Below are 72,089 nucleotides of genomic sequence, written 5' to 3'. Positions count from 1 at the left end.
TGTCTAAAATCCAGTCAGCAAAATGAATTTGGACATGAGGACAGCCTGGGGTTGTAGCCTCCTATGATATGTAGAAATCTGGGGTCAACAGAGAGGGCTCAAGATAGTCAGCTGTGAACTGGGCATAATGACTACCTGTCTTTCAAATCCTTGTCTGTTTAATGTGTCAGGATTCCCCGGAGTTTGTCTTTCTTGTTATTTTTCTTCTCAAGGTCCCCTTTGAGCCTCTCCAACCTCTTCATTCTCTGCCCCTGCTTACTGATGGTGTAGGCTTGGGAGAACTCTTTCCCAACAGCCCCTTCAGGTATATAAACACATGTAAACTTGTAGAGAAAATACAACAGGGGAAGGAGAAACCATGCTTAGTCCCAAGCAGAAGCCTGAGAAAGAGGAAAATCTAGAGACCACAGTGAATTCCTGAAAGAGCAGAAAAGCTATCTTCAAGCTGGGCTCCTCACTTATGTCCCTGTTCCCAACCACCAACACTAAACATATGGCTAAGCCCTACTGCAGTCCCACTAACCCTGAAAAGCATAAGCTTTCCCAGTCAAGAAGAAAATTGAGGGCATTGTCAGTTTATATCTGACAATGTAGTCTGTACTGCTTAGCTCAAGAAAGATTGACCATAAACACAAGCATCAAACATCTCCCACAAGCCAACACCTATCCATGTTTCTTAAATGCATGATGAGAGATTACACACTACTACACTTATGGCAAACTGTGATTCAGCCCACATCATGTGTGTTCAAGACCAAAGTCTCTGAGACCTTGATACATGACAAGGTCTCTGTTCTTGGCATTGGATATTCATGTAACCTACAGGAATCTTTTGAGGATGAAATGCTTCAGCACTCAATCCTGACAGCAAGGCTTTGTTATTCTCACAGAACTTCCTCCTGGCATCCTTTGACACTCAGCAAGAAATCCAGATCTTTCAGCAAAGCAACTGCAGGCTTGTCAATTCCTGGACCTCTGCAAAAGTAATCATCAAAAATCCCCAACTCTGAGTCTGCCATTGAGGAATATGAAGGCTCCAGATGCTAAGCCCTTCTCTTGTTAGAACCTGCTCAAGCACCCCTCCTCCAGGAAACTCACACAACCACTGCACAGGACTCACTGTGTCTTCCCCAGGGCCATCTCCTTCTTCCTGCTTTACAGAATGCCTTCTGCCTAGATCTGATCTCTGGTTGTGCAGTACTGTCCCGCCAAAATAGCCTGAGCAGCATGGACAACATGACTGCTTGTAAACCCAGAGGCTCTGAAAGAATACCCAACAGGCAGCTGGGGTCACCACAACACTGGTGATATCACAGAAGATTCTAGAGTTCTCCTGGATACAAGAGATTGTCCAGGAGAGTGACTACTGATGATGTCACTTGAAATTGCCATGGCCTACCTGCTGACCATTGCCACACATTGACCAGTTTCTGAGGTGCCCTTTCCTGGAGTCTCTCGTTTGACTCAGGGGATACCCCTTGGCAACATCTCCTTTCAAAGCTAGAGATTTGTCTCTGCTTCATTAAAAGTCAACCACTGTGGGTAGCAGAGTAGGTTAGGGCCTTGGCATGGGCAGCTCATCTTTGTTAGGACATAAAGTTCTAGGGTCCTTGCTTAAGGGAGATTCTTCTCCATGATAAATCTACCCCTGTGCTCTATTCATGTACCACAGTCCAGTTCCCCAGAGTGTCCTGTTTCCCAGAGGCAAAATCATTCTCCTGCACCTTTAATTTTATGCAATTTGGGGAGGCATTCTAGAGATGCCACAGGCCAACAGACCTGCAGACATCCTAGAGAGGCCACTGCCCTCAGACCTGCAGAAACCACTTCCAGAGACATCCTAGAGAAGCCACTGACCTCAGAGCAGGGAACACCATATCCTGAGGCATCCTAAAGGAGCAACTACACTCAGAGCAGCAAACACCTAGCTGGTCTACTATCTTGGAGACACCATATCCTGAGATATCCTAGAGGAGCCACTGTACCCAGAACAGCTACGGAGCTCAGGTACACAGAGACATCCGGACTGTGAGGAGATCTGACACAACCAAGATAACTGGAAAGGCAGGCTAGAGTCAGAACCAGTGAGTACAGGTAACACTAGAGCTAACAAAATGGTGAAAGGCAAGCATAAGAATGGAAACAACAGAAACCAAAGTAACTTGTCATCACCAGAACCCAGTTGTCCAACCATAGCAAGTCCTGAACACCATATCACACCAGAAAAGGAGGATTCAGAATTAAAATCACTTCTTGTGATGATGATAGAGGACTTTAAAAAGGACATAAACAACACTCTCAAAGAATTTGAGGAGAACACAGGTAAACGGGTAGAAGCTCTTAAAGAAATTCAAAAAAATATGACAAAACAGGTGAAGGAATTTCACAAAACCATCCAGGATCTAAAAATGGAAGTAGAAACAATAAAGAAATCTCAAAGGGAGACTACCCTGGAGATAGAAAACCTAGGAAAAAGATTAGGAGTCATAGATGCAAGCATCACCAACAGAATACAAGAGATAGAAGAGAGAATCGCATGTGCAGAAGATACCATGGAAAACATAGACACAACGGTCAAAGAAAATGTGAAATGCAAAAAGCACCTAACACAAAACATCCAGGAAATCCAGGACACAATGAGAAGACCAATCCTAAGGATAATAGGTATAGATGAGGGTGAAGACTCCCAACTTAAAGGGCCAGTAAATATCGTCAACAAAATTATAGAGGAAAACTTCCCTAACCTAAAGAAAAGATGTCCTTAAATATACAAGAAGCCTACAGAGCCCCAAATAGACTAGACCAAAAAAAAAATACCTCCCATCACATAACAATCAAATCATCAAATATACAAAACAAAGAGAAGATACTAGAGCAGTAAAGGAAAAAGGCAAAATAACATATAAAGGCAGACCTATAAGAATTACACCAGACTTCTCACAAGAGAATATAAAAGCCAGAAGATCCTGGACTGATACTATACAGACCCTAAGAGATCACAAATGCCAGCCCAGACTATAATACCCAGCAAAACTCTCAATCACTATTGATGGAAAAAACAAGATATTCTATGACAAAACCAAATTTACACAATATCTTCCCACAAATCCAGCACTTCAAAGGGTAATGGATGGAAAACTCTAACACAAGGAGGGAAACTACAACCAAGAAAAAGCAAGAAAGTAGTCTTCTAACAACTCAAAAATAAGATAGTTTACACAAACATAATTCCACCTCTAATAATGAAAATAACAGGAAGCAGCAATCATTTTTCCTTAATATCTCTTAATATCAACAGAATCAATTCTCCAATAAAAAGACATAGACTATCAGACTGGATACACAAACAGGACCCAGAATTTTGCTGCATACAGGAAACACACCTCTGTGACAAAGACAGACACTACTTCACAGTAAAAGGATGGAAAACAATCTTCTAAGCAAATAGTCCCAAGAAACAAGCTGGAGTAGTCATTCTAATATCAAATAAAATTGATTTTCAACCAAAAGTAATCAAAAAAGATAAAGAAGGACACTTCATACTCATCAAAGAAAAAATGTACCAAAAAGAACTCTCAATTCTGAACATCTATGCCACAAATGCAAGGGGATCCACATACATAAAAGAAACTTTACTAAAGCTCAAAGAATACATTGCATCTCACACAAAAATAGTGGGGGATTTCAACACCCCACTCTCAGCAATGGACAGATTGTGGAAACAAACTAAACCGAGACACAATGAAACTAACAGAAGTTATGAACCAAATGGATTTAACTGACATCTATAGAACATTTCATCCTAAAACAAAAGAATATACCTTTTTTTCAGCATCTCATGGTACCTTCTCCAAAACAGACCATATAATTGATCACAAAACAGGTCTCAACAGATACAAAAATATTGAAATAATCCCGTATACCCTATCAGACCAACATGGACTAAGGCTGGTCTTTAATAACAACAAAAACAACAGAACGCCCACATATACATGGAAACTGAACAATGCTCTACTCAATGATGACTTGGTCAAAGAAGAAGTAAAGAAAGAAATTAAAGACTTTTTGGAATTTAATAAAAAGGAGGCCATATCACACAAAAACTTGTGGGACTCCATGAAAGCAGTACTAAGAGGAAAACTCATAGCTCTAAGTGCTTACAAAAAAACTGGAGAGAGCATACACTAACAACTTGACAGAATACCTGAAAGCATTAGAACAAAAAGAAGCTAATATTCCCAAGAGGAGTAGACGGCAGGAAATAATCAAATTCAGGCCTGAAATCAATTAAGTAGAAACAGAAAGAATTATACAAAGTATCAACAAAACCAAGAGCTGGTTCTTTGAGAAAATCAACAAGATAGATAAACCCTTAGCCAGAGTAATCAAAGGGCACAGAGATAGTATCCAAATTAATAAAATCAGAACTGAAAAGGGAGACATAAAAACAAAAACTGACGAAATTAAAAAAAAATCATCAGATCCTACTACAAAGGCCTATACTCAACAAAATTGGAAAATCTGGATGAAATGGACAATTTTCTAGACAGATACCAGGTACCAAAGTTAAACAAGGAGCAGATAAACCATTTAAACAGTCCCATAACCCCTAAAAAAAATGGAAGCAGTCATTAAAAGTCTCCCCACCAAAAAAAGTCCAGAACAGGATGGTTTTAGTGCAGAATTCTATCAGACCTTCAAGGAAGACCTAATACCAATTCTCTTCAAACTATTCCACAGAATAGAAACAGAAGGAACACTACCCAATTCATTCTATGAAGCTACCATTACACTCATACCTAAACCACAGAAAGACCCAACAAAGAAAGAGAACTACAGACCAATCTTTCTTATGAATATTGATGCAAAAATACTCAATAAAATCCTCCCAAACCGAATCCAACAACACATCAAAACAATTATCCATCAGGATCAAGTAGGCTTTATCCCAGGAATTCAGGGATGGTTCAATATTCGGAAATCCATCAATGTAATCCACTACATAAATAAACTCAAAGAAAAAAACCACATGGTCATCTCATTAGACGCTGAGAAAGCATTTGACAAAACTCAACATCCCTTCATGTTAAAAGTCTTGGAAAGATCAGGAATTCAAGGCCCATATCTAAACATAGTAAAAGCAATATACAGCAAGCCAGTAGCCAACATCAAACTAAATGGAGAGAAACTTGAAGCAATCCCACTAAGATCAGGGACTAGACAAGGCTGTCCACTCTCACTTTACCTATTCAATATAGTACTGGAAGTCCTAGCTAGAGCAATTAGACAACAAAAGGAAGTCAAAGGGATACACATAGGAAAAAAAGAAGTCAAAATTTCACTATTTGCAGATGATATGATAGTATACTTAAGTGACCCTAAAACTTCCACCAGAGAACTCCCAAACCTGATAAACAACTTTAGCAATGTGGCTGGATATAAAATCAACTCAAACAAATCAGTAGCCTTCCTCTATTCAAAGGATAAACAGGCTGAGAAAGAAATTAGGGAAATGACACCCTTCATAATAGCCACAAAAAAAATAAAATATCTTGGACTGAATCTAACCAAGCAAGTGAAAGAACTGTATGACAAGAACTTCAAGTCTCTGAAGAAAGAAATCGAAGATCTCAGAAGATGGAAAGATCTCCCATGATCCTTGGATTGGCAGGACTAACTTAGTAAAAATGGCCATCCTGCCAAAAGCAATCTACAGATTCAATGCAATCCCCATCAAAATTCCAAATCAATTCTTCATAGAGATAGAAAGAGCAATTTGAAAATTCATTTGGAATAACAAAAAAACCAGGATAGTGAGAACTATTCTCAACAATAAAAGAACTTCTGGGGGGAATCACCATCCCTGACCTCAAATTCTACTACACAGCAGTAGTGATAAAAACTGCATGGTATTGGTACAGAGACAGACAGGAAGATTAATGGAATAGAATTGAAGACCCAGAAATGAACCCGCACACCTATGGTCACTTGATCTTTGACAAGGGAGCTAAAACCATCCAGTGGGAAAAGGTCAGCATTTCAACAAGTGGTGCTGGCTCAACTGGAGGTCAACATGTAGAAGAATGCAAATTAATCCATTCTTATCCCCTTGTACAAAGCTCAACTCCAAGTGGATAAAGGACCTTCACATAAAGCCAGATACACTGAAACTAATAGAAGAGAAAGTGGGGAAGACCCTCGAATACCTAGGCACAGGTGAAAAGTTCCTGAACAGAACACCAATGACTTATGCTCTAAGATCAAGAATCGACAAATGGGACCTCATCAAATTGCAAAGCTTCTGTAAGGCAAAGGACACTGTCAACAAGACAAAATGGCAACCAACAGATTGGGAAAAGATCATTACCAATCCTCCATCTGATTGAGGGCTAATATCGAATATATACAAAGAACTCAAGAAATTAGATGCCAAACAACAAAATAACCCCATTAAAAATGGGGTACAGAGTTAAACAAAGAATTCTCAACTGAGGAAATTAGAATGGCCAAGAAGCACCTTAAGAAATGCTCAACATCCTTAGTCATCAGGGAAATGCAAATCAAAACAACACTGAGATACCACCTGACACCAATCAGAATGGCTAAGATCAAAAATTCAGGTGATAGTAGATGCTGGCGAGGATGTGAAGAAAGAGGAACACTCCTTCATTGTTGGTGGGGTTGCAAGCTGGTACAACCACTCTGGAAGTCAGTCTGGCGGTTCCTCAGAAAATTGGACATAGCACTACCTGAGGACCCCGCTATACCACTCCTGGGCATATACCCAGAAAATGCCCCAACATATGACCAAGACATGTGCTCCACTATGTTCATAGCAGCCTTATTTATAATAGCCAAAAGCTGGAAAGAACCCAGATGCCCTTCAACAGAGGAATGGATACCAAAAATGTGGTACATTTACACAATGGAATATTACTCAGCTATTAAAAATAATGAATTCTAGAAATTCTTAGGTAAATGGATGGAACTAGAAAATATCATCCTGAGTGAGGTAACCCAATCACAAAAGAACACATATGGTATTTACTCACTGATAAGCAGAGATTAGCCCAAAATTTCAAACAACAAAGATTCAACTACCAGACTACATGAAGCTCATGAAGAAGAAAGAACAAGTGAGGATGCCTAGGTCTTTCTTAGAAGGAGTAACTAAATACCCAAGGGAGCAAATATGGAGACAAAGTGTGGGTCAGAAACTGAAGGGGAGGTTGTATGGAGACCATTCCACCTGGGTATTCATTCCATGTGCAGTCACCAAAAATAGACGCTGATATGGATGTCAGGAAGGGAAAGCTGACAGCAACCTAATAAGGCTGTCTTCTTAGAGGTCCCCCAGAGTCTGACATACCCAGAGACAGATACTCACAGCTAACCATTAATCTGATAAAAAGGTTCCCAATGGAGAAGTTAGAGAGTAAACTGAAGGAGCCAAAAGGGTTGGTGACCCCATGAGTAGAGCAACAAAACCAACCAGCCAGAACTCCCCAGGGTCTAAACCACCAGCCTAGGAGCACATATGGAGGGACACATGACTCCAGCTGTATATGTAGGAGAGGATGGCCTTGTTGGACATAGATGGGATAGGAGATCTTTGGTACCATGAAGGCTGAACACTGAGTGGGGGTGGGGGGAATCTGAGGGTGGGGAGGGAGATTGGGGGTAGGTGAGTAAACACCCTCATAGAAGCAGGGGGGATGGGATAAGGGGTTCCTGGGTGGTGGGGGGAAATGTGGTAAGGGGATAAAATTTGAAATGTAAATATTATATCCAATAAAAGAAGGGGAAAAAAAGAAAAGCAGTTAGAACCAACATCCTTAATAAAATGTCAGCCCTCTTTAAAAAACTATCTTGATACTAAAATTTGTTTTGAGAATTATATATTGCAGAATGATGAGCCTTGGTGTATCTACTCAACAAGCAAGCTGGGCAGACCTGCTCAAACCTCTGAGGTCCGGGAATTCCATCTGGAGGCAGGGAAGACACAGGGTTGGAGGCTTGTCAATTTATTCTTCTTATCAATTTGCTCTCCTCCCCACCCCCTGTCCTATTCTAATATGTCAAGCCCATAATCACCTTGAAGAAGCTAATGAAGAGTCAGCGCCCCTATTCCCTGGGCTTGGGGACTAAGGTGGTAAATGTTGGGCTGTCTTTCTAGGGAAAAGTAGTGGTTTTGTGGGAATAGAGAGGATTAGCTAGGGGTTTATTGCATAGCCATAACCTATTAGTAGAAATCTGTATAATTAATATCAAGATGAAGATATAAATTCTTAAATGGCACCAATTTACTTTGATTACAAATTTTAAGGTTTTCATTGGTATGAGCTTCTTAGTGATATAAGAGTGAGATGAATATTGTTACTCTCATAGGCATTGTACCAGTATAATACACTTAGGAATACAAAGCTTAGACCCAGTCCTTCTTTAACTTTTTTAACTGATTTGAGATGGTCAGCCTGTGAGTTAAGGGACTATAGCAAATTCATGACTTGGGGTTTATTGTTAGGGTGTTTCCTATGTTTTATTTAGAGATAGCTAAGTGGAGTTAACAGACAACAGTCCAGATTAACTTACATGGATAGTTGGTTTTCAAAACATCAGAAATCCACAGAATTGACTTGACAAACATTTCTTTATTAATGTTCATTTTGACTAGAGACCTGTCTGCTCCTGACAGCTTCCTATATTGAATTCTACGAAGAAATTGAGCATCTTTAGAGTTACTCCAGTTGTGGTGAGACAGCCACTAGACAAGAATTGCCTCTTTCCTTCTACAGACAAATTACTGTCCAGAAAAGGACACCCTTGCAGAATAGTCAACTGATTATATCTGCCTAGACAGAGTAATCAGCCCTTAAGAATTCTGCAGCACTAAGGTCTGTCAGATGATCCTGGGCCAGAAGGTAGAAGAACAGATGCTCCAATGTTTTGTAGTAGAGGGAGTGTCCAGTTGTTCAGAGGTCTCTATATTTAAATTGGCTAAGTTTTAGAAGCTATGCTTTGTGCTTCCCACAATTATAGTTAACTCAGTCATTCTGGATTTCTGATGGGGTTGAAAACTTATAGCCACATAGCCAATCCTGGCTATTTACCTTGGGATAAAAGATTTGCGTAGATGGTAGTCAGCTGACATTCATCCTAAAGCCAAGGAAAAAGCTAGGTTCAGAACAAAATGTTTTAGTTAGGATAGATGACAGAGGTTCTGGTTAGTCAACAAAATGATGGACTGGGTATTAGGACTATCTTGTACCTCACTGGTACAAATTGGCATAATTATGCTCTAATTGTATTTTGAGAGAAAAGTTTCATTTTGACAGGAAGGGTTATATGTAGGAGGAACTAAGGTGGGAGGAGTACTGAGAGGAAGAGAAGGTGTAAAAATAGGAGGAGAATAAGGAGAGGAGAAGCTAGGTGATGAGAGAGAGAAAGAGGGGGGAGACAGGGAGGCAGATGGTCATGTATCTCCACCAGTCAAAGATAGTTGATATATCTAGGTTGGGTAGTGGGTTACTCCTCTGATTGAGAAATAGCAAACTTATAAAGCCTTTGATCAACTTTTTTTTTAAAAAGTGTATGAATGCAAAAAGGAAAAGGGGGCATGGGATAGGGGTTTTCTAAGGGGGGGATGGGGAAAGGGGATGGCATCTGAAGTGTAAACAAAATATCCAATAAAAAAATAAAGGCATGCACCACCATTGTCCAGCTACAATACTTTTGTTTCATAGAATAATATAAAGTATTTATTCACTTGAGAACTAGAGCAGAAATCACAATTACGATTCAAATAGTGAAGCTATTTATGTGTTTTAAAATGTGTAGCTATTTAAGCTACACATTTAGATAGCCTTCAACCAGTTCACTAATGTCAATTACCCATTCAATGAATGACTTGTTATTTATATGAAACATAAAGGATTAGCTGTTCCTCTTTTCTTCAGGAAGATTTTACTCCAAGTTCTCAGTTATACAAAAGCCTGCTCCCACTAAAGGTAAATGGAATTAGGAATGAATTTTTCAGTTTTGGGTAATGATGCTAACATCAAGGCTCGAGGTAGCTGATAGAGAACTTCAGGAAGATAATGTTTCCTAGGCTTCCACATTAATTATGGAATCTGAAACAAAAATAAACTGGCTTGTATGCTGAAACATTCCTGAAGGTAGGAAAGAGAAGAGATACAATTATGAAGGTGAATCCCAAATACTTTGGAATATTGTATCACCTGTCATGCCTGATTAAGTGGAAGATTATTTCCAGGAGTAGAATATAATACTTAGAATATTTCCAAGTTTTAAAGTTCAGCCTTTCCCTGACAGCAGCATTGTGTTTTTTCCTTACTAAGGTGCTCTGGGAATTACAGAGATCCCTATCTTGGAACATTCAGGAGGAGACTATATGTTGAGCATCCCTTATGTGAAACTCACAGTGTTGAATTGCTCCAAATTGCAAAACTGGAGTCTCTTCATAAATACACAAGTCTACCTCACATGACTGTTTGCATGGAAACTTCAGACATAGTAAATATATTCTAATTGTACATTTCTGTAGTACGGTCTCAGTATATAGTTCTTGGTGACTTGGAACCTTCTATGGATAGCAGACCTCAAACTCAGAGATTCACCTGTCTCTGCCTCCTGAGTGCTGGTATTAAAAGTGTGCACCACCACATCTGACAGTAGGTCATTATATTTATATTAAATCAACTTCAGGCTAAGCATATATATATATATATATATATATATATATATATATATATATATATATGAAGTGTAAGCAAAGCCTGAATAAGCTACCTGTTAAACTTTTATCTTATCTGCAAGATATCTTATTGTGCCAATATAAATTATTATATTTGTATGTTACACATGTGTATTTTAAAAAGCCCTACCACACAAAATATTTGTGGTTCTAAGTGTTGTTTTGGCGTGTAGGATACACAAAGCTGTTTTTATTGGCCTATGTAACAGCCATCCTCTGGTTATAGAAACAGGCAGATGACACAGGCTTGGCCATCCAGAGTAAATTCCTGTGATTACACTGAGTTGCTTAAATATGGGCAGCCAATCTAGTTGGCAAATTACAGTCCTTTTCTGATATTATCTCCAGTAGAAGAAAGTGAAGAGATACCCTTAACATGTTTACTGAGTTAGGATGCCACCTCATGTAAGTCAGAAGATGTCTTCACATGGACATAAGAAAGCAAACACAGAAAAGCCAAACAAGAAATAAAGGACAGTGACAATTCCTGCTGGCAATAGTTTAAGCACTGGAAGCCAGGTCACTGCACACTCAGTTACAAACTTAATACCTTGCTCTTTTTTGTTTGTTTGTCTGATTGTTTGAGTTTGAGTTGTGTATTGACCAATGCCATTTGAAAGACTTCTGGGTAAAATCCATGCCATTCAACAAGTTCTTAGAAGGCAGATTACTACATAGGCATTAAAGAGGAGAAAGAGAAGGAGAGTTCAAGCCTGCCTGTGAGGGGCTTACAGTCTGTCTTCAAGATACATTATTCCAGGCCATTTACTGACTTTAACCAATATTATAAAGTGAGTGGGTTGGTATGAGATACCTAAAAACAGAGTAGCATGCATTGTATTAAATTATAAGAAACAGTTTATTCTAAGTTTAGAGTGTATCTTAAGTCTGGTGGTTCAAGCTGGCAGACAGTGATGAATAAATATATAGGTGCTCACTGTTAATTTCTTCAATGCATAAATCTATATGTGTTCATTGTTAATTCCTTAACCAAACTGAACAATGATGGGAGACACAGCAAATACAAAGTCAAATGATATGTCTGTTCTCAAAAACCTTTTGGTACAGGACAGGCAAACAGTCCAGCAAGAACTGTGTGGTAATGCCATGCATTTTAAAGGATGACACTTTATAGACAGATGGTGACCTGCAGCGAGTTGTTGGTGCTTGATGACAGACAGCCACTACCTAGAGATTGTGGGTGGAAGGCCAGAGTGGCCCAGAAGAGATGCCCAGCCATATGTCTGCATGGTACCATGCTGAGGGGTATCATTATGGAAAAGAACCCATGTCAGTAAGGTCGACTGTTGACTTTGTGCCCCCAACTGGGAAACCTAAGTACCAGTTAAATAAAACATGCCCTCTTCCACCAGACAGTAGCTAAACCTATAATTGAACTTCTACAGGAGAGAAGTTTTCATCAGGCTGCACAGCAAACCCAGCAGGATGCAGCATAGTGCAGAGATGTCAAGAAGTCCAAGATTTCAACCAACACTCACCAGCCTGCTTCCCAGTTAAACAGTTATTTCTGTTTTGCTGGAATAGGTTGGCTGGCCTGCTGTTCCTACTAAATGTTGACACAGCCCAACAGACTCGTGTATGGCCAGGAGTTTAGATTCCAAGAAACCCAATGACTGGAATACATAGTGGTTTGCAGGGCATGTTCCATGAGTCTTTCAAATGTATTTTTGCTTTGCCACAGTTTAATCATCGGAAGATGTGAAGGTGTTCAAAGAAGTGCTGTTTCTTAAAGCATTACTTCTCCAAGTGCTTAACATGAATATTAAATACATTGCCCTGATTTAATATCGAGATGTGGACACATCCCCCACCCCAAGGGAACAGCATATGTAAGTTTGAAGTGGATTAAATTCCATCACTATGAATGCCTGTTAGTTGCTTTGACCAAAGTGCCTTATTTAAAAGTTTTGACTATTTTAAAGAAAATCTGAATCCTACCCAGATCCTGAAAGAGTAGGAATGGTGTTCCAAGGACTTGAAAGAAAATCCACAATTTAGGAAACTAGCCCAAATAGCACGATGAGTTACCAGTCATTCATCAAGCTAGGCAAACTTTTGGAAACTGCCAAGTTGGCAATCTTTAGTGGTGAAACCCAATCTGACTGCAAAGTTGACCAGCACCCTATGCTCTAGCGCCAAGACCATGAGACCTGCTCCCTCCAGGGCTAGCCTAGAGCAAGGAGGGGTTGAAGGGGCGCTTAGACCTGGGCTGCCTGGAGCACTACAGCCTGCTCGCCCACTCATGAGACCTGCCTCACCCCTCCTCGGCCCGGAGCAGATTCCCAAGGCCTGTGAAGGAGCAAATAGCCTGCAAAGAAGACCCGGGACTTACCCCCCTTGTCCATGGGATCTGATGGCGAGGTGCTCGCTGTCAGTGATGTCAGCATCCACTGACAGGAGATCTGTTTGTTTCCTCTAGAATACACCAGACTTATGTCTTTGCTCTTTGTGTAAGGGCTTTTAAATTTTTTGAAAAGATGAACACTCTGAAGAGAGCCCAGATGCAAAATTTCTAATTCTGCCCTTTCCTCCCTAGACCAACTGTGTCAAAATCCTGGTGAACACTTATTAGTTTGCACCAAAACTGTATTTCTTGGTATTAGAGAATACTGCTCTAATGAGGGAGAAGGTAATATTGTGGCTTACAGCAATGCCTGAGCATTAGAATGACCATTGGAGTTTTGTTGAAGACACCTATGCCTCAGTCACATTCCTGGAGTTTTGAGTCAATGAATGTAGAATATAGGGGTAAACCTATATTCTATAGAGGTTAGCATACATAACCAGGGTTGGCAATCAATGGAGAGCTAGGGCAAGACACTTTGTCTTTTGCTAGCTGGCATAAAAGAGAGCAAACTAGAGATGATCCCATTGCAGGTTTTATTCTAGACTACCTTCCTTTGATTATTGACACAAAAAAGAGGAAACCTTCAACAAATCTCAGTAGGACTTCCAAGTTAAGGAGATGACAGGAAAATTGCTGTGCAGTGTTAGAGAAAATCATGATGACACTGAGCAGCAGATGTGGCTGGTGGGAAAGGAAATAGCATGGCAAGCAGGTCAGGAATGCTCGGTACAGCTTTGGGGTTCAGCCAGGACCAAAGCCTATCACTAATCACTGGATGCCTTATGCATTTCTAACTTCTGATTGTACTTACAGATCATCATACTCTCAAGAATAGAAGGTCATTGTGGTTATGAGATGCCTTAATCTTTTCGAGATGAAGTATTATTGTAAAAATGTGTGGGTGTGTTTGTGTGGGTGTTAGCCTCAGATTTAAGAGAAGATAGAAGGGGCCTGGTAGCACAGTCACTACCCAGAGTAAAGGCAGTAGGTAGAGCAAAGATACAGGCAACATCTACCATTCCTCTCTCTGCTAGCCTTGAACTGAAATTTTCACCACCACAGTCCTGTGTGCTCTGCTGCAGGCCCCATCCTCCTGGGGTTGTCTGAAGCTTAATCTAAACACTGTTTTGATGGTACTTTAACATGATTTGTTTAAAACTTCCACCCCTAGGAGAGTTCTTGCTTCTGCAGTTCATCTAATAAAGCCTAATCTGCCTTGTCATGCAGGATGAGACAGGAGAGATCTGCTCCAATCCTGACAATAAGAGATACTGAGGCATGATCAGGAACCCACTCTACTGCCCTACATGCAGGCCTCAGAGTTTAAACACTGAGCATGCCTACCCCAAGTATGTGAACCTACAGGTCTCAAGAATCTTCTCTCTTTGGTTGGGTGTGATCCAGTGCAGCTAATATACCACACAAGGAAAGATAAAAGTCCAAGCAGGGGCTGGATAGATGGCTTATCCTTTTGAGAAATTGTTTCTCAGAGGACCTCAAGAGGGATGATTAACAATCCCCTGTTGCTTCAGTTCCAGGTCGAATTCACTGACCTCTTCTGGCCTCAGGGGAATTGCATGCATGTAGTATACAAACATACAGCAGGAAAAACACCCATACATATAAAAGAAATAATGCAAAAACAAAAAAAATGTCCAAACCAAATTTTTAAAAAATCATCAAATACATTGTCCAGGCCAAGAGAACAAAATTCATCATCAGTAGAACACCACCACCACCAAAACAAAACAAAACAAACAAACAAACAAACAAAAATCTTAACATTTGCCAAAAGATCTTGGAATTTACGTGGAGCCTAGGTTTGTAGGATAAGACCCATCCTGGGTCACCAACACCCTCCTCTCTCTCCCTAAGGATTTCAGCCTAATGAGAAGAAAGCTCATAAAAAAGCACAGTGGGCCAAGTTGTGTGTCTGACACCTGGAACAGACAGCATTGGCTTCATCCATATTAATAAACTGGTTTTTACAACAATAACAACAAAACTGAAAACAATAAAATATGTAAAAATGTGGAGAGAGCAACCATGTTCTTCCTCTCTATGAGTAATTTACCCTTGTAGCAGTGACTTGAGATCAAATAATACCAGGAGCTCTGCCTGGGAGGTGACAGAAGATTCAAAGATGCTTGTCAGACAGCTTAACCAAAACAGGAAGTTTCAGATTCAGTGAGAGACTTGGGCTCAAGGGCTTATGTTGCAGAAAGACTGCAAAGTCACATATAATTAACTGGCCTCTCAGCACACCCAACAATATACATATTGGAACAGACATGCATATCCCGCCCACTGCCCCACACACACCAGAAATCATCAGTGAGCAGGAAACAATAAGGAGACCTCAAGACTGGAGAAACCATTGAATGTAGAAAAGCTTAGGTTTCAAGTGAGACCCAGGACTGTGCTATCCATCCCTTAGGGACTAAAAATGCTTAGTGAGCAGCTTCTTCTGCACACTAGGTTGAGAGAGTTGGAGAAGTTTTTTTCTTGAAGCCTCACATCTTTCACACTAACCCTCAGCCAGAGAGAAGCCTTTCTCCACACATCCCTGTTCATCCAGTCAGCTCCTGGATAGAAGCTCCAGGAAAGAACCCTAGCAACACTGACATGAACCAGGACTGACAAGCTGCTACTCAGGCTCTGTCACTGTAAACCAAGATCTAGGCTGGGTTAAGAGACCATTTTGCAATGCAGGGAAAAAGGGAAAGAAAACATGCAACGCCACCCCCACACCCACCTCCCAAAGGGGAATGAGAACCACTCATTTTGCAATTCCACTGGGCACTAAGACTTGCAAATTGCTTCCTACCTGTGACATCATATGAACCCTACAAAGCAAATGAGCTGCAGTCCCTGACTACATCACTCAAAGCTCTGTGCTCCAGTCAAGGAGGCACCCAAATGGCCTGTAGGTTTTTAATGTGTTTTCAGCCTATCCAACTTAATGAACTGCAGCTTGTAGTTGAGTAGGAGGGGTTGCTTGCCAATCATGCAGTTTCTTGAAAGAGGCTAACTCCACAAACGTCTTGTAAATTATCACAGAACAACTGGATAAGGCATAGGAGAGTGCCTGGATAAGGTGGAGGATGGTTCCATGGGCTTGACTTTGTTTATTAGTAATGAGGGCAACCTGCCCCTGATGCTTCATGCATCGTACCTATTGCTGCTTGGTACATAGGTCATAGATCTTCACACAGCACCCTTCCATGTTACCTCTGGCCCTGAAGGAGTCATTAAGTCTATGTCCTCAGCATTGAAAGCAAGAAACTCATAAAGGAAGGCAAATAGTTTGGAGGAGAGCCAAGAATGCCTCTTTGTTATTAATGTCCTTCCCACCAGCTGTGATAAGCCCTCTTTCCTATAGATCATAACATCCACATATGCAGTAACTAAAGCATAGTGGCATCCTGATACTTGATAACAGGTCTTCTTTTTCACCATATATTTGGGCTATAAGTCTTAGTTCCAAATTGTTTCTGTTGTAATAAATGCTGAAGCCCCTGTGTACCTGGTTCCATGTTTAATGAAGATTTCCCACCCATCCTGAGTGATGCATCAGACTCTTACATGAAATGTGGGGTTTCCATTAGTTCTAGACTGATCTTTTTCATTGTGTTTGTTTCCTCATACAGTAACTGATGAGCATCTGTGGGTCATCATCTGGCGAGATTGATGCCAGTGGTGTTTTCAAACCAGACTCCAGGATGGTTCAGAAATAGGACCTGCTACTCTTTCACATGTGCATTAAACAGCCTGGGTTCTGGTGTTCTTTTGAGAAGAGTCTCGACTGCATGGGGTGAATGTAAGTATAAGAAGCTAACCCAGAGTTAACTTCTCTGCTTCTTTCACTAATATCTTGGTAGCCACCACAGCTCTTAAACAAGTAGACCAGCCTGACTATACAGGGTCCAATAGCTTGGACAAGTCTAGTACACTGTAACTTCATGGGTCTAAATGTGTGGTTCTACACCCTTTGCAGTAACTTTTGTTTCACGGGCCTGTAGATGAAAAGGTTTGGAAGTATCCTGAAGTGCTATGGTTAGAACCAAAATCACTTGTCTTCAAAGTCTCAAAGATGGTTTGTGCAGACTCATTCCAGATTAGAGAATCACTGTCTTCATTTGTGACAGTACAACTGGACAACAACAAACATGACCTTCAGGGAGAATGACCTGAGCTTTCAACCAGTGTTGTACATGCAGCTGATGAGGTTTGTACCTGAGCCTCAGATGGCCAAAATATCAATGTGAAAGACAAATTCAACTTCTCAGATTAATCAACACTTGCAGAATCTTGGTGGAAAATAGAACCTAAGGACACTACAAATTATTTACCATGCAGCCATGAATCCCACTGGAGAGAATAATGATAGATAGTATGTGGTTAATCTGAACCACAAGGATGTGTGCAAATGGTCTAAGTTGGGGGTGATGTGGTGTGCTAACAGTGTATAAGAGAGGAGGTTATGCTCTCTTTCAAGATGAGTGCTTCTAAACTTATGGAGCATGATGTACTGTGGACTCTTCTGGATACATGCTGTCCATTGTATGTGGCATGAAGGATGTGTACAGGATATGAAGTGCATCATCCACAATTAAGTTAAACCCAGTGTCACAGACAGAACTTAGGATTCCTGCTCCTATTTTAAAACACCTTTGATAAATGATGACATATTAGAGTTTCAGAGGGATTATCTCAAAAGTGTAATTGTAAAACTTTCTGTGAAATAGCATTTCAGAGAATTCTGCTCCTACTGGTTAACTGCCACTATTCATTTCTCAATGTTATAGGTCTGGAACAGGTCATTATTAGACATACCTGTGTGGGGACAGTAAGAGCTGCTATCATACTTCAAGCTAAGAACCTTAAAGACTTCTCTAATTGCAACGAATGTAAAAATTGCCTACTTGGTAATGACCAAAGCTTTAAGAGCATTACGCTCAACAGCCATTCTACAGCCAAGGAAGCAATAGCATAGCCAGGTCAGTGATTTCCGAGACTAACAGTGAGTCAGAAACTTCATGTGTGAAGAAAACAATCCCCTGCTTCCCCAACCTGGTGCTGTCAAACCATGGCTTTTAAGCAGCAGCCTGAGAAGGATTGAGGGAAGGTGTTCAATTACTCACTGTTGTTGGTCAACTCTTTCTAAGCTTATGCTGACACAGAGGGGACATCTGTAAACACACAGGAAACCAATCACCATCATGTGATAGGGGTCTTCTTGTCCATCTGTCCATTCTGTGGAAGAAGCCTGGGGCTTACTTACTTGTAGGTCCTCAGCACAGTGCTTGACTCTTGGTGAATGCTACCCACCAGACAGATTAACCTGGCTCCCACTACTGTCATTTGTGTAGGTGAAAAACTGCTTGACATCTGCCTTTCATCTACTAAACTTTCCTGAGTATGCAGTGTGGACTGAGGCCTTTTTTTTTCTCTTTCAGATAGACATCCCTAGTCTTGAAAGCATTCTGTCAGCCATTCTCAAGGACCAACCTTGTAGCAGCCAAATTGACTACTGAGTCTCATTTGCCCTTTGCCTTGTAGCTGTTGTCACAGATGAATGAAATTACAGGCCTGGAATGTAACTCAGGTGGGTGTTCAGTGTCCAGTGTAGGGGAATACCATGGCTGGGGGGAAGACTGGAGGAGTGGATGGTTCATGGAGCACACTCATAGAGGCAGGAAGAGTGGGATAGGATAGGGGGGTTCCTAAGGGGAGGCCTAGAAATAGAAAATATTTGAAATGCAAACAAAACATATCCAATTTTTAAAAGGAATTAAAAAAATAAACCAGATTCACTTCAGACTGACCTTCAAAGTCATTGGCCTCTTTTCATGTTTCACCCAATGGCTTATTATTCAGATTTTCTTATTGTGCTGCAACTATGATCTTGGGAAGCATCTGGTGTCTCTGATTCACAGTCAGTTCTCTATTGTTACACACTTTTTGCGTTACCTCCATCCCCTGGGCCTTATTCATATCCTCAAACCTCTCTAAATTTGGGGACTTCTAATATTTGGGGAAACTGAGTGACAAAAATCAATGTATGTTGAGCACTTGCCTGGTGTCCAGTGCATAGGGATCTATGGGTTTATAGATCTGATAAGCCTCTGGGAGGTACTTTTGAAAAGCAACAGTACGGGCTTAGGTCCCCCTTGTAACCTCACTTAACATTGCCAACTTTGTGGGCTCTATACTGCTGCTCTGAGACGAGCTGGAAACTCCTGAAATAGAGGTCCAATGTCCCATTAACTTTGTCATTGTCAGGATACTACTGGGAGTCGGTTTGATGGAAAAATCCTCTCAAGAATATTCACAGAGTCAATGCTTCTTGTGGAGTATCAGAATGAAGTACCAAGTTCAAGGATTGTTCTGCATGAACTTCCCTAAGCCATCAAAGTGGAGCAAGAAGAAAGCCAGGCAGAAGGCATCTATTACCATCACTCTCAGGACCTTTCCTGAGGACAGGGTAACTTGGTTTGGTAGAAGAAGGGAGGTCCTGAGAGATCTGGCCCTCATCTTCTCAGAGAAGGGGCCAGGTGTACTGGGAAAATGTGGGTGACGGGGGAGTATTGAGCAGCATGTAAAGTGAATAAGTAAAAATTATATTCATACAGAAATTATATTACATTCTTTAACAGAATGGGAAAATGTATTGCTCTACTAACTCTGGGGTGGATACACTGGCAAACACTTTAACATCTAGAGTGACTAGATGTTGTACAGCAGGATACCTTTGTCATTTACATATACTATGTACATAGCAAAGATAAATAAAATGGAGGACTTGCAGCCCAATGGTCCATTGTTCCCCTCACATCCAAGTGACTCTGCTCACCTTTTCCAGAACTCTTGAGGCCCCTGTTCACCCAGGTCTCAGGGCTCATCCAAAATGCAGTCCTGAACCAGCTCTGGCCAAATGTTCCTGGGTTTCTGGCAGATGTCTGCCTCAGGCTGCAGAGGCACTAAAGGGCCAGACATGGCCTTCAGAGAGCAGGCATTCATTCAGCCATTCCAGGCCTTCTGCCACCCAAATGCAGACTTATGCAGAGTCCTGTCATCTGAAAAACAATCTCTTAGGTAATCCAAAAATGGGATGTCATCCTATAGTCGTGATGTGTTGGGTAGACCATACAAGTTTACTAACATCTCTATGACTGTTTTCCTGACTTGAAATTGAATTTTGGGATGGATCATCTGTGCAGTGGTTGCTAAGAATAAAATCATTGACTAACATGACTAATACAGCTTTACATAGCATGGGTTTAACATTCTAGGTGCAGTGTAATTAGCTGCAAGAATTAAAAACAAAAACCAAACCAAACAACAGAAATACTAACCACAACAATTTTAAATAAAAACTGTTGAGTGCTGGGATGAAAGGCATGTATTAACAATGAACAGCTTTGTAGGTATTCATAATATAAAACAAATAGACATACCATCCTATTACAGTTCTAAGAGTTACAGCAGAGATTGCTGTGTGATATTGTGTGCTGCTTCCTTTCCCCAGATAGCTCAGGCCTCCAGTCCTGTACCAGGTGTGCTGGACATAAGAGTAGCCTAGTTGACCTGCCTGCTGCCATGGCATGATTCTGCAGGAACCCCTCTTTTGGTAAAAAGGAGTCTGAATCCAGTTGGCCCCTTGTTGGGGCATCCAGGAACCTTTAGGTCAAGAAACAACCAAGACACCATCAGTGAAGGTTCAAAAGAGAAATCACATTGGGAAAACATGTGCCTTAATAAAAAGAAAAGGCCCTCAAACTTCTAATGCATCAACAATCTTCCCCTCTTCTGTTGAGCTTTACATGGTGATATTGTGTGCCTCAAGGTGGTAGTCAAAGGCACATGTCACCCTGAAAAATCCATACATGACTTCACTTTTACATCTGTGATGTTATGTAGCATTATAGCACAGATTTAGCACATCCAGGATAAGAATGCAGAAGCCACAGATGAGGATGCCAAAAGGACTCCCTCCTGAAATTATGGATCCATTACAATTGACCTCAGGCCATTCCACTCCATGCCTAGCCTCCTGATTCTTATGTGTGCTATGAGTACAGTGTCATGGTACAACCCCCAACATCTTCATGCCTGGACTTGGGAATTGAGGAAGACAGTTATTGGAGAAGTGACAGCTATGTGGCTACAATATAGTAGTGCACAGTCCAGGTTGACCTTTGCTCACTGATGGCCACCTATATAATTGTCTAGTTGTATTTGAGAAAGAAAGGATGTGCACGTTAATATTTTGAAGAAGTAAAAGAAAGTTTACAATTTTAAATTTCCCCTGTAGTTGAGCCCCTATGTTCCAAAGAAATGGGAGCTCTCCTTGTAAAAGATAGGATTGTAAACTGGAGATTTTGTGAAACACATGCATGTGTATATGGAAACAATGCCCACTATGAAGGAATGGACATTAAGAAAATACTATCCATGTTTTATACAGTTAAAGGTATAGGAGAAAGATATTGGCCTCTGGGGAAAAGGGAAAACCCGGGGCAGCGGTCTGTATTTCACATGAATTGAATCAGGTGGTATATTTATTATTGAGAACAATTTCCATGGTCTCTAGAGATTTGGGTGCTAATTTTTTTTTACCCATGTCTGAGTCCAAACCAATTCTTTTCATTTGAAGAAATTGACTTGTCATGAAGCAGAGAGAAATCTCTAACTTTGGATAGAGAGGTTGCCAAAGGGTATTCCCTGGGTCATATGAGAGGATCCAGGAATGGACACCCCAGAAATTGGACAATTTGGGGACAGCTAGTTAGCAGGTAGGTCATGGCAGTTCTCAGTGACATCATCAGGAATGCCTTCCTTGGACATTCTCTTGTATCTAGGAAAGAAGTAGAATCTTCTGTGATGTCACCTGTGTTGTGGTGACAACAACTGCCTGTGGGATATTTCTTCAGTGCCTTTTGGGTTCACAAACAGACATGTTTTCCAAGCTGCTTAGGCTATTTCGGAAAGAGAATGGCGATCAAGGAGAGACCACACCAACTAAGAAAGAAGCTGGCCTCCTGTCTTGTAAGAAAGGAAGACTGCAATCATTCTGGGGAAGGCACAGTGAGTCCTCGGTAGAGTTGGGGAACTTTCTGGAAGAAATAGGCTTGAGCTGGGCCTTCCAGGGATATGCCTTACAAGCTGGAGTTTTGGAATTTCTTAATGGTAGAACAAGAGTCAAGAATTTCTGATTATTAGTTTGACAGAGAGCCAGGTACTGACAAGCCTGCAGCTACTTTTCTGGGAGCTATTTAATTTCATTTTGAGTGACAAAGAAGGCCAGGAGGAAGAACTATGAGATTAACAGTGTGTCCATTCATGGTAGGAGTTGAAGCCCTTCATCCTCTAGATTACTACAGGTTAAAGGAGTCTCTGAGGACAAAAACAGAGAAGGATGTGACCCTGGTCATGTGTGGAGTCTCAGACACTTTGGGTTTCAACATACATGATTAGACCTTGATGGTGCTAAGCAATATGAACTCCAGGATTTACCTGCATCACATCTGATATGAGCTGACAAAGATCCCTAAGTCTTTATGTCTGAGGCAGCTTATGGATTTCAGTGCATCATACTCTCTGTAATAGAGAGTGTGGCATATGTATGATGATGGTGGTTGGGAAGAGGGATATAGCTGAGCACAACAGCTCAAAGATTGCTTTTCTGCTCCTTCTGGGATTCACCCTGTCTCTAGCTTTTCCTCTCCCTCACCATTCTTTTTGAAACTCAGAATTGTCTCTGCTGCCCCTGGGCCACCCACTCTGCAAATTCATTTGTGTTTATTTATCTCCAGGCTCTGCTAGGCAAACATCATCCCAGAATTCCACCATCAGTAACTGGAAAGAGATGACAAGATTGGAAGAACTGAAATTGAAGATCAAGAAGAGGAGCTTTGAGGAGGAAGAAATTAGTCAAATGCTGAACCTGTACAATTATAATGATTTGAACTACAGGTAGTAATTATGCTCAGTCCCCTGTTGACTGTATTGTGCCCTCTCTATTAACCCAAGATTTCCTCTCATCAAATGAGTGTGTCACCTCTAATCATGCATGTTAGAAAGCCCTGACAGGTAGTGAGAAGTAGGATACTTGACCTTGAGGTACTTGGAGTTTGATTGCTTCTGTCCACAGCTGGAAGGCCCTGGTCAGATTTGCTGCCTTTCAGTGTGTAAATGAAATGCCTGCAGGTCATCACTGCTTTCCTCTGAGTTTGGTCCTTATACTCTGAGACTATGGCACCTCCCTGGATTTAGTTGGCATTCTAATTGTGTTTGTGGGTGGGTTGGTGTGTATGTGTGTGAATGTAGTTGTGTTTGTGCTGTTCAGGATCTGAGGCTCTGGGACCTTTGATGGGGTTTGAGGATTTGTCTGATGCACAGTTTGCAGGTCATGATAGTGTTGAGTCCATAGAGGCCCAAATGGCTCCACAGGGTACTTTGCTCCTTGTGTTTGCACTGGTGTCACATAGGAATCTCCTGGGGGAGGAAGTGTTATTAAGAATCTCCCCTGTAAATACTAATCTTGTCCTCTGAGAATTCATGTAACAATAGGAACTAAGTATTGATATTCCTGCTTTAAAAATAAAAGTAATCAGAGATAACTGGTGGGCCCAAGCTGTGGCAGAGACTAGGAGAAACTTCTCACAGAACTAGTGTATTCCTTCAGGCTCACACGAGATGCTCTTGGAGGTCTGCTCCCTCCGTTTGCTCCCCTGGCTCTGCTGTCCTGTGCCAATGATTATAAGTTTAATCAGCACCAATAGGCCCCATGTCCAAAGAGCAAGGATGTGGCATATATTATTGGCTGGGGTAGTCCAGGATACAGCCGTTCTGCACATGACCCTTACAGAAATATTTGCTCTGTGTGCCATGCCCTAACACAGGATGAACATCGAATTCAACATCATTAAAAGAAACCACGAAAAGACCATTATGAATATCCAGAAAATGACAGAGTCAGTAATTGATGCCATGGAGAAATACAAGGAGCTCATTGAAGAAAACCATTCCTACAGGTGAGTGACTGACACAGCTGAGACCTCAGCACTGGGCAGGGAATGCTTCTGTCCTTCTAGGACTTTGAACAAAAGTAAGGGCTCTGGTTCTATACTGTTTCTTAACAGGAAACCTGCCTTGAGGCAAGAGTCATGGATTTGTACCTCTTGCACTCAGGTGTCCTAAGTCTGAAGAGTGTGTAAGTGTATAAGTTTGTAAGACCTTTCAATCTTTATTCTTCCAAATTCAGGATCCTCTACATAGAAAATATTTTCACCTCAATGGAAATATCAAGCAACACTGAACCTCTATGGCTCTGACAATATATTTAAAGATCTGGGATCCATGACAAAAATGGAAAGAGTGTATTCCTGTTGGATCTTCTCTCCTCTGTCAGAGGGGAATTGCCCTCTACCTGCTGATGGTTTTCTAGTACCAGGGACATATAAGCACCCATGAGGAACATTTCATCTTCCTTGATCGACATAAACCCACTTGCTATCAGGCCTTACAGAAGTACTTTCAGTCTGGGGGAATGTGGCTGGTCTCTGGATGTGACCTGCCTCTACATCGTTCAGACCAGGACAAGATCTCCCACCAAGAAAACTGCTGTATGAGGTGCACTGAGTGTGTGCAGCAAATGCACCACTATGGCATCTCATCCCTAATCACCATGACAATCGTGGGCTGCAGTTTCTCTTTATATTGCTTTCTTTGGCATGAATAGGCCTTAATTTCATCTAGCCACTAGCCCAGCAAGAATGCACATTTGAAGGAATTCAGGGCAGTGCTGAGGCACATCAAGAACTGCTGGGCATCAGGGAAGAGTAAGAGTGTACATTTTTCTTGCCCTGATGAAGAATAACTTCATGGATATCTGTCAACAAACTTGCAGACTTTGAGCCAAAAACTGTAACATGTCTTATGCTCAGTCTTGGGAGGACATATCCTTCAAACACAGACTCCAAAAAGAGAAGACCTGCTTACATTTCTCTTGAAAAGATTATTTCCATCAATAACTGCTTTCCTACTATGTTGCCAAGGCCAGCCACAGGCTGTAAGTCTGTGCTGCAAAATTAGCAGCCAAAGAATGCTACTTCCCACAGTTCTGAAGTTTAGATTTTGGTTTGAGTTTTTCTAACTTTGGTTATTTGTTTTATCTTGTTTTCATTTGAAGTTTGTTATTGATTTATTGTTGTTTTGTTCTTGTAATTGATTTGATATTTTGATAAGCCTATACACATATTGACAGTACATATTGACTGCTTGGTTTCAGTCACTTTTGAGTAAATTGAATGTAGTCTTATGAATGAAAGAGTGATCTTTTAACTCTTCACTTATAAGAACTTTCTTTATTCAGGTGTGGTGTCACCATGTTGAAATTCCACACCTATTAGACAGAGATGGATGTCTAAATTCTCCCAGGGCTTGGGCTTTTTAATTACTTCCTGGTCTAGTCTGTCCAGGTCAGCGAACAGGGTCTATCTAGCAAGAGAGAGAGTGTTGGGATTGAGGGGCAAGAGGCACAGAGAATGGAGACAAGACTGAGACTCTGATGAAGTCCCATTTATTGCAAGGAAATTCTGGGTACTCATATCCTTTACCAGGTGGCTTACAGGCATGGACAAGCAGAGGAACACAGCTGAAGGTGCTTTTCATGTGAGCCTTGCAGCTGGGGACAATAAACAGCAAAACAAGATATGTAAGCAAAACAAGATGTTTATCAGAGTGTGCTCAGCTGTTGTAGGCTGTTTGCAAAACAAGTCTCTTGTGTTGCTATATTGCTCAAATGGTTGCAAAGAGGGTAGCCACTTTTTGCTAGTAGTTGGCTCCCAATAACTTTCCAGCCAGACTGAGATACAAAGGTGTTGGGAGCCCACCCCTAGCAGAAAGCAGCTATTCTCTTTGCAGCCTTCTTGGGCCATATATATGTAGGTTGATCCTTGTCCACCCTAAATAAAGACTTGATTTTCTAGGCTGATATTTTTGCAAGCAGCCCACAACCACTGAGCACACTCTGAGAATCATGTTGTTTTCCTCAGACATACCCTGGACTTGTTGTTTAGTGTCCCCAGCTGCTAGGTACTTGTGGTTGAGTGTCTCCAGCTGCACTCCCCTGCTTGTGCTTATATACCCATAATTGCTTTTCAATAAAAGAGACTTGATCAGAAAACTGTCTTGTCTTCATTCTTTGCATCTCTTGTCCCTGAATCCCCACTTTCTTCCTTGTAGAACCCATTGATTGACCCTCATGGCATGTCACTGGGCAGGCAATATGGGGCAGTGAGAACAAGAGGCTCCTTGAGGGACATTATTGAAAGAAGGGTCTTCGACAGGAAATTCAAAAGTGTAACAAAGGTGGTCTCTGCTGGAACCTGCTGTACTGACACTGTTAAGTCATAGTATGAGAATGGGGCAAGAAATAAGTCAGCATGACCTATATGTGGAATAGATGAGAAATGCTTTAAAGACGAAAGGAGTAAGGGTGAAATTCAGCATTTGTTGTCATTTTTTGATTTCATTAAAGACTTAGGTCTGTGGATTCCTCAAGAAAGAACTATTGATGAGAAAAGATGGCATAGAGTTGGAGATGCACTTAAAGAATTTTACAGGCCATTTGGGCCTGAGAAGGTCCCAGTTACTGCCTTTACATAATGGAACTTGATAAATGAAATGATCTCACAAAGTGTCTGTCTATAGTGGTAGTTGTTGAAGAGGGTGAAAAAAATTAAAAGACAGTGAAAAGAAAGAAAAAAGAAAGGAAAGAAAAAAGGTTGATTCTTCCAAGGAAGATATAGATTTAATTTCTCTAGATAGTGATGATGATCAGGGAGGGACCTCTCCAAGGTCATCCAGTAGGCCCCAAAATTTGGATCAGACTTTAGAGACAGAGAATCCAAGGGGGAACGAAGCCAAACCAAATAGAGTCCCTCAACCCAAAGAGAGAAATGACTTAGCAGTTCAAAGAAAAAAGATAAAATGCATATACCCAAAATTAAAATCCAAAATAAGACCAAAGGATGATAACTATTTGTCTGAGTCAGACTCGGATAAGTTGAACTCAGGTACTGAGTCACCTTCAATGGTGTTCTTATTCTTCCCCACTGCTTTGACCAGCCATGTCTTTTGTGCTTCCACATGAACTTTAAAATTGTTTTCTAATTCTGTGAAGAATCAAAATTGGCACCTTATTCACATTGTATTTTGTTTATAGATTACTTTTCATAGAATGATCATTTTCACAATATTAATCTTACCAATTTCCAGTTGTGGGAGATCGTTCTATATTCTAGTGTGGTCTTCAATTTCTTCAGTGTTTTAGTGTTCATTTCAGATGTCTTTTATGTCCTTGGTTAGGTTTACTCCAAAATATTCTCTACTTTGTGCTGATGTGAATGGTTTTGTTTCCTTGATTTTTTCCTCAGTATATTTATCATTGTTACATATGCTGGCTAGTTTATGGTCAACATGTCATAAGCTAGAATCAGTTGGGAAGAAAGACCCTCAGTTGAGAAAATGCCTCCATAAAAGTGGCCGACAGGCAACTCAGACTGTTTCCTGAATAATTATTGATATGGATGGGTCTGGCCCACTGTGTGTGTTGCCAACCCTAGGCATTGTTCTGAGCTGTAAAAGAAAGTAGGCTTGATGAGGAGTGAGCCAATAAGCATTGTCCCTCCATAACATCTGCTTCTGTTTCTGCTTCCATGTTTCTGCCAATGTTTAGAACATAGTCTTCATGCTGATTTCCAGGCAAATGAATGTTGTTGAAGAAGCAGAACCTAAACATAACAAGTGGATCATAACCACCACATAATACAGTATCATGATTTCAAAGTGAGCATCACAGCAAAGTGGTCACCACAGGAGGTCACAACAACATGTGGTCGTAATTATCTTTAGAAGAAACAACGGCATTTTTGCCATTTTGGAACAGGCATAGTACACAGCCCTTTGAGTTAAGGTTATTTATTAGGTATAGGAAATTCGAGAAATGTATTTAATCATAAGCAGCAATGAACATAATATTTCTTTAGTATAAAATTGTTTTCAAGCCTAAGATGGAGGCAGGCTGGTTTATCAATATTATCTAAATGGCTATTTGTTTTCTAGGAGAGATTTGAAAGGGTGTGATTTCAGATACAAGGAGAGGGAGAGAGGGTCTTAGAAGAGCTGGTGGAGCTGAAAACAATAAGTATTGTATGAAAAAAACATTTTCAATAAATGAAAACTAGAAAAAGGAAGAAAAACTGGCTGCATTCTTTCAATTTGAAATTTGAGTGAAGCTAACTTCAAAAATAAAAGATGAATTAATATGGCAAAAGAAATTCTAAGACTGCATGAAATGATCTGTAGTGACCACATTTAATGAGGTTTACAGTGAGAATTAGAAGTAAAATGTAGAGCAAATAGACGTAGAAAAGTGTGTGAGAAAATCTAAGGATTAAGACTAAGTGGTAATTATTAAAGAAACAAGTGCAGTTAAGAAACCTAACAGCAAAACCCTGAAAGTTTGAAGTGGTGGGTAACACACTGCACCCCCAACATTAAAATCAGAGGACAGTAGGTGGTTTGCTCTTTCCTTCAACCATGTAGGTATAAGGGAAAAAACTCTAGAGAGTTGGCAAAAACAACTTTACTTGTTGAGCCAACAAACCACCTGATCACCTCAGTCACAGAACTGAAGAAGCTCTGAACCTATACTGAAGTTCATGTGTATATCTGTCCATCACTCATAAAGAGGTGATTCTTTTTACTCTCGGTTTTGACAATACCAGTCTTGAGATGCACAGGATTACTTCCTCCTCAGTCTTAGAAGTCACACTGTTTAGGGGAGATTCACCAGAATCAGTTACTCATCTGAAGAAACATTTTCTAATATACTGTGGGATCTACTATGGTAAAAGTGCAACATCTATTTGTAGGGGACAGTTCTGATGTTAAGGTCCTGTTCTCAATTGTTTGTTGACCTGTCAGTAAAAAATGCCATGGGCTAATTGCAGAGCAGATGGTACAGGTCATTGGAAGAAATGCAGACCAAAGGAAGGGGCATAAGAATTGGAGAAAAAAGAACAACGCAACAGTGTGAGGTATCAAAAAATGGCCACAGAGTCTGCTCCTACAGGCAGGTGGTCAGGGGCATTTAGCAGGGAACAGATGTGACTGAAAGGCTAAAATGTAAGGGAGGTGGACGAGGTAGAAATAAATTGACAAAGACACCCTTTTCCAGTCTGAAGATATTAAAACCCCTGGAGACAAGTAGAAAATGAACAACAGTGTGTGTGTGTGTGTGTGTGTGTGTGTGTGTGTGTGTGTGTGTGTGTGTGTCTGTCTGTCTGTCTGTCTGTGTTTTAGCCTCAGATTTAAGGGAAGCTGGGAGGGTCCTGGTATCAGAGTCACTTCCCAGAGTAAAGCCTGAAGGTAGAGCAAAGGTACAGGCAACATCTACCATCCCTTTCACTTGCTAGCCTTTAATGGAAATATTCACCCCACAGTCCTGTGTCCTCTGCTGCAGGCTCCATCCCTCTGGGCTTGTTGGAAGCTTAATCTAAACAGTTTTGATGGCACTTCAACATGATTTATTTACCACTTCTACCACTCACAGTGTTCTCAATTCTGCATTTCATCTGATAAAGTCTAATCTGCACTGTCATGCAGGATGAGACATGAGAGATATGCTCCAACCCTGACAATAAGAGATCCTGAGGCATGATAAAAAACCCACTCTAATACCCTACCTGGAGGCCTCAGAGTTTAAACATTGAACATGCCTGCCCCAAGTATAGGTCTCAAGAATCTTCTCTCCTTGGTTGGGTGTGATCCAGTGCAGCTGATACAGCACACAAATAAGGAGAAAAGTCCAGGCAGGGGCTAGATATATGGCTGATTCATTTGATAATTTGTTTTTCAGAGGACCTTAAGAGTGATGATTAACAATCCTCTGTCACTTCAGTTCCAGGTGGAATCCACTGACCTCTTCTGGCCTTGAGAGAATTGCATGCATGTAGTATACAGACACACAGCAGGTAAAACACCCATACATATAAAAGAAATAATGCAAAAACAGAAACAACACCCTAACCAAATTTAAAAAAAAAAAACATCAAATACATTGTCCAGGCCAAGAGAACAAAATCATCATCAGTAGAACAATAACACCACCAAAACAAAACAAACAAACAAACGAACAAAAACACAACATCTCCCAATAGGTCTTGGAATTCATGATCTCTGCTGTGCAGTTATAAGTGATGCTACCTTCCAAGGAAACAAGAGGCATACAGCTCTGTGGTTAATAATTTCTTTGATACTCCCTTAGTAAATAATGTTATTTCTTGGGATATATTAGAGAAAGACTCCTATGTTTCTCCTCTGTGTTTTCATCAAGAGCATCTACAGAGTAGTCCATTTTAACATAGCTGAATTTATGACCACAAAGATACAGCATGGATGTGTTTTTCAGCATGAATTTGGGATCCACAAAGTGTGTCACACTATCCACATCATAAACACAATTCTTTGTGTAGCTCTGACTGGTTGGGAACTAGTAACGAAGCGTAAGCCACATTACACTTGAAGAGGTCCATTCCTACCTGATACTTCTACTGTTACAAGACTGTGAAACACACATGAAGACTGATGGTTTTTATGAGATAAAAATTAGAGATTACGTTTTTATTCATAAAAATATATTAATTTTTTTAATACCAGCTTAAAGTGGAGGAGTCAAAGTATACTGTACACAGCCTTAGCAAAACAGCAAATTATAGTAACAAAAAATAATAACAAAACTTCAAATGAAAAGAAAGAAAACCATGTACTCAAGGCAAGCAAAATTCTAACCAAAACCAAAACACAATAATTAAGCTAAGCAGCATTCCCTTGCTATAGAATTTGTTGCACTAACCTATAGCCTGTTGCTGGCCTTGGAAATATAGTACAAAGGCAGTCAGCAATGGTAACAATCTCTTCAAGATGAATGTAGGTATGCCCCATTGGGGTGGGGGTTTGCTGTTGGACAATTTCTTCCAAGGCAAAGCATGAGTCATATTACAGACAATACCTCAAAGTCTTTAAAATTTGCTTGAGTGATCTCCCTGAAATTATTGTTGATGATCCATGAGGACAAGCAAAAATTTACATTCTTGGGCTCCTCCTGGATGACCAACAGATCTTGATGTCCCTCAGCACTTCTGAAGCCTTCCATACATGCACTCTTGCTGGACCAGAGGCTAGACAAAATAAAGGCCTTGTGACATATAGGAACCCAAAGAAAGGAAGAAAATGCAGCCCAAGTTTGCCATGGATATAGGAATGAGATGCAATGGTGGTTCATTGCTTTGCACACTCAGTGCTCCTGGTGAAGAGTTGTGTCTGAGGGAGATCTTGACCTGTACTGGGCCCTATTTGAGCTTCTGGTGGAATATTTTGGACCTAGGGGAAGAAGAGTCAAAGGCCTTGTAAGAGCCTGTCATGTCAGTTATCCAGCAAACACCAGGCTTATTCAGCAGGACAATCCATTATGATCTTTGAGCTAAGGTCATTCCCTGTATTCCCAAAGAAGAAGGGCCACAGGGAACCTGGGACTGGAATTTTTTCTCAGATTTAATAAATGGCTTGAAAGTGAACTGTGAACTACACACTGTGCTAAATAAAAGGCCACATGTCTCCAATAATCCATATATAATGTATTGAAAAATAACTGTGTAGCAATGTCTGAATGGAGCACTATACAGAGGCCTTAAAGGGAGCCTAGCCACCATTTAATTGAAGGTTCTTATTATAGCTGGAGTGCAGGAACCTGCCTGGGTTCCACTTGTGCAAATCTCCATCTGTGAATCCCCAGAGAAACCATCTCTCAGGAAATCCATGCTCACTGAAGAGATACTATAATCAGCAAGAGTATGCGGCATGCAAATCTTCCCAAGGGAAAGCATTGAACTTTAAAAGGGATATCAATAAAAAAAGAAAGGACACCACAATGCTTATAGCTACTCTAGTATTATTTGTGGGGAGCCTGTGAACCCCTACTTCTTGTTCTGTGGCTTGTCCTGCAGGGCAGTAAACAGTGTCTGGGAGATCACCTGAAAGAGAGAATCGACAAAAACAGCCAAATGCAAAGGATGATTTGCCTATAGTCTGATCAAATCCTAATTTTTACTTTTTCACACAGGTGTTATAAACATATAAAGGCAGAATGTGGGAAAGGGGAAGGCTTAGGACTGTAGTTTTTCAGGGGAAGTACAGGGTATCACCTGGACGAAGGTTCAGGGAACAGGCCACTATGACAGTCTATATTCACTTGTCCTTATCTAAGTTGGTACTATCTACCAAGGCTACCTATCCACAAGGTCTATGAATATCCAGGCTGATAAATTTCCATGAAGACTACTTGTTTACAAGATCTTATAGCCATCTGCTCAGTGTTTTTCCACAGAAACCAGGACTTTGTGTTAGCAGGCTGACTTAGACCTATGGCTGATTTTAGGCCTTCAGTGTATAAGCAAGGCTGCCCCTGACATCTCCTCCCTTCTCCAAGTATAGAAAGACCATGGCAATTCCGGTCTTGCAAAGACAGGAATAGAAGCCTGACCTCCAGTAATTAAAGGGGACCCTGTAATGGCTCTGATCCTCCTGTCATTGTCCAGTGAGGCATGAGGGCCAGACCTATCCAGATGTCTTTTTCCTGGAGATGAGATGCTTTTAACATTAACCCCTATGCAATCAGGCTTGTCCCTCAGGGAACCCAGAAAGATATTTTTAATTTTTATTTATATTCCCTTGCAGTGCTCAGCCTGGCAGCCTAAGCAAGAATTTAGATACCCAGTCAGAGGGAGTTCTGGGTGGCTCCTCTCTGCTTGGTCTATAGGTGGGAGTCCCCTCTTTTAGGTTGAGTAGTGAATACCCTGGATAGTGTAACAACATTGTCCTGTGTCTCATGGTCTTTCATAGCTAACTTATGATAATGTATCTGAATTGGTTTTGCTATCAAATTATCTACCTTTTGTTTCACAAAGTTAGTCAGCCTATGTAAGGCCCAGAAACCAAAAGGAACAAGTAAAAATATCCCAACTAATAGTCTTAAAATGAAAGGAAGTAGGGTTAACAATCATGAAGGGGTTGAAAACCAATTCTTGTACCAGCTCTCATCTTTGTCCCTCATGTTCTTTTTAACCATCCCTGTCTTCATCTATGTAAAAGCAACATTTGTCTTTAAGGGCTGTACAAAGTCTAGACCTATACACAGTCTTTTCTATTGTAAAAGAGTAAATCAAGTCCAATAATGTCCTTTGCATTTTTGAAGGATCACTTCAGACAGCAAAACAAGGGATTTCTACAGATTAATGATGTCAATCTCTAGTCTTTATTATGAAAGACTCTAATTACAAAACAGTAAAATGGAAGCCTTGCTTTCTGTCCTGTGAGAGGGCTGGACCAGAGCCTCTCTGAGTGAGGCACCATAGAGCAGGCAGTAGGACCTGTGTCCTACATAATTCCAAAAGTGACATCCTTAGACACCTCTCCATACCATAGAGCTGGAAGGGGTGGTGGTCACAGGACCAGGAGCTCCTCTGCCTACAGTGATAGGGTAGCATTGATGGCCTGGGAGGTAGAGCAGAGGGAGAGGCCCTTGAAGAAGCAGCCAGGAAGGTCACTTCCAGCCTGGGCTCCTGTCCCCATGACCTGAGTGTTTGAGATGCAGCTGCTCCACTTGCTGCCACTATATGGTAGGCAGGTGAGAGGAAGAGTGCTGTGTGAAAGTCCCTGGGCCATGGAGGGACCCTGACCTGGAGATTCTGGAAGAAGCTTGGTCTCTGTGGCCATTGGATTCTGAAGACCAGTAGATGGCCAGTTATAAGAACCCAGGTGAGTTGTCCTCAGTGGTCAGTCAACCAAACCCACTGCTTTCCCACCAGACTAGGGATCCATCCTATGTGACACTGGGGTGCCTGGACTGTTGCCCCTTGCCCTCTAAGAGGCTCATACTCCCTTTTGAGAATGAGAGGCTGATGTTCAGGTTCCTAAGGGTCATTTAAATAGGACACCAAATCCTTGGAGATAACGTTGGTCTCACGTGTGCAGCTGTTGTTGAGCACCCCTTTGTGCCCCATATCTCACTCTGGTTCCAAGAGTACCATGTCTGCTTCATGGTTGTTCCGCACATGGGTGGGCCTCTAAACACAGGGTTAGGAAGTTGTAATGAATGAGGGAAGGACTAGGAAAGGGAATCTGAGGTCACATGGCATGATTTGGGAAGGGTGGGCTGGCCTAAATATGAAATTATTTACTTTTAAGTGTTGGCAACATCGGTTCTGTTTGTTTAATAAAAGTTTATTGGGTTGAAAAACTCACCTGTGGGTTATGTGGAGCCTAGGTTTGTAGGATAAGACCCATCCTGGCCCACCAACACCCTCCTCCCTGTCCCTAGGGATTTCAGGCTAAAGACAAGAAAGCTCATGAGAAAACACAGTGGGCCAAGTTGTGTGTCTGACACCTGGAACAGACAGCATTGCCTTCGTCCATGTTAATAAACTGATTTTTACAACAACAACAAAACCCAAAACAATCAAATATGTAAAAATGTGGAGAGAGCTCCCATGTTCTTCCTCTCTATGAGTAATTTACCCTTGTAGCAGTGACTTGAGAGCAGACAATACCAGGAGCTCTGCTGAGGGGTGACAGAAGATTCAAAGATGTGGTCAGACAGCTTAACCAAAACTAGAAGTTTCAGATTCAGTGAGCGACCTGGGCTAAAGGGACTGTGTTGCAGAAAGACTACAAAACCACATGTAATTAACTAGCCTCTCAGCAACCCACCAATATACTTATTGGCACAGATATGCATATCCTCCTTCCCCAGACTCACCAGAAATCATAAGTGAACAGGAAACAATAAGGAGACCTCCAGACTGGAGAAACCATTGAATGTAGAAAAGCTGATGTTTCAAGTGAGACCCAGGACTCTGCTATCCATCCCTTAGGGACTAAAAATGCTTAGTGAGCAGGTTCTTCTGCAGACTAGGTTGAGAGAGTTGGAGAAAGTTTTCTCTTGAAGCCTCACATCTCTCCCACTAACCCTGAGCCAGAGAGAAGCCTTTCTTCACACATCCCTTTTCATCCACTCAGCTCCTGAATAGAAGCTCCAGGAGAGAACCCTAGCAACACTGACATGAAACAGGACTGACAAGCTGCTACTCAGGCTCTGTCACTGTGAACCAAGGTCTAGGCTGGGTTAAGAGACCATTTTGCAATGCAGGGGGAAAGGGAAAGAAAATATACAAAATGCACCCCCCCCAAAAAAAATAGACAATGAGAATCACACATTTTGAAATTTCACTGGGCTCCAAGACTTACAAATGCTTCCTACCTGTGACCTCACATGACCCCTACCAACAAATGAGCTGCAGTCCCTGGCTACATCACTCAAAGCTCTGTGCTCCAGTCAAGGAAGCACGTAAAAGGAACCCCTGTAGCATAATGGCATGTGGGTATGTAATGTGTGTTCACCCTATCTATCTTAATGAACTGCAGCTTGTAGTTGAGAAGGAGGGGTTTCTTGCCAATCATGCAGTTTCCTGAAAGAGGCTAACTCCACAGAAAGTTTTGTAAATGATCACAGAACACCTTGATGAGACATAGGAGAGTGCCTGGATAAGGTGGAGGATGGTCTATGGGCTTGACTCTGTTTATTAGTCATGAGGGCAACCTGCCCCTGATGCTTCATCCATCATACCTATTGCTGCTTGGTACATAGGTCATAGATCTTCACACAGCACCCTTCCATGTTACCTCTGGCCCTGAAGGAGTCATTAAGTCTATGTCCTCAGCATTGAAAGCAAGAAACTCATAAAGGAAGGCAAATAGTTTGGAAGAGAGCCAAGAATCCCTCTGTTATTAATGTCCTTCCCACCAGCTGTGACAAGCCCTCTTTCCTATAGATCATAACATCCACATATGCAGTAACTAAAGCATAGTGTCGTCCTGATACTTGATAACAGGTCTTTGTTTTCCACCATGTATTTGGGCTATAATTCTTGGGTCCAAATTGTTTCAGTTACAATAACTGCTGAAGCCCCTGTGTACCTGGGTCCATGTTTAATGAAGATTTCCCACCCATCTAGAGCATTGTATCAGAATCTTACATGAAATGTGGGGTTTCTATTAGGTCTAGACTGATCTCTTTCATTATGCTTGTTTCCAAATGCAGTTACAGATGAGCATCTGTGGGTCATCAGCTGGCAAGATGTTAGCAAGATTGATGCCAGGAGCATTTTCAAACCAGACTCAAGGATGGTTCACATGTGCATTAAACAGCCAGGGTTCTCATGTTCCTTTGAGAAGAACCTCAACTGCATGGGGTGAATGTAAGTATAAGATGATAACCCAGAGTTAACTTCTCTGTTTCTTTCACTAGAATACTGGTAGCCACCACAGCTCTTAGAAAAGTGGACAAGCCAGACAGTACATGGTCCAATAGCTTGGGCAGGTGTAGTACACTGTGATTCCATGACCTAAAATGTGTGGTTCCACACCCTTTGCAGTAGCTTTTGTTTCATGGGCCTGTAGATGAAAAGGTTTGGAGGTATCTGGAAGTGCTAGTGTTGGAGCCAAAATCACCTGTCTTTAAAGCCTAAAAGATGATTTGTGCAGACTCATTCCAGATTAGAGAAACAATAGCCTCATTTGTGCTAGGAAGTTTTTGTTAGGAGGTTGTTAATGATTCCTTCTATTTCTATAGGGGTTATGGGACTGTTTAGATAGTTTGCCTTATCTTGATTTAATTGGGTATGTGGTATCTGTCTATAAAATCATCCATTTCATCTATATTTTCCAGATGTGTTGAGTATAAGCTTTTCTAGTAAGACATGATGAATTTTTAATTTCCTGTTTTTGTTATGTCTCTCTTTTCATTTCAGATTTTGTTAATTTGGGTACTGTCTCGGTGCCCTTTATTTAGTTTGGCTAAGGGTTTATCTTTCTTGTTGATTTTCTCCAAGAACCAGCTCTTGATCTTGTTGACACTTTGTATCTAGCTCTTTGTTTCTATGTGGTTGATTTCAGTGCTGAGTTTGAGTATTTCCTGCTATCTACTCCTCTTAGATAGGTTTGCTTCTTTTTGTCCTAGAGACCTCAGGTGTGCTGTTAAGTTGCTGGGAGATGACACCAGATTGATTACAAAAGCACTCAGTGCTGTGAATTTTCCCCTTAACACTACTTTTCTCGTGTCTCAAATTTTTGGGTATGCTGCGTCTTTGTTTTCATTGAATTATAGAAAGATTTTCTTTATTTCTTCGCAGTGATACTGGTTATAACAATCCTTCTGTTTCCCTGGATAGGTAGACATAATGGAAGACAGGCAGGCTTTGTGGTACAAGGGGAGGATCTTACTCAGTTGCAGAGGAATGTGCAAATTGGAAGAACTATTGGGATCAGGCAGAGCAGGATAAATCTCATTGATGCTGGATTCTGTAGGGTTCTCAGCTGGCATCGGTATTGGGATGGGTTTCTTATCTATGTCCCTGGTTAGAGCAGATATCCTGGGAGACAAGCAAGCTTGGAGATCCAGTGTCAGGATCTACCCCAGTTGCAGATGGAGGTTTACACCTGAAGGATGATGGAGTTCAGAGAGCAGGAATACGTCCTGAATCAGCTGGGCTCTGTGGTTATCCAGGCTTGGGTGCATATTCTGGCAGGTGTCTCACATGTGTCTCCAATTACCACAGAGCTCTGACATACAGGAGGTCTGTGAGGTGTGGGAGTGGAGCAGGCATGCTGATAGAACTGGGTGGATGTGCAAACTAGAATGCTAGACTATACTTTTTGAGGGTCCTCTTTTGAGTATCTGGAACGCTGTGGCTCATTATCAGAGAAGATGATGGTAACTTTCAGCATATGGAAAAATTCTCATGCCTACAGTGGGCAGGGATAATCTGACACACCCGTGACATGTGATTCTCTTCCCTATTCAGTGGAATATTCAGTGGAATATTTTCAATATGGATTATAAAACAAAAATATGCTCAACTTGTTTAATTACATTCACAGTGTTTGGACTGATAAGCCAAGCAGGAAGGCTGAGAGAGGGCTAAGATTTCCACTTCTTTTGAAACCACTACTTGTTTTAAAGTCCCCACAATGTGGAGATTAACAATGAGTTCAGCAAACAGGGTCCTTGAAAAGTTAGGAGATCTGCTTTGGGTCACAGAATTTGTAAGTGGCAAGGTCAACCAGGAATCACATGATTCTTTAGTACACGTTTTTTATTACTCCTATCCCTAAAAGGCAGAGCCAATTTCAGGGCCTGCTCTGTCTGCAAATGAAAATCCAAGAAGTGATATTGTTTTGGGTGTCAGAAACCACATTAACTGTGTAGCCATAGTGACAGGCATATGGTGAAATGAACTGAGGGTGACAACATGCCTGGGTTCAAGTCCTGGATCTTTTGTTACTGTATGTGATTTTCTCAAGTTTCCTAAACAGTAGCATATGTATTGGTTGTTTGGTATCTTTGAAATATGGAGGCCATGTTGGCTACTGGTTTGCTGCATATAGTTTTTACTATGTTTAGGTATGGGACTTGGACTCCTGATCTTTCCAAGTCCACTGGAGGCTACTTAAGCTGCACTCCAGGGAGGCACTGGGGCACACCCTTGATGCTGTAACTGAAACTCATTCCTGAGTAAAACTGTCCCTGGAAGAAACTGGCATGCTAGTCTTTCTTCCCTGCTGGTCAAGGTGGTCGGCGTGGCACACTCAAGTATTACGAACCAAAAAAAAAAAAAAAAAAAAAAAAAAAATGTTGCTGTCAATAACGTGAAAATTTCAGAAGGAGGAAGTAGAGAAAGTGTAAGTGGGTAATCTACTCCCCTGAAATGAAGCCGTCCTCGGAAATTACTGACTGAGATCTCAATAACAGCATCTCAGGAATTTCATGCACAGCATTCCCAGACTAGGCTGATTAGGAAATGTAAAGAAAAATAAATGCCTGTCAACATTTTCCATGATTATTCTTGTTTTGCCACACAGTACCAAATGGTGTTTTTTTAACTATTTAATTTTATATCATTTTATTTTTTTGAGACAGGGTCATCATGAGTTTTGATTAGCTTAGATCTCGCTATTTATTTATTTATTTATTTATTTATTTATTTATTTATTTATTGTAGGTACATGAAAGAATATTATGATACACACGTGGTGGTCAGATGGTAACTTGGTTTGGCGGTCACAAGAAGCAAGGGTGGAGAGGATTTCAAAATATACCTGTAGCTCTGACTTCACGGACCCTTTTACAGAGTTCTGAAGATTCAACTCAGATTCAACACTGTAACTCCCAAGGTAGGTCTGGGTCTTGTTTTTAATGTGACCCTGGTTCCCAAACTTCCCCTCTTTCTGATATCAGTCTGCTTCTGCCTCCTGAGTGCTGGGATCAAACAGATTTTCTGCACTCCACTATTCTGTATATTTTAATGCTTCTTATATAATTTTTGAATTCCCTGACTTTCATGAGAGTGTAAAAGACCTTTGAAGATTATGTTACCCTGGACTGACACCTTGTGGTAAAATCGACTCTTGCAGCTTCTATTTCTAAGGATGGAAGAAAATCATTAAAAGGAGGGTTAGAGAAACTGCTAGTGAGTGGGAAAAGGCCCACAACCACAGGGAAAAGGGTCCAGTTCTGAGAACCCAGCTTGTCCTTCAGTGTCCCGGTCTCTGGCTAGAATCTTTATAATAAAGTTGATACACAAGAAGGTTAAAGAAATTAGCTCCTACAAATAAGTCTGTACACCTAAACTGCACTCAAATACTTTTATCACATTTAATTATTTATTGTAGGCATGTGGATGAATGTTACTGTACTCATGTGGAGGTCTGATGATCACTCAGTGTGGTGGTCACAAGAAGCAAGGGTTGAGAGGACCTCAAAATAAACCTGTAGCTCCAACTCCAGAGACTTCTTTCCTCTCACCACTCAGTTCTGCAGATGCAACTCAGACTCCAGAAACTGAAACTCCCAAGGTGGTAGGAAACATTTGCAATTCACCATCTGAGCTGGGTCTCCAACCAAAAAAAAACAAAAAAACAAAAAAAAAAAAAAACAGAAAGAAGGAAATAGGGAAGCTATGTTTAATTTCACTCCAAGTTTGAACTTTCTATCAGCTTCATTTTGCTTCTTTGAAAGTGTTTGAAATGTGGGTATATATTCAGCATACTGATACAAAGCCTTCTGCATCCCTTAGAGACAGTAGCCAATGACTGTCTGTGTGTAAGTGTCTATAAACATATGGGGAAATAAATGCATGACTTGGAGCTATGGTTAAACACAGGACAGACTTTTGTTAGAGAGAAGAGGAAATGGAGACAAATCTGCTTCTCCATCTTTTCTTCCCTTACCTTGATGCAAAGCCCTGCTGAGGCTGTGCACTGAGGAAGAACTGGGGAAAGGGCAGAGGGAGTCTTCACCATGTTCTTCCTGTAATCTAAAATGGTTTGGGAAAGAGAAAGGAGGTAGTTGGGGCAGCAGTGGACTAACAGACTCAAGGATGAGAACACAATGAGAGAGGCATTCAAGATGGAAGGAAAAGTGAACAAGCAAGGCAAGGAGTGCAGAAAGGTGAGGTAAAGCCTTGCACAACACAAGGATGTGTAAGGATGTAATTTCAGGTCTCAGCTTGAACTTAAAATTAAAAGATTCTTAAGTCAGAGTCAAATATTAGCTGCCCCAGAGGCACATCCTAGGAAGAGCACATTCCAAAGACTCAAATAAACATTCCAGGAAAAAAGACCCAAGATAGGAGTTTATGAGACATTAACAAGTAAACCTTGGTAAACAGAAGCTACTTAAGCTGACCTTCTTTGTTGTAAAAAAGATAAGGTGTAAATTTGAGTTACTTAGAAACCAGGCCTGGGAACAGAAACCAGGCCTGGGAATGGCTGTTGGAGTTTGGCCTTTATGGTTATTGTTAAGAATTAACTGTATTACTGCCCTCATAAATTTTGTAAAAATAGTATATAAGCTGTCCTTAGCTTTAATTTGGGGTTCTTCTTGCCTGCATGCAAGAGAACCCTAGTATCCTGGTTGTCATTTGGTCATCTTATCATTAATAAACCTCATGTTATTGCAAGGAATCCTGTCCTTGAGTGTCTCGGGGGGAGCATGTTCCCTGGTTTTGTATCTTTAGAGTCCAACAGATGGTCTTTGAGCAGAAACCCAAAATTCTATGATTTTGTTGAATATGTTTTCTGTGCCATTAAACTGGTAATCTCCACCCTCTTCTATTTCTATTATTCTAATATTTTTGATCTTTTCATTGTGTCCTGAATTTCCTGAATGTTTTGGGTTACAGGTATTTTACACTTTGTATTTTCTTTGACTGACTTGTCAATATCATCTGTGGTATCTCCTATGCCTGAGATTCACTTTTCTATCTCTTGTTGGTGATGCTTGCATCTTTAGCTTCTGATCTCTCTTGTAGGTTGTCCATCTCCAGGGTTGCCTACATCTGTGATTTGTCTAAGGTTCTTTTGCTCTTGTGTTTTCTTCTTTTTTTATTTACATTTCAAAATGTTATCCCCCTCCACAGTTTCCCCTCCACAACACACTTTTATTCCACTTCCCTATGCCTTTATGCAGATGCTGCCTCACCCACCCACCCATTCCTGTCTCAGCCCCTAGCATTTCCCTCCCCTGCACATGGAGCTTCCATTGGACCAACCTCAGCTGCTCCTTTCCTAAAAAGGGTCTCTCGGAGCCTGGAGATCCTGTGGTTTACAACCAAGTGTATAGATCACAACACCCAAAGTGTGATCCCATTATATAATTGCCATGATGGCAAACACTTAATGAAAATACACATATGGTCACAACTTATCTTTGATGACCCTTATTGTACTTCATCTTACCTTAACTTCTGTAAGTACTTTTTATTAACTCAATAAACAGAGAAATTATCCTCTCATTAGTCATGATACATTTGTCCTACTCTGACATTTGATAATGGGTCTGAAGAACACAGTGAATAACTTTTACCAGTTTTGAAAAACACAAGATTTCTGGGAGCATTGTTTTTTAAAAATTATTATTTAGATTGTGCCTCAAGAGAAAAGAACTCCAATGCCTGAAGCAATCATGCTAATTCCCCACACTACACAGCAATCTATTCTTCCCAGATAAATCCAGTTCTTCCTCTTCCTCTTCATTTCAGGGTCAAACCTATATAAATACCCTTAGAAAACACTATGGCCCCCTTATAGATTGATTTGATTGATTCAAAAATTGAAGCCGTGGTCTCCTAAAGCTGTGACCTTGTTTAGTAATAGACTGTATGGTGGATTGAATAAGAATGGACACCATAGGCTCATATGCTTGAATGATTAGTCACTGGAGAGTGGCACTATTTGAAAAGGATTAGGAGGTGTGTCCTTCTAGAAGATGGACTTTGAGGTTTCAAAAGCTCATGCTAGGCCCAGTTCTATACCTGCCTCTATGCTTATAGCTCAGAATGTAGCTCTCTACCAGTGTTCCAGTGTCTGACAGCATATTGACATACTATCCACCAAGAGGATAATGTCCTAAACTCCTGAAACTGTAATCGAGCCCTAGATGAAATGCTTTCTTTCACAAGAGTTGCCTTGGCTATGCACAGCACTCGAATATTATCTAGGACAGAGAAATTAGAGACATAACAATGTAAGATGGGGTCTTACAAGGGTCAGATGGATCTGTGCCTTAGTCACTATTTTCATTTTTGAAACCAAATTCCTGACAAAAAGCAAGTTAGGACAAGTCTTATATTGGTTCACTATTGGGTCATCATGGTGTGGAAGATGTGATGACAGGCATGTAAAGCTGCTTGCTCATTTCTTAGCCAATTAGGAGAAGGGGTAAATGGAATTCCAGCACACAGCTAACTTTCTAGCTTTCTCCGAGTCTCCTTCTGAATTGTGTTTTTAATGAAAATATATTTATAACATTCCCTCCTCTTCACTTCAAATACACCTGTGTCCTACTCACTATCAACTACACAGTCTCTTTTTAAAAATTACTCTTGTTATACACAGTAGAATAAATATATAAGTGAAGCCTGATAAGCCCATGTATTGTTGTCTACTTGTTGATGTTTTGTTATTCTATTTGAGATGTCTACTGTGTAATAGATAACCAGTATGAGGGCTTGTCCTGGGGAAAACTAATTCTACTTCTCTCAGCTGCTGTTAATTGCCCACAGCTCTTTATTTATTGCTGGAACCATGTGAGACTACCCCATCCATGTTGGCATGTCAGTAGATGTTATCATTGTTCAGGTCTCATTTGAGCAGACATATTGTTGAGATATCATGGATGTGGCTTCCCTGTGATATCAAGAAGACAAAATCTCACAGCAGACTTGCTAGTCCTCAGACACTTACAACCTTTCTGCCCCCACTTCTGAGATGGCCCCACAGCCTAATGTATAGGAATTGTGTTGTAGATGTATCAAATGGTGCTGGGCAGCCTACAGTCAGTAGTTACTTGCATTTTGATGAGTATGGTCTTTGCTGCAATAAGAAGCTTCTTTAGTAAAGGGTGAGAGCCTTACTTATCCATAGATAAAAGGATAAGTACTCAGAATACAGTTAGGATTTGTGCTGGTTTAGGAAAGCGGCAGTAGCATGTTCCCCAAGACCCATGTCCTGACTACTCACAAACAGGTGGCTAGGTTAACAGTTGTCATTTCCCTCCTGTTGAGCACTCCTTGAGTCCAATTAGACAGTTGTTGGTTACCCCCAAGATATAAGTACCACTTTTACATCTTTGGAGAGAACTTGCCATGTTGTTGTTCACTGGCTTTGTAGGTAGAAGTATTGACTGCTTTCCTGTCTTTACAGCTTGGATTTCACCCTCTGGTACTGTGAAAACTACTCAGAGTGGAAGCTCTGGGTCAAAACTTGCTTGAATTCTTTAAGTCTTATGTTAAAATCTGTAGTATCTTCAGCAATGGGGACTTACCTTCAGATCCTGGGAGGCAACCAAAGGCAACATCTGCTATCCAGTTTCTGACTACCTACCCATAGTGTCCTGATCAGCCTACAACTGATCATAATTAGTGGATCTAGAGATGAGAAGCAAGGTGGATGGAAAGAACAAAAGAGATGTCAGGCTGCATTGAGAATGTTAAAACAGACTCTAGGGGGGCAGCTTCAGTGAGACAGCGCATTTAAGGGGATATCAAAGGCTATTTAAACCTTTGGAGGGTGAGTAAAAGCTTTCAGGTTGAGTGTATATCATTGGCTGGGGCCAGTATGCTGAAGATGCCTCATTAGCACAAGGAGGAATTCCAGGTGGTGCTGGACATGACCTTATAAGGTAAAGGGAAGTTTACCCTGTCTATTTAGCTATATGATCTCCTATGGTGGGCAAATGTGAGGGCATGGATCTACATGCACTGCGACAATTAGCCTTGGTCATTTTCACAATATTAATCTTACCAGTCTGTGGTTCTGTGAGATCTTTCTACCCTCTAGTGTCATCTTCAATTTCTTCAGTGTTTTAGACTTTAGATGACTTTTATGTACTTGGTTAGGTTTACTCCAAAATATCATTTGCTTTTGTAGGCTGTTGTGAATCCAATTGTTTCCTTGATTTCTTTCTCAGAGTATATTTATCATTGTTAATTATGCTGGCTACTTTATGATCAACTTGACATTAGCTAGAAACAATCGGAAAAAGAGAGACCCTCAACTGAGACAATGCCTCCATAAAGGTGGCCTATATGCAACTTTATTGGACAATTTCCTGATTAATTATTGTTAGGAGTGGGTCCAGCCCACTGTGGGTGTTGCCAACTGAAGGCCTGGTTCTGAATATTATAAGAAAGTAGGTTCCATAAGGAGTAAGCCAGTGAGCAATGTTTCTCCACGGGTTCTATTTAAGTTTCTTGCTCCATGTTTCTGCCTATGTTTAGACCATAGTCTTCCTAGTGACTTCCAGGCAAATGAGTTTTGGTATAGAAGCAGAACCTAAACATAACAAGTGGATCATGAAAAACACCTGAGACAAAACATGGTTGCAAGGTGAGCATCATGACAAAGTGGTCATAACAGGTGGTCATCAACAGAGGTGTTGGTGATTTTCTTTAGAATAAACAAAGGCATTTTTGCCATTCTGAAACAGCTAGTACAGAACCATTTGAGTTAAGGTTATTGGTTGAGCATAGCCCAATCGTTGAGATATATTTAATCCTAACCAGCAATGAAAATAATTTTCCTTTACTATAAAATGGTTTTCAAGACTAAGATGGAGGCAGGCTGGGTGATCAATATTATCTAAACGGCTATTTGTTGTCTAGGAGAGATTCGAAAATGTGTGAATTCCAATAGAAGGAGTGGGAGAGAGGATCTTAAAAGAGTTGCAGGAGTGGAAACCATAATCTGAATGTATTGTATTAAAAAACATTTTCAATAAAAAACGTAGAAAAAGAAAGAAAAATATGTCTGCATTCTACTTTCAATTTTAAGTTATAAATGAAGCTCAATTCAAAACTAAAAGATGGCAGATGAAATTTCCAGACCACATGAAAAATATCCTGGCAACATCTACCATCACTCTCCCTTGCTAGTCTTGAACTGAAATACTCACCACCACAGTCCTGTGTCCTCTGCTGCAGGCTCCATCCTCTGGGTTTGTATGAAGCTTACTCTAAACACTGTTTTGATGGTACTTCAACATTATTTATTTACCACCTTTAGGAGAGTTCTCAATTCTGCAGTTCATCTGATAAACCCAATCTGCATTGTCATGCAGGAAGAGACATGAGAGATCAACTCCAACCCTAACAATAAGATATCCAGAGGCATGATCAGGAAGCCACTCTAATGCCCTACATGGAGGCCTCAAAGTTTAAACACTGAGCATGCCTACCCCAAGAATGTGACCCTACAGGTCTCAAGAATCTTTTCTCTTTGGTTGGGTATGATCCAGTGCAGATAATACACCACTCAAGGAAGGACAAAAGTCCAGGCAGTGGTTTGACAGATGGCTTATCCACTTGAGAATTTGTTTCTCAGAGGACCTAAAGAGCAATGATTAACAATCCTCTGTCACTTCAGTTCCAGGTGGAATCCACTGACCTCTTCTGGCCTGAAATCTGGGGACTTGCAAGCATGTAGTGCAAAAACCTACAGCAGGAAAAACACCCATACATATAAAAGAAATAACTCAAAAATAGAAACAATGCCCCCAAAATTTTTTATAAAAAACAAATTTTTATAAAAGCATCAAATATATTGTCCAGACCAAGAGCAAAAAGAAAAAGAAACCATCATTATTATTAGAACAACAATTTAAAAAGGATAAAAAATCAATACTAAAAAAATAACCAACATCTCCAAAAGGGTCTTGAAATTCATTATCTCTGTTGGGAATTCATAAGTGATGCTATATTTCAAGAAAACAAGAGGCATACAGCTCCATGTTTACTGATTTCTTTTATACTCATTTATTGAATATTTTTATTTCTTGGGATGTATTAGAGAAATACACTTGTGTTTCTACTTTATTCAACTTAATCATCTACATAGTGGTACATTTTTAAATAGCGAAATTTATAACAACAAATTTACAGCATGGATACATTTTTCATCATGAAGTTGGGATCCACAGATTTTGACACACTATCCATATCAAAAGCACAATTTTCTGTGTAGCTGTGACTGGCTGGGAACTAATAATGAGGCCTAAGCCACATGCTACTTGAAGAGGTCCACTCCTGCCTGATACTTACATTGTTAGAAGACAGAGAACCACACATGAATACAGAAGGTCTCATGAGGAAAAATTAGTGATTACATTTTTATCCATGAAAATACATTAAATTTATTCAATACCAACTTAAAGTGGAGGAGTCAATATATATAGTATATAAAATTAGTAAAACAACAAATTAATAACATAACAAAAAATAAATAAACAGCAAAACTTCAAATGAAACAAAGAAACCATATACTCAAAGCAATCAAAATTCTAACCAAATCCAAAAGATTATAATTAAACTAAGAAGCATTCTTTAGCTGCAGATTTTACAGCACAGACCTACAGCCTGTTACTGGCCTTGTAAATATTGTTCAAAGGCTGCCAACGATGGTAATAATCTCTTCAACATGTGTTCTCCTTGTGAAGAGTTGTGTCTGAGGGAAATCTTGACCTGGTCTGCCTGTTTGAGCTTCAGGAGGAGTATTTCAGACCTAGGGGAAGAAGAGACAAAGGCCTGTTGGGGACCTGCCCTGTCAGCTATCCAGCAAACACCAGCTTTATTGAGCAGGACAATCCAGTATGACCTTTCAGCCTAAGATCATTCCCAGTATCCCCAAAGGAGAAGAGCCACAGAGCACCTGGGCCTGGGATTTTTCTCAGATTTAAAAAATGGCTTGAAAGTGAACAGTGAACTACACACACTGCTGGAGTTAAAATAAAACACCACATTTCTCCAATGGTCCATATATATTATACTGAAAAATAACTGTGTAGCAATTCTGAATCAAACATTATATAGAGGCCTTCTAGGGAACCTAGCCACCATTGAAGTGAAGGCTCTTATTATATCTGGAGTGCAGGAACCTGCCTGGTTCTACTTGTGAACCCCTGCATCTGCGAATCCCCAGAGAAACCATCTCACAGGAAATCCATGCTCACTGAAGAGATACTATAATCAGCAAGAGTGTGCTGCATGCAAATCTTCCCAAGGGAAAGCCTTGAACTTTAAAACAAATATTCATGAAGGACAAAAGATACCCCTGCTATATTTATAGTTGCTGTGGTATTATTTGTGGGGTGACTTAAGGGACAATAGGCTCAGGTCATAGCAGAGAGCTCAGAAGGGAAGAAAGAGTACACAATCGACACAAACTCTGTGGATCACAAGAATGATCATGGACAGGAGTTCTTTTAAACTAGATCAGAACAATATTCTGAGCTGCTCCTAGGTGACTGAGGCAGAGAATCATGTGGAAGGCCTGAGACCCAAAAATGCAGTTATACAGGTATAGGAAATCTTCTTGGCTCCTGCTATCCCATCCTAGTACCTCATATCTCAGAGACAGCAAAATGATCCTGCATTGTTTGAGCCCAGCAATGGACACACACACACACACACACACACACACACACGTACACACTCACACTAACACATACATAAACACACACACAATCACACCCAAAGACAGACACACACATTCCTGAACACACACAAGCACATGTTCCTACATACAGTTGCAGGAACATTTTAACTTTCCCTGTTCATGTTAATATAAGAGGTCATCCAGGACACTATAAAGCCATAAGAAATAAACCATTGAATTGAAAAATCCTGGAGAGAGATCTCAGCAATTAAGAGCACTGATTTGTCTTTTGGAAGTCCTCAGTTCAATTCCCCAAAACCGCAAGGTAGGCTACAAACCATCTTAGTAAAATCAGATGCTCTCTTCTGGTGTGTCTGATGAGAGAGACAGTGTACTCACAAACATAATCTGAGTAAATTAAAAAAAGAAAAAAGAAAAAAAACCTTGAATGGGACACAAACATAGTAGGCATAGCCTATAGACAGCTCAATAAAATAAATGCTTTTCCCTAATAAACAAAGGATGGAAATATGGAGTTTTGGCCTGGTATGCAAGCCTGCTTAGGAAGTTCCTAAGGCTGTGCACAGTCGGCTTGGTTCCCAGCAAACGCACATGGAATCAGGGTGGACAAGCCATTTCCTGCATCTTGATCACTGTTTTCCAGGGACTCTAAAGTTAGCAGCATCTTCCAATAGGCCCTCCATTTTCCACAGCCTGTATGGCTTTGTAACCAAAGCTATGAGCCTGGACAACTAGGAAATCTCTGTAACTAGGATGCAAAGTGAGACGATTCTTCACATAAGGAGATTCTGTCAGGGATATTTTGTGGAAAATAAGTCTGACTAGTTCAAGACCAAATGGTGGTTTGTATGATCACCCTAGGCAATAGTCCATAGAAGGGCCTGACTACAGTATACTTGTTCACTCCTTGACTGAAGAACATCTGGATAGTTTCTACGTCAGGGCAACTCTGTGAAGTACCACTACAACCATGATTTGCAATAATTTCCTCTGTGGACACCTACTTCTTGTTCTGGAGTGGCTGGGTCAATGGGGACTACAGAAACTATACAGTTTCTGAAGAGTTGGACATGGCTTCTCACAGGGCTGCCCCATTTTATATCATCAGCCATGTCTGAAGTTCCTCATTTCTTCCAGCCCTCCTTGAGGATGATTTTAACTCAAACCAAATCACTTTTGAATGACAGCCTTTACAGAGTGCTACAGATAGAACACAGGGTGAGTGCTTTAGACTACCAGGAGCCTAAGGGGCTGTCTGAGGCAGCCCTGTTCTAGCACCTCATCAGAGGTATGGGCTTTCTGCTTGCTGCAGATGTAACACCAAGCAACTCAGTGTTTCACAGAGTTATACCCAGGACAAACTCCAAGGCCAAAGATAACTGAGTCAAACTTAGGCAAAGTTGGAAAAAATGGTAGGAGGTAATGAGGAAAACAAACTAGGATGCTGAGAAGATGCAATGAGCCACCTGACCTTCCAGCAGGCAGTCACTATCCACCAAGAGCAGAGAGGTGGACACAGGCAGCCTTGTTAACTCTCAGACCCATGGATTTGACACAGCAGCCTCCTACTCACCTCCATGTACTAAAGTGTTTGGTTTTCTTACAAGTGATTTCAATATGGGTAAATAGATTTCCCTCTATAACCAGTTTCAATAGTGATAAATAGATTTCCCACTGCCAATGGTTGACAATCTGACTTTATACCACAATTTTCTCCTTTTGTTCTATTGAGCAAGGTATAGCAGCAGGTCATCCTGCTGCTCTGTTTCATGTTTCCTCGATGCAAAGTGAACTGACACTGACACTGTGGTGAGCCCCACACTCCCAGCTTAGAACAAGAGGCTGATGTTCAGGTCCATAAGTTTCCTTTGAATAGGACCACCTTGGGGCCACCTTTGTCTCATGTGTGCAGCCAGCTGTTGCTGAGCACCACTTTGTGCCCCATATCCTGCTGTGCTTACAAGAGGTACATGTCTGCTTTGTGGTTGTTCCTCACATGGGTGGGCCTCCAAACCCTGGGCTAGGAAATTGTAATGAATGAAAGAAGGACTGGGAAGTAGAAACTGAAGTCACATCATAAGATTTCAGAAGGGTGGGCTAGGCTAAATGTGAAATTATTGACTTTTAAGTGTTGGCAACATGGGTTCTGTTTGTTTGATAAAGGTTTGATTAACTCAACTGTGGGTTATGTTGTGCCTTTTTGTCTTGGGTAAGACCCATCCTGGCAAACAAATGCCCTCCTCCTTTCCCTACTGATTTCAGCTGAATGACAAGAAAGCTCATAAGAAGGCACAGTGGGCCAAGTTGTGTATCTGACACGTGGAGCAGACAGCATTAGCTTCTTCTAAGTTAAGAAATTGTTTTCTTACAACAGCAACAAGAAAACCCAAAACAATGAAACATATAAACATGTTCTTCCTCTCTGTGAGTTATGAAACCTTGTAGCAGTTACTTGAGACAAAGCAATTCCAGGAGCTCTGCCTGGGAGGTGACAGAAGATTCAAAGATGCTGGTCAGACAGCTTAACCAAAACAGAAAGACTGATCAAAACCACATGTAATTAACTGGCCTCTCAACAAGCACATCTATATACATATTGTCACAGACATTCATGTGACTCCCCCCTCCCCACACACACATACCAGAAATCATAAGTGAGCAGGAAACAGTAAGGAGACCAAAATGCAGGAGGAAGCACTGAATGTAGACTGTGAATATCTGATGTTTCATGTGAGACCCAGGACTCTGTAATCCATCCCGTGGGGACTAAATAAAACTTAGTAACTTCTGCAGACTAGGTTGAAAGAGTTTGAGAAATCTTTTTCTTGAAGCCTCACATCTCTCACCCCAACCCTCAGCCTGAGAGAAGTCTTTCAAACATCCCTGTTCATCCAGTCAGCTCCTGAATACAAGCTACAGGAAAGAACTCTAGCAACAATGACAGAAACCAGGACTGATGAGCTATCTGTCAGGCTCTGTCAGTATGAACCAAGGTCTAGGCTCAGGTAGGAGACATGTTGCAATGCAGGGTTGAGGAAGAGAAAAGACACAAGACCTCTACCCCCACCTTTTTTTCTTAAATAATTTTTGTTAGATATTTTATTACATTTCAGACGTTATCCCCATTCTTCATCTTCCCCACCCAGAAACTCCCTATCCCATCCCCCTTCTCCTCCTTCAATGACGATGTACCACCACTGACCCCCCCTACACCTACATGCCCTTGAATTCCCCCCTACACTGGGTCATCTAGCCTTCATGTGACCAAGGACCTCCTCTCCCACCTACGTCTGAATAGGCCATCCTCCCCTACATATGCAGCTGGACCCATGGGTCCAAAGCAAACTAGCTACAGGCCCTGACTTCATCACTCAATGTTCTGTGCTACTGCAAAGGAGGCAGCCACATAGAACCCCTCTAGTACAATGGCATGTAGGTGTGTAATGTGTGTTCACCCCATCTATCTTAATGAAATTCAGCTTGTAGTTGATCAGGAGGGGGTGCTTGCCAATCATCCATTTTTTGAGAGAGTCCAACTCCACAGAAATTCTTGTAAATGATCACAGAACAACTGGATAAGAATTAGGAGAGTGCCTGGACAAGGAGGAGGATGGTTATCTGGGCTTGACATTATTTATGGTTAGACATGAGGGCAACCTGCTCCTAAGCATCCTCCATGCATCTTACCTGTTGGATATGCTTGGAAAATTTGTCATAGATCTTCATGCTGGCCTCCACACATAGCCTCCTTGTTTCCTTAGAACACACTTCCAGTGTAATCTGTTCCTTAAGCAGCTGCCTGTTTTCATTCCAGAGCATTTTTACTTCACTCTTCATATGAAGAGACTCAGTCAGGAGGTGACAGTTCCTGATGCTGAACCACAAAGAAGAAATGGTGATTATTCCCAGGCACCATCCATCTTCCTCCCACTTCTCCAAGTACCATCCCTTCTCATCATGGGCCCTGATCCCCAGACAGCCCCAGACTACAGACCAGAGTAGCCATGGGACCTCACATATAGGAAAATCAAATCAAGAAGAAAGCAACATTCCAGAAGACTTAAGGTACTTCTGAAATCCCTGACACCAACAGGGACTCATGTATCTCCCAGAAGAGGACTTGGGACCCATGATTGCATATATGTCTTTGGTATTAGAGAACCACCTCTAGGTAGAGACAAGGCAAATCTTCTCTAGGAGAAGAAAGAAGACCCAACAGGTACACATCATTCTATGTGTCTCATGCAAACCAGATCTGTAAATGTGTTTTCAGTGCCCCAGAGACTCAAGGTTGATCGATGTCTCCATCAAGGTGCACACCTTTTCTATTTAGAGGATACTGACTTGGGAAGGAAAATGATTGGAGGGGCTCACAGCCTCATCACACTTGATCAAAATGATTTCAAGAGATCACAATCCTAGAGCCTTTCTTTGAGGGAGGAAGCTTCCTGTTTAGAGGCAAACAGTATAGAACCAGAGTCTTCACTTTGTTTTAAAGAAAATGATGGGCAGACACATTCTGTGCCTAGTGCTGGGGAAACAACAGTGTTAGTCACTCACCTGTAGAGTTGATTATTTTTAGTCAACTCCTGGCACTTATACAAGGCCTCACTGATCTGCTGCGGAATGTTTTTGAGATCGAGAGTCACCTGGTCATGTTGCATCTCCAGCATGATCGTCTCAAAGTTGAACCTGTGGAAGGGTGTGGCCCAAGGAGCAAATAATCCCTGAACTAAGGATTCAAGGATTACATCAATTCAAGTTGAATTGTGAACTACCCCAGCCCATATATGCCACAACCTAATGCCTTTGTACTGGGTCCTCTTGGTGCTTATTAAACTTGTTACACTTGATCTGGGCACAGTACAGCTAGGGAACTAAAAAATGGGAGCTGACCTGCTTTGGCTCCATGAGTGGTCTTGAAGGAATAGATCAGGTCTCCAAGAACTTTCCAGGAGCCTGTGCCACAGTCCTGAGTCCAAATCACAGGTCCCAAGTCCTGTGATGACACTTTTTCACCTTGTAGACAAGGTTTTCTCAATTCTTGGTTCTATCACTACATAAATTCCACACTTCAGTATTTACAGGGAAAAGGTTTTCCTGCCTATATCCGGATTTTCTAATGCCCATCAGAGGTGCACACAGAGATCATGTGCTGTGATGCTACAAGTGACCCTCCATGGCCCATCACTATCATTACCTAAAAAGTCAGTCAGGTAAAGTCTCCAGCCCCATCACACTACACAGACTCCCTGGATCTTAAGTGGAATACACACACACAGACATACATAAACACACATACACACACACACACACACACACACATACACACATACACTATCACAATGTCAACTACATACAGTGATGTGACATTATCTCGGTGTAAACTGAACAGAATATGAAAAAAGCAGTGATGACTTGCCAGAAATCCACTCACACTGAGGGGCAGCATATAGAACCAGGTCCTCCCAGTTGTTAACAGGACTAAATGGACCCAAAGCAGCTCCAGAAAATTACAAAAATGATTCACCATAAACACACAGCAGCTAGCATCTCCCACAAAGCAATACCAGTCCAGGCATCTTAAAATGCATGATAAGAGCTCACACACTAATACTGCTATTTCCTGAATGATTCATGCCACAGGCTATAGTTTTCTTTTGGAGGAATCAAAAGAGCTTGTGACCCCATATCACTCCTGTCTGAACTTCAAGTTCTGTGTTGAATATCCAATAGCAAAATGCATTTGGACATGAGGACAGCCTGGAGTTGTAGCCTCCTGTGATATGTGGAAATCTAGGGTCAACAGAGAGGGCCCAAGATAGTCAACTGAGAACTGGGCATAATGATTACCTGTTGTTCAAATCCTTGACATTATAATGTGCCAGGATTCCCCGGAGTTCATCTCTCTCATTACTCATTCTTTTGAGGTCCCTTTTGAGCTTCTCCAACCTGTTCATTCTCTGCTCCTGCTCACTGATGGTGTAGGCTTGGGAGGACTCTTTCCCAACAGACCCTTCAGGTAGAGAAACACAAGGAAACTTGTAGGGAAAATATGACAGGAAAAGGAGAAACTATACTTACTCCCACAGAGAAGCCTGAGGAAGAGGGTATTCTAGAGACACAGTGAATTCCTGAAAGAGCAGGAAAGCTATCTTCAAGCTGGAATCCTCACCTTTGTCCCTGCTCCCAACCACCATCACTAAACATATGGCTCAGTCCCTACTGCAGTCCCACTAACCCTGAAGTGCTTAAGCTTTCCCAGTCAAGAAGAAATTGAGGGTACTGTCAGTTTATATCTGAAGATGTAGTCTGTATTGCTTAGCACAAAAATGATTGACCATAAACACCAGCACCAAACATCTCCCACAAGCCAACACCTATCCTTGCTTCTTAAATGCATGATGAGATACCACACACTACTACACTTATCCCAGACTGTAATTCAGCCCACATTATGTGTGTTCCAGACCAAAGTCTCTGAGACCTTGATACTTGACAAGGGGATTATCCCTCTCTGTTCTTGGCATCACATATTCATGTAACCTACAGGAATCTATTGAGGATGAAATGCTTCAGCACTCTATCCTGAGAGCAAGGCTTTGTTATTCTCACAGAACTCTCTCCTGGCATCCTTTGCCACTCAGCAGGAAATTCAGATCTCTCAGCAAAGCAACTGAAGGCTTGTCAATTCCTGGATCTCTGCGGAAGTAATCATCAGAAATTCTGGACTCTGGGTCTGCCATTGAGAAATGTTGAGGCTCCAGATGCTAAGCCCTTCTCCTGTAAGGACCTGCTCAAGCGCCCCTCCTCCAGGAAGCTTCCCCATGCACTGCCCAGGACTCACTGTGTCTTCCCCAGGGCCATCTCCTTCTTCCTGCTTTACAGAATGCCTTCTGCCTAGGTCTGGTCTCTTGTTGTATTGTACTGTCCCTACGAAACAGCCTGAGCAGCATGGACAACATGACTGCTTGTGAACCCAGAGGCTCTGAAGGAATACCCCACAAGCAGTTGGTGTCTCCACAACACTGGTGACATCACAGAAGATTCTCGGGTTCTCCTGGATACAAGAGATTGTCCAGGGAAGTGACTACTGATGATGTCACTGAAAACTGCCATGGCCTACCTGCTGACCAGCTTGCCCCACATTGACCAGTTTCTGAGGTGCCCTTTCCTGGAGTCTCTCTTTTGACTCAGGGGATACACCTTGGCAACTTTCCCTTCAAAGCTAGAGATTTCTCTCTGCTTCGTTACAAGGCAAGCACTTTGTACGGGAGAGTTTGTTAGGGCCTTGGCATGGGCAGCTCATCTTTGTTAGTACCTAAAGGTCTAGGGTTCTTGCTTGAGGGAGATTCTTCTCCATGATAAATCTACCCTTAGGCACCATTCATGTACCACAGTCCAGTTCCCCAGGGTGTCCTGTTTCCCAAATGCAACAATGGTTCTCCTGCACCTTTAATTTTATGCAAGTTGGATTATATCTAATTATTGTGCACATGCCTTGAGAGGAGACATTGTTTCAATATATTCAGACATGTGTTTCCACAATCCCATTTTTGCAATGTAAACTCCCTTGCTCATGGCAATATAGGAAGGAGTTCAGGTCCAAGGGAATATCCAATTGTAAAGTTTATGTCTCTTCTTCAGAAGATAAAACCCCACTTTCTCCCTTTCTCCATTACAACCAGACATAGTAGGCATCTTGAGCAAAGGTCAACAGGGACATTAGATTGCTGCTCTGTAGTTTCATTAGCCATCACTTCTCCAATATCTACCTTTCTGAGTTCCAGTGAGAACTCAAGAGTTCACTGAGATCCAGTGAAACCTCCATTTAAATGTGTTCAGTAGTTCAGGAAGGACTGTGTTTGGCACTGTCATCTGTGGCTTCTGCCTTCTGAATCTATGGTACAATGTGACCTAACCTCTCAGGTGTAAGAGTGAAAAAATCATGTAAGTCCTTTCCAAATTGTTTGTGTTGTCCTGGGCTACTTCCTTCAGCCACATCGTATCACTATGACAATGACCAAAGGTGGCAATTCTGCAGAGAAACAGCAGGGGATTTATTAGGTAAAATGAAAAGGATTTGGAATAATAGTCAATCCTAGTATAGAAATGAATTTCATTATGTGCTTGTGGTTTTATGAGAACAGCAGGAATAGCAGGGTGATTTAAATCAATGAACGTATGAATTTCATTGTATAGTCTTACTCTTTGCATATATATATATATATATATATATATATATATATATATATAATTTAATTTTGCAAACATAAGTTTATTAAGACCAAAAATAAAACAATGAAACAGGGAAAAACATCCAGGACAGAAATAAACATGAAGTCTTCTTCTGGGTGTGGCTGCTCCTCTCTAACCTCAGCCTTGGCTCCATACTGAATTCCAGACCAGCACTTGCTAAACTCAAGCCAATTAAACAAAAGCCATCAGTTACAAACAAAATGACAACCATTTTCTTGGGTTAATTACCATTACAAGGTTAATTACCATTACTTAGTGTGGTTCCAATATATCACTTAAAGCAATTCACTGGCCAAATGCACAACCTGAACCAACATCAAAAAGCACTATACTTTTAATATTAATAGTTAGTGGCAAAGTTTTCCACATACGAGGGGTCTTTTTATTTTTTATTATTTATTTATTTATTTATTTATTTATTTATTTATTTTTTTCTGAGAAAGGGTTTCTCTGTGTAGCCCTGGCTGTCCTGGAACTCACTCTGTAGTCCAGGCTGGCCTCGAACTCAGAAATCAGCCTGCCTCTGCCTCCCAGTGCTGAGATTAAAGGCATGGGCTACCACAACCCAGGGAGGGGTCTTTTTATAACCATTGTAACTACTTTGTTTTTCTCAAGCACACTCCGTACTGGTACCCAGGTTACTGACTTCACATACAACCCCTATCAACAGTAAAAGTTAAAAGCAACATCAGGTTAAAGCATACCTTTACAATACTTGTAAATCACAGGTGGACGTAATTTTCCCCCATCCTCCTTTGCTTTGATAAATATATAAGGTTTGTTACAAAAATAATGCAAAAATGTTGAAACCAATCTACTATAACTAAGAAATCTGATCAACTCTTACCCAGTATCCAAAGTCAAGATAAAAAAGGCAGGCCTTAACTTACTCCTGGTTCTGACCATATCATTTCTATAATTCTCATGCTCCAAAATACACTAACTGCCAGTCAGCGTCTCCATTAGTTCATAGTCCAGCACTGACTCTCTTGGGGAGGCAAACCTGTCACTTCAATGTCAGTCTCACTGAGGACAGCAGCCACCTCCTGAGCCAGCCTGCAGCATGCACAACTTAACCTTTAGTACAGTCCTAGCTTTTCAGAACAGGTCCAGAGGGGAGATACTTCCTCCTCTTCCCAGCTTGGCACGGCACTCCTGTCTTCTTGCCCCCTGACTCAGGTGGCCTGGAATGCTTCTTGCCTCCAAGGCCTCCTTTCCTTTTCTCTCCCTGACCCAGCAGGCAGGCTGCCCTTTCTCTTGCAGGAAGGTCCTGGCAGGCCCTCTTTTCTCTTGCCTTTCTGGCTCATCTTCCTCCTCTTGGCAGGCTCCTCTTGGACTTCGTCCCTCATCTGTTTGTTGGTGGCCCTTGTCACGTCCAGCTGAGGTTTATTACTGTTCATGATTCGAAGTAGCTCCCCAAAGGGGGGGCTGAAACTTCCTCTTCTTGCCAAAGGGTCTGGGTGTTTTCTCCTTGGGGAGGCGCTCCTGGAAGCTTCCCACTGAAGCTCCTCCTTACTCTGGTGTCCCTTAGGGTGCAGCCCAGCTGAGCTGGGCATCTGCATCTTGTGCTCGCGGGCCAGGTTCCACAGAAGGTTCATCTCTTTCTTGGCCATGTATTCTTTCTTGGCCTGAATCCTCTTTGTGAACTGGTCTTCCATGGGGTTGGCGCTCGCAGGCACCTTGATGAGCCATTACTTACTGTCATCCTGTGCGTGCTTGTAGCACCAAGGCACCGCCACTGGCCACTCACCTCATCCCACAGGAGGTTAGTCTTCTTTTGGGGATGGATGGGATGCCCTTAAGGCCAGTGGGCAGGGGCAAGGGCAGCAGCTTTTTGCTGGGCAGGCATATGGCAGGCTCCAGCAAGCGCACTACCACCGCCTCCTCCATGCACTCCATGGTCTGCAGCTGCCAGTAGCTGGTTGATGAGAAGCTGCATGTTGTCCGGAGCCAGTGCCCGCAGCTCAGCCTCCAGTGAGGGTCCGGCCTGGCGCAGCACTGTCAGGGGATTGTGGTCCTAAGCCAGCAAGTTGCCCAGGTCGAATTCCAGTTCTAGCTCCTTGTGCACCTTGATGAGCTGCAGCTTCTCCACCTCCTCTTGCTCTGCCTTGGCCAGCAGCTCCTCCACTCTCTTGCCATCCATGGCTCTTGATGCACACCTGTGTTCCCTCACTTTGGGGCAACAGCAGAATGTGTCCCTACTACAGCAACACTCTGTATTATATTTCTAAAAGAGATGAATTAATGATCAGAAAGTTTAGAAAAAGCTATTTAACTATCTAGTGAACTCCTGCAGACACAATCTGCTTTCCAACAAATTATACTTCTCTGTCCACTGTGTTTTGTGCCAGTCAGCAATTCAAAAAAAAAAAAAAAAAAAAAAAAAAAAAAAAAAAAAAAAAAAACTGTGTTGAACAATTTGTTGTTTCCACAGGGAATAACGAGAAATAAAAATTTTAAAGACTCAAATGAAGACCACAGATTGTTTCCTATCATGTTCTTTTTGAACCGCTTGCTTATTTAAGTCTTTTCTCATAGCTCCAAGTGTGCTGGAGGAGAAGCTTCCACTGCTGTCAGATGTTCAGGCTCTCCTCCTCATTGCACACAGAATCATCCCCACAGTACCCACAGTTGCCAGTGTCTAAGGATGAGTTCTCTTGTCACCTGACATAAATCATTCTTCTATCCAATATCTTTCTAATCACACCACCCAGAAAGAAAATGGCTCTGTAATTCCTGCATTTTAAAACAGCCTGAGTGAACCAGCAAGAAGAGTTTTCTGGCTCAACATTACATTACAGCAAGTAAGAGAGCTAAATGGAAAAATGAAAATAATTTTGTTTTATGGCGTATATGCTTGTGACTTTTAGAATTGCACATTGAATATTTTCAAACAGTAACTGTTTGGCACCAAAAATTCCTGCCACCTTTTAAATGATGTAGCAAGAAACATTGCTATTGATCTAAAGTGAGACAACTGATTCTTTACACAAAACAGTTTATTTGGTTTAAACAGTCAGTCACTGATTACATGGTGAACTCTCTAGTAAACTACCTATAAAAATGCTTACAAAACTACTATTATACAGGCCATCATGACTTTTGCTTTGAAACTCAGAAGGACAGGTGTTAGAAAGGACCCAAAGGCTCTGGGGATGATCTGGTCCAGTTGATTCATAGAAATGCAGGACCCAGGGTTTTCAGGGACCCATGGAGGTTATACAGCTAAGCACTGATAATTGGTCAAGTCACTTCAATTGTACTATACAGCTTCAGCTACAGGCACCTGAGCACAGAGATCAGCAGATTAGAAAGGAGTACCCTTCCCAACACTAGGAGATTGAGAATACACTTGAAGTATATAGATTTTATTTATTACCTTTTATAGGCATTATTTTACCAAGTAACTGTCATCTTCCAGGTTCTGCTGAGGCTTCATTTTCCACAGTTGTTCTGGGTTTGTAATATCTTTACTGACCCCCATGAATGCTATAAAATAGTGTGGCCTCAGCCACCTAAAGAAAGAAAATGGAAGTCTGTTCTATTTATGATACTATTGTTTTGTTGTTGGTTTGTATTTGAGACAGGGCTTCTCTTCTCTGTGTATCCCTGGCTGTCCTGGACCTTGCTCTGTAGACCAGGCTGGCTTCAGCCTCAGAGATATGTCTGTGTCACTCTCTCAAGTGCTGGGACTAAAGGCATACACCACCATTGTCCAAAAACAATACTTTTGTTTGATGGAAGAATGTAAAGTACTTATTCAGTTGAGAACTAGAATAGAAAAACACAATTAAATTTCAAATAGTAAATAAGCTACACATTTAACTAGCCTTCAACCAGTTCACTAATGTCAATTATTCGTTCAATGAGTGACCGGTTACTTATATGAAACATATAGGATTGCCTGTTTCTCTTTTCTACAGAAAGATTTTACTCCAAGTTCTCAATTAGACAAAAGCCTGCTCCCCTTAAAGATAAATGGAATTAGGAATGCATTTTTCAGTTTTGGCATTGATTCTATCATCAAGGCTTGAAGAAGTTGATAGAGAACTTCAGGAAGATAATGTTTCCTGGGCTTCCCTGTTAATTATGGAATCTGTAACAAAAATGATCTGCTTTGTATGCTGAAACATTCCTGAAGGTAGGAAAGAGAAAAGATACAGTCATGAAGCTGAATCCCAATAGTTACTTCAAGGCACAAAAGGCTGCACTGCCAGAGTGTCCTTTGGACAAGCCCTGTTGGTAAAAGTGGCTGCTCATCTATTTCTGATGGGTATTAAGTTGTGTTCAGTCACTGACAAGCCCACTTTCTCAGTCAACCCTGTGAAGAGGAGCTTGTTAAAAATTTTCCCAAACCAAGAAAATTATTCCTTAAGAACTTCATGGAGCCAAATCCAGTCTTGGCTTTGCACATCTTATGAATGATAAACACGACATAATAGTCTCCATCATTTTTAATGAGCTGTAATTCACTTCTAGAAGGTTATACCTCCAATCTGTACCTTGGCCAATGAAAGAAAAACAAGTTAGGCACACAACACGTAGGTTGTTGGAAAATATTCCAAGTACTTTGGGATTTTGGACACCTGTGATGCCTTATTGAGTGGAAAGTTATTTTCAGGAGTAGATTATAATACTTAGAATGTTTCCAAGTTTTGAAGGTCAGCTTTTTCCCTGACAGCAGTATTGTGTATTTTCTTACTAAGGTGCTCTGGGAATTCCAGAGTTCCCTATCTTCAACATTCAGGAGGAAACTATAGGTTGAGCATTCCTCACGTGAAAACCACAGTGTTGAAATGCTCCAAAGTGCAAAACTGGAGTCTCTTCATGGAAACACAAGTGGACCTCACATGAGGGTTTGCACAGAAATTTCAGGCATAGTAAATATATTCTAATTGTACATTTCTATAGTAGCTTCTCAGTATATAGTCCTTGCTGACTTGGAACTTGCTATGGATAGCAGAACTCCAACTCAGAGATCCACTTGTCTCTGCCTCCCAAGTGCTGGGATTAAAAGAGTGTACCACCACATCTGACAGTAAGTCATAATATGTATATTAAATTATCTTCAGGCTAAGCATATTTATATAAAGTATAAGCAAAGCTTGTATGAGCTTCCTGTTTAAACTTTTATCTTACCTGCAAGGTCTCTTATTTTGATTATATAAATTGTTACATTTGTATGTTACATATGTGGATTTTAAAAAGCCCTACCACACAAAATATTTGTGGTTCTAAGTGCTGATTTGGAGTGTTAGATACACAAATCTGTTTTGATTGTCCCATGTAAAAGCCATCCTCTGGTTATAGAAACAAGCAACTGACACTGGCCTGGTCATCAAGAGTTAATTCCTGTGATCACACTGAGTTGCTTAGGGATGGCAGCCAAATCTAGTTGGTAAGTTACAGTCCTCTTCTGATATCATCTCCAGTGGAAGAGAGTAAAGTGATACCCTTAACATGTTTGCTAAGTTAGAACACTACCCATGTAAGACAAAAGATGTCTTCATGTGAACACAAGAAAGCAAACACAGAAAAGCCAAACAAGAAATAAAGAAGGGCAGTGAGAAATCCTGATGACAATAGTTTAAGCACTGGAAGCCAGGTGACTTCTCACTCAGTTACATAGTTAATACCTTCCTCTTTTGTGTTTGACTGATTGCTTGTGTTTAGTTGTGTATTGACCATTGCCATTGAAAGACTTCTGGGTAAAATCTATGCCATTCAACAAGTTCTTAGAAGGATGATTATTACATAGACATTAAAGAGGAGAAAGAGAATGAGAGTTCAAGCCTGCCTGTGAGGTGCTTACAGTCTGTCTTCAGGATATATTACTCCATGCCATTTGCTGACTTTAACCAATACTATAAAGTGAGTGGTTTGGCATGAGGTACCTAGGAATAGAGAAACATGCATTGTACTAAAGCATAAGAAACAGTTTACTCCAAGTTTAGAGTGTATTTTAAGTCTGTTGGTTCAAGCTGGCAGACAGTGATGCATAAATATATAGGTGTTCACTGTTAATTTCTTAACCAAACTGAACAATGATGGGAGACACAGCAAATACAAAGTCAAATGCTATGTCTGTTCTCAAAAACCTTTTGGTACAGGACAGGCAAACAGTCCAGCAAGAACTGTGTGGTAATGCCATGCATCTTAAAGGATGACACTTTATAGACAGGTGGTGACCTGCAGCAAGTTGTTGGTGCTTGCTGTCAGACAGCCACTGCCTAGAGATTGTGGGTGGAAGGCCAGAGTGGCCCAGAAGTGATGCCTAGCCATATGTCTGCATGGTACCATGCTGAGGGACATCACTAAGGAAAAGAACCCATGTCAGTAAGGGTGATTGTTGACTGTGTGCCCATCAACTGAGAAACCAAAGTACCAGTTAAATGAAACATGCCTTCTTTCACCAGACATTAGCTAAACCTATAATTGAACTTCTACAGGAGAGAAGGTTTCATCAGTCTGCAGAGCAAACCCAGCAGGAAACATCATAGTGCAGAGATGTCAAGAATTCCCAGAGTTGAACCAACACGCACCAGCCTCCTTACAAGTTAAACAGTGAATTCTATTTTGCTGGATTAGGATGGCTGGCTTGCTGTTGCTACTAAATGTTGACACAGCCCCACAGACTCATGTGTATGGCCAGGAGTTTAGATTCCAAGAAACCGAATGACTGGAATACATAGTAGTTTGCAGCACATGTCTCATGAGTGTTTCAAATGTATTTTTGCTTTGTCACAATTAAGTATTGGAAGATGGGAAGCTGTTCACAGAAGTGCTGTTTCTTAAAGCGTTACTTCCCCATGTGCTTAATGTTAATATTAAATACATTGCCTTGATTTAATATCGAGATATGGATGGGATGCATGCCCCACCCCAAGGGAACAGCATAACCAAATTTGAAGTGGACTTAAATTCCACCAATTCAAATGCCTGATTGTTGCTTTCACCAGAGTGCCTTCTTTAAAAGTATTGACTGTTTTGGAGAAACCCTGAATCCTACCCAGATCCTGAAAGAGTAGGACTGGTGTTCCAAGGACTTAAAATGAAAGAAAATCAACAATTTAGGAAACCAGCCCAAATGGCACAATGAGGTACCAGTCATTCATCCATCTAGGCAAACTTTTGGAAACTGCCAAGTTGGCAAACTTTAGTGGTGGAAGCCAGTTTGACTGCAAAGTTGACCAGCACCCTATGCTCTAGCACCAGGACCAAGAGACCTGCTCCCTGAGGGGCTTGCCTAGAGCCTGGAGGAGTTGAAGGGGCGATCAGACCTGGGCTGCCTGGAGTACCACTGCCTGATTGCCTACTCCTGAGACCTGCCTCACCCCTCCTCGGCCCGGAGCAGATTCCCAAGGCCTGTGGATGAGAGGAGCAAGTTGCCTGCAAAGGAGACCCGGGACTCACCCCCTTGACCATGGGCTCTGATGGCGAGGTGCTCGATGACCATACTATCAGTGATGTCAGCTTCCACTGACAAAGGATCTGGTTTTTTTTTTCCTCTAAAATACACCAGATTTGTGTCTTTGCTCTTTGTATAAGGGCTTTTATATTTTTTGAAATGATGAACACCCCTGAAGAGGGCCAGATGCAAAATTTCTAATCCTGCCCTTTCCTCCCTAGACCAACTGTCTCAAAGTCCTGATGACCTCTTATTAGTTTGCACCAAAACTGTATTTCTTGGTATTAGAGAATACTGCTCTAATGAGTGAGAAGGTAATATTGTGGCTTACAGCAATGCCTGAGTATTAGAATGACCATTAGAGTTTTGTTGAAGACACCTATGCCTCAGTCACATTCTTGGAGTTTTGAGTCAATGAATGTAGAATATAGGGGTGAGCCTTTAGTATAAAGACACCTGCAGAGGTCAGCAGGCATAACCAGGGTTGGCAATAAGTGGAGATCAAGGGCAAGACAATTTGTCTTTTGCTAGCTGGCATAAAAGAGATCTAACTGGAGATGACCCCATGGCAGGTTTTATTCTAGACTACCTTCCTTTGATTATTGATACAAAATAAGAGGAAACCTTCAACAAATCTCAGTAGGACTTCCAACTTTAAGGAGATGACAGGACAATTGCTGTGCAGCATTGGAGAAAATCATGATGACACTGAGCAGCAGATGTGGCTGCTGGGAAAGAAAATAGCATGGCAAGCAGATCAGAAATGCTTTGTACAGCCAAAGCCTGTCACTAATCACTGAATGCCTTATACATTTCTAACTTCTGGTTGTATTTACACATCAATATACTCTCAAGAATAGAAGGTCATGGTGGGTATGTGATGCCCTAATCTTTATGAGATAAAGTATTTTTGTAAAATTGTTTGGGTGTGTGTTTGTGTTCGCCTCAGATTTGAGGGAAGCTAGGAGGGGCCTGGTAGCACAGTCACTACCCAGAGTAAAGGCAGTAGGTAGAGCAAAGATACAGGCAACATCTACCATCCCTCTCCCTGCTAGCCTTGAACTGAAATATTTACCATCACAGACTTGTATCCTCTGCTGCAGGTTCCATCCCCCTGGGCTTGTCTGAAGCTTAATCTAAACACTGTTTTGATTGTACTTCAACATGATTTATTTACCACCTCCACCTTTAGGAGAGTTTTCAATTCTGCAATTCATCTAATAAAGCCTAATCTGCATTGTCATGCAGGATGAGACAGGAGAGATCTGCTCCAACCCTGACAAAAAGGGATCCTGAGGCATGATCAGGAACCCACTCTAATGCCCTACATGCAGGCCTCAGAGTTTAAACACTGAGCATGCCTACCCCAAGTATGTGACCCTAGAGGTCTCAAGAATCTTCTGTCTTTGGATGGGTGAGATCCAGTTCAGCTGAAACACCACACAAGGAAAGACAAAAGTCCAGGCAGGTGCTGGATAGATGGCTTATCCATTTGAGACTTTGTTTCTTAGAAGATCTAAAGAGTCACATTAAGAATCCTCCATCTTGGGTGCTGGAGAGATAGCTCAGCAGATAATAGCACTGACTGTTCTTCCAGAGGACCCAGGTTCAATTCCCAGCATCAACATGTCAACTTACAACATTCTATAACTACATGATCTGGCACTTTCACAGACATACATGCAGGCAAAACACCAATGCACATAAGATAAAAATAAAAAAAAAATCCTCCATCACTTCTGCTCCAGGTATAATCCATTGACCTCTTCTGGCCTTGGGAGAATTGCATGTATGTAGTGTACAGACATACAGCAGGAAAAACACCCATACACATAAATGAAATAATGCAAAAACAGAAACAACGCCCTAACCAAATTAAAAAATATCATCAAATACATTGTCCAGGCCAAAAGAACAAAATTCATCATCAGTCGAACAACACCACCACCAAAACAAAACAAACAAACAAACAAACAAAAATCCTAACATCTGCCAAATGATCTTGGAATTCATGATCTCTGCTTTGCAGTTATAAGTGATGCTACCATTCAAGGAAATAAAAGGCATACAGCTCTGTGGTTACTAATTTCTTTGATATTCCCTTAGTGAATTTTATTTCTTGGGATGTATTATAGAAACACTCTTGTGTTTCTCCTCTGTTTGTTCATCATGAGAATCCATGGAGTAGTGCGTTTTAACATAGTTGAATTTATGACCACAAAGATACAGCATGGATATGTTTTTCATCATGAAGTTGGGTCCACAGATTTTGACACACTATCCACACCAAAAGCACAATTCTCTGTGTAGCTGTGACTGTTTGGGAACGAATAATGAAGACTAAGCCACATTACACTTGAAGAGGTCCATTCCTACCTGGTACTTCTAGTGTTACAAGACTATGAACCACACATGAATACAGAAGGTTCTTATGAGATAAAAATTGGAGATTATGTTTTTATTCATAAGAATACATTACTTTTATTCAATACAAGCTTAAAGTAGGAGAGTCAAAGTATGTAGTACATAGCCTTAACAAAACAGCAAATTAATTATAGTAACAAAAACAAATATATGACAAAACTTCAAATGAAAAGAAAGAAAATCATATACTCAAGGAAATCAAAAGTAACCAAAACCAAAACACAGTTCTTAAGCTAAGCAGCATTCTCTTGCTGTAGATTTTGCAGCAGAGACCTACAGTCTGTTGATGGCCTTAGAAATATAGTGCAAAGACTGTGACTAATGGTAATAATGTCTTCAAGATGAATGTAGCTATGCCCCAATTGGGGTGGGGGTGCTGTTGGACAAGTCCTTGCAAGGCAAAGCAGGAGTCATGTTACAGACAATACCTCAAAGTCCTTAAAATTCCCTTGACTTATCTCCATGAAATTATTCAGAATGACCCATGAGGACAAGCAAAATTTGCATTCTCAGGCCCCTCTCGGATGACCAGCAGATCTTAATGACCCTCAGCACTTCTCTGAAGCCTTCCAAACATGCACTCTTGCTGAACCAGAGGCTAGATAAAATAAAGGCCTTTATGATATATAGTTACCCAAAGAAAGGAAGAAAATTCAGCCCAAGGTTTCCATGGTTATAGGGTTGAGATGCAATGGTGGTTCACTTGCTTTGCACAATCAGTGCTCCTGGTGAAGAATTGTGTCTGCGGGATACCTTGACCTATTCTGTGCCCTGTTTGAGTTTCTGTTGGAGTATTTCAGACATAGGGTAGCAAGACATAAAGGCCTGGTGAGGACCTGTCATGTCAGCTATCCAACAAACACCAGGCTTATTCAGCAGGACAATCCAGTATGACCTTTGAGCTAAGGTCTTTCCTTGTATCCCCAAAGAAGCAGTGCCACAGAGCATCTGGGCCTAAAATTTTTTCTCAGATTTAATAAACAGCTTACAAGTTAATTGTGAACTACACACTGTGCTGGAGCTAAAATAAAACACCACATTTCTCCAATAGTCCATATATATTATATTGAAAAATAACTGCATAACAGTGTCTGAATAGAGCACTGTACAGAGGTCTTCTAGGGAGCCTAGCAACCATTCAAGTGAAGGCTGTTATTATATCTAGAGTGCAGGAACCTGCCTGGGTTCCTTTTGTGAACCCCTCCATCTCTGAATCCCCAGAGAATCCATCTCCCAGAATCCATGCTCACTGAAGAGATATTATAATCAGCAAGAGTGTGCGGTATACAAATTTTCCCAAGGGAAAGCATTGAAGTGTAAAAGGGATATTAATGAAGAGAGACGTGATACCACTGCTAATAGAGAAGAGCAGAGATGGGTCATGGACCCTTAGCCAGCTTTGTTGACTCTCAGGCTCATGGATTTGACACGGCAGCCTCCTACTCACCTCCATGTACTACAGTCTTTTATTTTCCTACAAATGATTTCAATATAGATAAATAGAATTGCTCTACAACCAGTTTCAATAGTGATGAATAGTTTTTCTCTACCAACTGTTGAATATCTGAGTTTACACCATTATCTGTCTCCTTTGGTTCTATTGAGTAAGGTGGAGAGGCATGATGACCTGCTACTGTATTTGATGTTTCTGTGATGCAAAGTGAACTGATAGAGTACTTTCTCATTAAAGCTGGACTGTATTATCATTTAAGATGTTTGCTGACCAAGTGTATATATGTATAGATACATATGAATATGTATATATATGTTCAGAAACAAACCAGTTCATGCCTTCGTACATGCACACACACACGTGCACACACAGAGACATACCTAAATACACACTTGTATATACAAGAAACCATACTACAAACACCTAAAACAAGCACCTACCAATACAGAAATACACAACATAAAACTGCTAACACACACATGGACAAAAGCACACAGACACACACACACAGACACACACAGACACACACAGACACACACATATCAATCCAAAGATTGCTATGTTTCAGCACATTTCCTGACACTTGAGAAGGGAGTTGGACCTAAGCTGTGTAGTAGGCTCTTAGACAAACCCAGGCTCTGCTGGTCAGGCCTGTACTTATTTGTGTTTCAGGAACTTTTCCCATGCAGATACTTGCTGATCCTATAAGAATTAATAAGCTCTATACAGATAGGCTGGTCCACACAATTCAAGATCCTAAGAAAGAGGGTTTTAAGAACATCCTCCAGGAAGCTTCAAGTAGAAACATATTCTGCTCTCTAAACCTACCATGGCTCCCTCTCAGAAGACCCTGGTAGCACCATTAAAAAGACAGTTAGTCATGTTTATTATCCATGAACTTTACAACACATTACAGTTCATGTGATACTAAAATATCCCTAATGACGTTCAAAGCAAGCTAGGGAATTAGCATGCAGTGATTTCTCTGAAATGCAGCACTCTACAAAACTGTGAGGGGGAGTGTCCTGAAGCAAAGTAATGTCCATGAAATACTCAGCAAAACAATGACAGCAGAGGGATGCACTGTAGGATTTCATGAATCCTCATGGTGAAGCCAATAAGACACACCATGAATTTCCAGGGTGTTATCTCAGTACAGGATAGGCAAAGAAGTCTAACTTTTTATTTTTATAATAAGTATATTTTAAAACTTTTTATTATAAAAGACTCTAATTACAAAACAATAAATGGGGTTCCTTTCTTTCTGTCCTGGGAGAAGGCTGGACCAGAGCCTCTCTGAGTGAGGCACCATAGAGCAAGAGGGATGATCTGGGTCCTAGATAATTCTGGAAGTGGCATCCTTAGACACCTCTTCATTCCATAAAGCTGGAAGGGGTGGTGGTCACAGGACCAGGAGCTCCTCTGCCTAGAGTGATAGGGTAGCATTGGCAGCCTGGGAGGTAGAGCAGAGGGAGAGGCCCTTGCAGAAACAGCCAGGAAGGTCACTTCCAGCCTGGGCGCCTGTCCCCATGACCTGAGTGTTGGAGACGCAGATGCTCCTCTTGCTGCCACCATATGGTAGGCATTGAGAGGAAGAGTGCTCTGTGAAAGTCCCTGGGTCATGGAGGGACCCAGACTTGGAGATTCTGGAAGAAGCTTGGAATCTGGGGCCACTGGATTCTGAAGACCAACAGATGGCCAGTTATAAGAACCCAGGTGAGATGCCCTCAGTGGTCAGTCAACCAAACCCACTGCTTTACCACGAGACTAGGGAACCATTCTATGTGACACTGGGGTTTCTGGACTCTTGCCCTCTTCCCTCTAAGAGCCTCATACTCCCTTTTGAGAATGAGAGGCTGGTGTTTAGGTTCCAAAGGGTCATTTAAATAGGGCACCAAAACCTTGGAGACAACTTTTGTCTCATATGTGCAGCTGTTGTTGAGCACCCCTTTGTGCCCCATATCTCACTCTGGTTCCAAGAGTATCATGTTTGCTTCCTGGTTGTTCTGCAAATGGGTGGACCAACCAACCCAGGGATAGGAATTTGTAATGAATGAGGGAAAGGCTGAAAAGGGGAATCTGAGGTCATATGGTAAGATGTGGGAAGGGTGGGCTGGGCTAAATATGAAATTATTCACTTTTAAGTTTTGACAATATGGGTTCTGTTTGTTTAATAAGTATTATTTCGTTGGAAAACTCACCTGTGCTTTACGTGGAGCCTAGGTTTGTAGGATAAGACCCATCCTGGGTCACCAACACCCTCCTCCCTCTCCCTAGGGATTTAAGCCTAATGACAAGAAATTCATGAGAAAGCACTGTGGGCCAAGTTGTGTTTCTGAACCTGGAACAGACAGCATTGGCTTCGTTCATGTTAATAAAGTGGTTTTTTATAATAACAACAAACCGAAAACAATAAAATGTGTAAAAATGTGGAGAGAGCTACCATGTTCTTCCTCTCTATGAGTAGCTTACCCTTGTAGCAGTGACTTGAGACCAAATAATACCAGGAGCTCTGCTGGGAGGTGACAGATGATTCAAAGATGCTTGTTAGATAGCTTAACCAAAGCAGGAAGTTTCAGATTCAGTGAGAGACCTGGGATTATGTTGCACAAAGACTGCAAAACCACATGTAACTAACTGGCCTCTCAGCACACCCATCAATATACATATTGGCACAGACATGCATATCCCCCTCCCCCAGACACACCAGAAATCATAAGTGAGCAGGAAACAGTAAGGAGACCTCAATGCTGGAGGATCCATTGAATGTAAAAAAGCTAAAGTTTCAAGTGAGACCCAGGACTGTGCTATCCATCCCTTAGGGACTAAAAACGCTTAGTAAGCAGCTTCTTCTGCAGACTAGGTTAAGAGAGTTGGAGAAATTTTTTTCTTGAAGCCTCACATCTCTCCCACTAACCCTGAGCCAGAGAGAAGCCTTTCTTCACACATCCCTGTTCATCCAGTCAGCTCCTGGATAGAAGCTCCAGGAAAGAACCCTAGCAACACTGACATGAAACATGACTGACAAGCTGCTTCTCAGGCTCTGTCACTGTGAACCAAGGTCTAAGCTGGGTTAAGAGACCATTTTGCAATGCAGGGAAAAGGGAAAGAAAACATACAAATCCCTTGCCCTGTGCCCAACCACCCCCCAAAAAAGATAATGAGAACTACTCATTTTGCAATTCCAGTGGGCACTAAAACTTGCAAATTCTTCCTACCTGTGACATCATATGAACCTTACAAAGCAAATGAGCTACAGTCTCTGACTATATGACTCAAAGCTCTGTGCTCCTGTCAGGTAGGCACCCAAATAAAACCCCTCCAGCATAATGGCCTGTAGGTGTGTAATGTGAGTTCAGCTTATCTATCTTAATGAACTGCAGTTTGTAATTGAGTAGGAGGGGTTGCTTGCCAATCATGCAGTTTCTTGAAAGAGGCTAACTCCACAAAAGTCTTGTAAATTATCACAGAACAACTGGATAAGACATAGGAGAGTGCCTAGATAAGGTGGAGGATGGTTCCATGGGCTTGACTTCGTTTACTAGTCATGAGGGCAACCTGCCCCTGATGCTTCATGCATCGTACCTATTGCTGCTTGGTACATAGGTCATAGATCTTCACACAGCACCCTTCCATGTTACCTCTGGCCCTGAAGGAGTCATTAAATCTATGTCCTCAGCATTGAAAGCAAGAAACTCATAAAGGAAGGCAAATAGTTTGGAGGAGAGCCAAGAATCCCTCTTTGATATTAATGTCCTTCCCAGCAGCTGTGATAAGCCCTCTTTCCTATAGATCATAATATCTACATATGCAGTAACTAAAGCATAGTGGCGTCCTGATACTTGATAACAGGTCTTCTTTTTTACCATATATTTGGGCTATAAGTCTTAGGTCCAAATCGTTTCTGTTGTAATAAATGCTGAAGCCCCTGTGTACCTGGATCCATGTTTAATGAAGATTTCCCACCCATCCTGAGTGATGCATCAGACTCTTACATGAAATCTGAGGGTTGCCATTAGTTCTCAACTGATCTCTTTCATCATGTTTGTTTCCTCATACAGTTACTGATGAGCATCTGTGGGTCATCATCTGTCAAGATTGATGCCAGTGGGTTTTCAAACCAGATTCCAGGATGGTTCAGAAATAGGACCTGCTACTGTTTCACACATGCATTAAACAGCTGGGGTTTGGGTGTTCCTTTGAGAAGAGTCTCAACTGTATGGGGTGAATGTAAGTATAAGATGCTAACCCAGAGTTAACTTCTCTG

At 41.3% G+C, this 72,089-nt stretch overlaps 1 protein-coding gene and 1 pseudogene across 1 annotated transcript; both read right to left on the bottom strand.

Annotated features, from left to right (window-relative positions):
• Positions 1-32,188: 32,188 nt before the first annotated feature.
• Positions 32,189-54,478, bottom strand: LOC117702878 (disks large homolog 5-like). Its single transcript, XM_076928217.1, has 5 exons — positions 54,454-54,478; positions 54,132-54,294; positions 52,839-52,970; positions 51,966-52,152; positions 32,189-32,245 (listed from the first exon to the last, which is right to left on the bottom strand). Exons 1-5 carry the CDS (start codon positions 54,476-54,478, stop codon positions 32,189-32,191), a joined length of 564 nt encoding a protein of 187 aa, XP_076784332.1.
• A 3,149-nt stretch (positions 54,479-57,627) lies between these two features.
• Positions 57,628-58,680, bottom strand: LOC143433714 (ribosome biogenesis regulatory protein homolog; annotated as a pseudogene).
• Between the last annotated feature and the right edge of the window lie 13,409 nt (positions 58,681-72,089).

This window comes from Arvicanthis niloticus, chromosome 2 (genome assembly GCF_011762505.2).
Source record: "Arvicanthis niloticus isolate mArvNil1 chromosome 2, mArvNil1.pat.X, whole genome shotgun sequence".
Classification (NCBI taxonomy): domain Eukaryota; kingdom Metazoa; phylum Chordata; class Mammalia; order Rodentia; family Muridae; genus Arvicanthis; species Arvicanthis niloticus.
Note: the sequence above shows the minus strand (reverse complement) of the source record. Positions and strands in the feature narration are given on the sequence as shown.

Bases quoted from the DNA above. Each gene is read 5' to 3' on its own strand.
- LOC117702878 (XM_076928217.1), bottom strand. From the start codon at position 54,478: ATGGTGGTTGGGAGCAGGGACAAAG. The intron at 54,295-54,453 runs GTGAGGATTCCA...CTCTACCTGAAG, and splicing joins GGTTGGGAGCAGGGACAAAG to GGTCTGTTGGGAAAGAGTCC. The intron at 52,153-52,838 runs GTGAGTGACTAA...TTTGTGGTTCAG, and splicing joins AAAAATAATCAACTCTACAG to CATCAGGAACTGTCACCTCC.